Source organism: Benincasa hispida, chromosome 2 (assembly GCF_027475165.1).
Source record: "Benincasa hispida cultivar pf3 chromosome 2, pf3_genome.v1.1, whole genome shotgun sequence".
Classification (NCBI taxonomy): domain Eukaryota; kingdom Viridiplantae; phylum Streptophyta; class Magnoliopsida; order Cucurbitales; family Cucurbitaceae; genus Benincasa; species Benincasa hispida.
The window spans coordinates 42,139,727-42,211,033 of NC_143479.1; the positions used below are offsets into that span (position 1 = coordinate 42,139,727).

Sequence of the window (71,307 nt, forward strand, 5' to 3'; positions counted from 1 at the left end):
TCAGAGTATCGAGTTGAATCGCGTATCGATTTTCTTCTATCGAGTAGCATCGAGTCAGAAGTTTTTCCTCTTCGAGTTGCTTCGATTAAATATTAATACTCATCGAGTAGAGTCGAGTATCGATCAACACTCATCGTGTTCCATCGAGAAAAGAACAAAAACTATCGAGGATAGAAGGAAATTTCCATCAAGTATCGAGCAGAAACTTATCGAGTATTGAGTCTCTAGCATCGAGGATTTAACAGAGCATTTCTCAGCCATTTCTTCATAATTTCGCTCTCTCTCAAAATCTCGCTCTCTCAATCTCCATAAGTGTTGCTCTCCCTAAAAATCTCGCTCTCTCTCAAAGTCTCACTCTCTCTCAATGTTTGAACTTTGAACCTTGAAATTTGATATAATGTTTTATATACCATTGATATAATGAAAAGAGCAATAGCTCAATTATATATGTTTTGATAAAATGTATAATATTGAACTTTTAACTTTTAACTTTGATAAAATTGTTTTATACATGTTTTACATACATAAAAAATACATGTTTATATACATAATAAATACGGAGTGTTCGCCCACAATTGACACGCTAATTGCATCCTATATTCACTCATTTTCTCCTGGGTGATTATAGAAGGATCAGCACCAGTCACCAAATGTTTTAGTAATTTTATTGCAAAAATGCCACAATCAAGTGACCCATGTTGTATATTGAAGTTCATAGGTCAGGTGATTTTCACACGGGATGTGGATAGGTCCAGCTTTGAACGATCCACGTCACAGTAGTGAAGTAGGGATGGTACTATGACAGTCAATGGCTCCAGCCAAGTCCCCAGCTTCGTCATTGGTGTGTATGACGGAAGTGAATTAAGCACGAATATATGACCTCTGTTAATGTCCATTGCAAGGATCATCCAATGCTCACTTATGTTCATTGTCGTATATACGAAATCCACATCTGCCCATTTGACATTGAATTTATCGGTGATGTAGTCCTTGTACATATCTTCATCCTCTTGTACTAGGGCAACCTCCGATCTCGGCTTATTCTCTATTCATTTAAATACCCCGTTATGAGTACTAAGGTGACTCTACATAATAAAATGAGAAGTTAAGTAACGAAATATATCATAGTAAAATGACTATGCACAACAAAATATATCACAATTCACCGTTACTACAATTGGCAAGATGATGCTTGTGCATGCACATGTCAGGTCAGGTATAAAACTTTTCTTTCATAAAACGAAATAAAGTATTTATGGTCTGCACAAAAAATTACTATGTCAGTCAAAGTACAAGATATCCAATTGTAAAGAAGTCAAGACTAGGAAACTTACATTGCACTCAATCCATAAACTCGGTTCAATCAATTCCTTGAAAATTGCTTCGATAATGGCTTAAAGGAATTCTCTCAAACCTCGTTATCAGTATTCTCATTTGTGATCTAGCCCATCATTTCTATATAGATATTAAGTGGAACGTCATGTGATACGTTGTACCTGACAATCACTCTGAATAGTGACGTAGGCACACCCGAGAGAGGATACTTAACCTTTTCAAATAGAAGGTGTACCCTAGAATGCACACTTTTCTTCTTTACTTGAGTTGGAGGTGTATATTTATCAACACCTTTCCTTTTACGAGTAGTTCTTTGAGATTCCTACATAAACAGATAATAAAAAATTACTCATCAAGAAATATAAAAAAAATATAATTTCAAATCACGAAATATAAACAAAGATTATTGATAAATAAATTACTCATCAATGTAACTTTTTTTGTCGTTGTAACAATATTAGAAGTGTCGACTTCTAGGATGTTAGACATGTCGGCCTCTGTATGTGGCATGGTGAGTAAGTCAAACATGTCGGCCTTTATATGTGGGATGTCGGCCTCTATAGGTTGGACGTCAGTGAGTGATGTTATGGTATCGGGCTCTAAAGGGGGGATGAGAATAGGTGTAGTGGTGGTATTTTGAGGCTCTATAGGAGGGATGGGAGTATGAGAGGCAGTCACATTAGTGGTATTGGGATCCCGATATGAAATGAGCAACATTGTGGCATCGTCACCTGTATGTGGGATGGGTGACCTTGTCGTCTTCTCAATCAACGTAGAACCCTTCAATTAGTAAATTAAAATGATGAGTTCACGAACACGTAAAGACATAAAATGAAAGTAAATGCAAACCTTGCATATAAACTGCAACATTGACAGGATGGCCAACAATTGTCCTTTCATGTCTATCATGTTTTCCTCAATTTTGGATACACGACTATCTAAACTCAATATGCGACCATCCAACCTCAATAGTGAGCTGTCAATGCTCCGCAGGTATGAATAAATAGAATCTTGAGATTGGCTTCCTCCTTGCAAACAACACACTCAGGACACTCTTCATCTATAGATCGCTCTCTATGGGAATCCGCAAGATGGACATCAAATGGGTTCAACTCATCCTCATCGCATACGTCCCCCACCACATCATTGAACATATCATCACTAGGTGTGTATGCCCCTCCCTCTACCCTTCCACATTTAGCATCCTTATGCTCAGAATGCTCGTATTCATTATTATTACCTCAACGATGATCATCACCGTCACTTTCAGAATTACCCCCACTACTCGACCTACTGCCACTTTCAGCACTATCATCATTGGCATATAGATCGAATATAGGTCGTCTGTCCACTGGGGTATCCTGAAACTCCCTCTCAGCGTCGGTCATGACAAGACCCTCTTTAACCTTTGTCTGCATTAACAACCCAGTAAAATGGTTAGTGTCAATTTAACAACCAAATAAACATATTATGCATAGAGTAAACGTACATTGTTAGACTAGAATATGTCTCTCTCAAGTACTTTGAAGGACACTGAGTGGGAGCATGACCATCATAATATGTGAGGAAAAGCCACCTTGCTCCTTCACTCTGTAATGTTCCCAGCTATCGATGCTGCTAGGATCTCGTACGTCCATACCTAAATAAAATTTAACATATATGAAGAACAATAGTAATGTTAAATCAAACAACACGATTATTATGTTAAGCAAATTTACCCTGAACGCTTGTGAAAATCCATGCAAAGAGTACTTCACGACGTAATTTTTATTTCCTTTCACCTTCATCTTGTATAAACTACTCTTATCATTCAATGCAATCTTTAGGGCATCGAGTGTCCTCTCCCAAATAATGGTACCCCAGTTTAAACTGTTGTAGTACTCTATGTTCTGAACGTCCTTAAAACATTTAAGGTCCACTGCACTTTTCTGCTTGTTCTTTCCCATCATTGCAACCTCCGTGTATAGAATATTCCCACTCGCATGTCTAATACACGAATGATCAGGATCAGATCATTTGTAGCACTTTACAACATTTGTAACACCTACAAAGCGGGTCATACTTGTAGTGTCACCAGGATAAGGTATCCCTCCTTATCCATATACTACAGACCATTTAGGTTATCACTTAAAACATGATCCACTTGTATGTCTCCATATACATGTTTAAGTTACAACGATAACCATGGATCTTAGTTTATTGGTTTGTGGTTAATGCAACTAAAATATCAAATATATTCATAGACAATGTGAATAAAGTATCATATATTATAAATAAAAAAAATGTTTGTTCATACAAGTGTTTACAAACTGTAGGACCCTACGAGATTTAGGGCATCAACCCCAGCACTTTTCACCAATAGAGAATCTCATTGAGTCAGTTCTCGTGCTCTTCACTTCTCTCAACAACATATGATGGATAATTGGGCGGTTGAACACCATGTCAATGTTTACAAATCGCCCAAAAACTGTTCTCTTGAACATCTCTAACTGCCTTAGGGTAAGCTTTTCCTTCATAGTCTTGTTCGCATTAACAATGTGGGCCGAACTCATTACTTGACCAAGAAATCGGCCGACTACAGGTATTCTGAAATGTGTTGACATCTTAAATCACTCCTGCATGAAATAAAGATTCAATCAGTAATCTCCTTCAGAAAGAAATTGTAAAAAAATATTTTGTTAAGTTTCGCTAGAACCACTCTCGCTGGTATCACTCTCCCTAGTGTCGCGCTCCTTGGTATCGCTCTCTCTAGTAACTCTCATTTATCTTGCTCACATTCTCTCTTTTTACTCGTCTTCAACCACTTAACACATCGAAAACCAAAAAAATAAACAAAAAAAACCATAGGTTCATAGTATTTCTAAACCCCAGAACGATCCACCCTTTCCGACGTCGCTCTCTCTAATATCACTTTTGCTGATTTCACTCTCACTTATCTTGCTCACATTCTCTCTTTTTACTCGTCTTCAACCACAGAACACATCAAAAACCAAAAAAAAAAAAAAAAAAAAAAAAACAAAACAAAAACACCATAGGCTCATAGTATTTCTAAACCCAAAACGACCCACCCTTTCCCCATTACCGATCGGTTTAAGACATTTTAAGGTACATATTGAAATCACTTACTGATCAGATTCGATTTGTTGGCGGCAGTGGAATCTTTTGCAAGCCCAATGATGGATTTCAAAATACAGCAAAACCATCCGGAGCTTATGAGCGATACGAAGCCATTACGCTTAAAAGAGTTTTTAGTTTTGGTTGGTTTTCAGTAAAAGGGTAAGAAGACAAAAAGGTGAGGGCAATTTATGTAATTTGATATGACGATGATGTTAGCCGATGGTCAATTAACATTATTTTTTAAAAATGGGTTACTTGAGATTTTAGACAAAAAAAAATTGGATCATCTGTATAAATTTTTCTATTTAAATCCCTAATCTAAAACCAGTTTTCAAAAATAGAATTTAGGAGGTTTGCCCAAACATATATTTTCATTGATTTTCAAATTTCCAAGACTTGCTGCTCGTTCTCTCTCCCAGCCGCACGCACGAAGAAATGAAAGAAAACAATTTCTCTCTCTCCCGCTCGATCTCTTCATCTCTCTGACGTCCGCTCCTCACGATCATCTTCCCCATCTTCGACTCCGGCCGCCGGACGTTCCGGTCGTCTATCGTCATCGCGACCAGCCGGTTAGTGAAGTGAAGTTCTCTCTCTCTACATCAGGTTCTCCTTCCCCTTTTAACCTCGATTTTCTCCCCCACACAGCAACCTGTACCGCCGTCGGCATACCACGCTGCCACTGCCGCCGTGAGTGATCAGCTCCGTACAGCAGTAGACGGCCGTTTACGTTGGGTTTTCTTCAACCCAATTAACCTTGAGTCGATTTACCCACCTGGTTTCGGCGTTCGATCTCAGTTTTCGAGCATTTTGGGAAACTGTTCAGCAATGGATTGAGTTCTCTTTGGTGAGTTTTCATGGTAACAATCACCCTTAAGCTTTCTCCAATTCGATCAAAATCTTGGATGTGATTTCTATTTTTAAATTTTCTTTGGTTGGTTACAAGTACGGAAAGGGCGACCTTGAGAAAAGTTTTGTTAGGTTCGTACCGTCCATTTTAGGTTGGAAGTGGACTTTGAATAAAAAAGACTCCTTTGCTAATTCTATAAGGCTTTTTGGTATAAATTTACAGCACCAAAATTTGGTCCTACCCGTTGGTACTAATTTAAGTTTGGAGGTATAGCATTGGCTGTGTATTTATTAAATACTTTGGATATTTAGCAGCCCTGTAAAAATTTAGGTAACATTTCCCCTGAACGAAGTAAATTACTTCGTGGGATTACATTCTATAATTTCCAAACCAAGATGGCAGGTATCAACTAATGTCTAATCCAAATTAATTATAATAATAGAATTTACTAAGATGGAGAGGTTTGGTGCTACCTAAGATTTTGTGACGAACTTTCTTGAACAAGATCTGTTCTAGAGGTTGTACAAATGTGTCCTTGAGTTCTAAAAACTAAGATTTTGTGAGACATGATTGATATTGACATGACTATTATTAACACATTATTGGGGTCGTGCTATGGTTATAGGTAACATCAAAATCTTCATACCCATAAAATAGAAATTATCCATTAGAGACTAATAATGTTAGTAAAATAACTTCATACCCCTAACTATTTGTCCCAATATTTAGAATAACTATTCTAATCTTGTAACGATCAAATTCTATTACATTCTTCTTTCTCCATGTAACAGGAGAAAAGATGCAAGGCTCAATTCAGCTTCAGTCCGAGTTTAGGCTGGGTCAACGAGTCCACTTTGTTGGTGATCCCCGACGTATTGGAACTGTGGCTTTCGTAGGAACCCTAGAAGGATATTCAGGAACTTGGGTCGGAGTGGACTGGGATGACAACAATGGCAAGCATGATGGTTCCATTAATGGGGTCCGATATTTCCAGGCAAAGTTAGAACGATCTGGTTCTTTCGTTCGTGTCCAGAATTTGAGTTTTGGCATTAACCTGCTCCAAGCATTGGAGCTCAGGTACAGAGGTGACTCTACGAAAGAAGAAGAGGGTATGTATTTGCGCTATAAATATCTATCTAGTTGCTCCTTACATGGCTGGCTAATTGTGGTATATCGTATGTGTAATCTTGTTGCTTAAACTCAAAATTTATTTTCAATGTTTATTGGAGCATTGTACATTTACTAAGAACAAAGTGCACTTTTGTTCAATGTGTAATTAGTTGTTTTGGTACTTAACTACTTGTCCATATTTCCATAAGAGCCTTGGGTATATTTAAATATAATTTAACGACCTCTAAATTTCTTGTTAATGGCTTGTTTTGCATTGCTATTTGCTCTTTTGCAGATGAAATGTATGTACTCTCAGCCAGTGACAAGCGTGTATCTGTTCAATTTGTTGGTAAAGATCTTATTAAAGACAAGCTTAGTCGTTTTGAGGAGTTAACTAGTGTATCATTATCATACATGGGCGTTAGCTCTCTTGGGAATCCATGTCAGATTGGCTCTGTCTTGCCAAGTAAGTCTCTTGACATCAATGAAGTTTACATTTGTCTTCTTAACTGATTCAAATAGCTTGTTCATTTTCAAGATGTTGTTAATATGCAGACATGCCCCATTGTGCGTTTTTTCTTCGTCATTTTTTTAAACAAAAAACATTGTACTAAACCAGAGCACCAAAAGACTATGATCATACATTTGGAGTTGAAGCTTCTTGGTGGAGTGTACAACTCTTTTTTTTTTCTTGGGTGAAAATGCACCATTTGCACCTTCTTTGTGGTTTGCTACACACATTTTTTTTTGAAACGGAGGTTTGCTGTACACAATTCCTTTTATAATACACAGCGCTACATGAACAATTTAGATTGGAGGCCTTTTGTTGTTAACTCTTTGATTTATGCTTCAGGGTCTCTCATCTTCGAGGCCTTTAGGCTGTGTTCTTTTTACTTTTTATTAAAAGAAGACATTTGGAGCTGAAGCATTTTATCATTGATGATCACCCTTTTAAAATTGATGCCAAACTTCATTTCATGAATTTTGTTTGATCTTTCTTTGGACTATTTATAGAAAGAAACACTGAATCTTTTAGAGAGGAGATACAGGTTCTTTTGTTCTGTCATTATTTATAGTTCATAACCTTCATGTATCTTTGGGAAAAGGAGTGGTGTCGAGCGTTGCTATGTTTCATGTGTGGGACCTCCAAAATGCTCTCCCCTCTCTCCTCTCTCATCTCTCCTCCTTCATCCATCCTAGCCTCCTTCCTCATTTCTACTGGTACTTCTTCGGCCATTTAGGCTTGTTGGAGAGATGATGAGGTGTCCTAACTCTCCGCCTTCCTTCACCATTGATAGGAAGACCTTTTCTATAGAAACCTTTCATGGAATTAGTATCACTAAAGCATCTAGGGATAAATCCTTTACTCTCTCTCTAGAAAAGGAATTCCTCACTTGGTTACACTCTACCTTTTCTAGGAAGCATCCCAACTGTTTATCCACAAAGAAAAAAAGAGGAATGAGAGAATTATGAATATCCAAATCATTTGATGATTGATCCATAACCTGACCTAGATCAATATTATTCATGAAAGTACTATCAATTATGGAAGATCTGCTTTGAGAAGATTCCATATCAAATTGTTTTTGCTCTTATTGGCTCGACAGCTATTGTTTTTGGTTGGGGCTGGAGGAATTGATTTTATGGCTATTTCTTATTGTTGAAAATAAGGGCTGTATGTATTAGCCCTAAGGGCATTTTAGTACTTTTACTTTGCCCTATTTTTCTGTATTAGGGTTTTCTGGAGCCTATTTATATCTGGGCTCTTTCTTGTATAAGCGCAAGTTAAGAAATAACAAAAAGTAGCTCTCTACCGTGGTTTTTTCTCCCTGTTTTAGGGTTTTCCACGTAAATCTTGTGTCTCATTCTTCTATCTTTTAACATGGTATCAAAGTGTGGTGACGAAACCCTAGCCGTCGTGGACGAAAATCAACTGTTGGTTCCTCAATCTTCACCAACAATAGCAACCAGCGACACTACCATTGCCGAAACAAGTGCAGCCACCGCTACCGCCGTTGATGCAGTCCACGACACTGCTGTACAACTAGCTGTTGATCGCTACCTCCAGACGGCGCTGCCGCTTCTCCTCAGCCCGACGTCAATGCTGCCTCTGTCGCCCCCCTCGCCGTTGGTTTCGCCTGCCGCTATCGGACATAGTCGGACGCTTCTCTACTCGAGTGCCGACCTCCCTAACGCCGGCTACCAAAGCGCCAAACACACGCTGATGCTCCTCTACTTGAGTGCCAACCTTCCTAGCGCTGGCCACTTGAGCATCGACCACCTGAGTCGCACGAATGTTGACGACTGTAAGCATACTTTTGAAACGGGGGAATCTTCATCCTTCCACGGTGGACAGCAACCAACCATGTCGGCCACGACCAGTCACGTGCAACCTCTTTCAACCAGCCATGGTGCTTCGGGTTTGATGGGTCTATCTCCAATAGTGGTCCAACAACAATTAGCTAACCTTCAACAACAGATTGCCGCTCTTGGGACTACTACAAATCTCCAATCGAATCCCGTAAATTCAGATTTATCTTCCAGTCTACCGATGTATTCAAAGAATCCGATAACCGCCTTTCCTACTTTACCTATAACAAATGTTATGTCTAGATCTATGGGAAATTTTGTAGGTTTCATTACAGGAGAGAAGCTAAAAGACCAGAATTATTTTTCTTGGTCTCAATCCATCAAGATGGCCCTCAAGGGGCGTCATAAGTTCGGGTATTTAACTGGAGAGATACCAAGACCTAGACCAGGAGATCCACAAGAGCGCATTTGGAAAGGGGAAGACTCCTTACTTCGATCCTTGTTGGTTAACAGTATGGAACCACAGATAGGAAAACCCTTAATGTATGTTGCAACTGCTCGAGATATCTGGGATGTAGTATAGAAACTGTACTCTAAGAGGCAGAATATCCCGTTTGTACACCTTGCATAAATAGGTTCATGAGTGCAAACAGGGAACAATGGATGTTACTTTCTATTTCAATAAACTGTCTCTAGTCTGGCAGGAGATGGTTCTATGTCGTGAAATTGTCTGGGATTGTTTGTGTGGTGGAGTTCAGTACTCTAAAATTGAGGAAATTGATCGCGTTTATGACTTTCTTGCTAGTCTAAATTCCAAGTTTGATATAGTGCACAATCGAATACTGGGACAGAGGCAGATACCTTCTCTCATGAAAGTTTGCTCCGAGGTTCATTTAGAGGAAGATAGATGGAGTGCTATGAACAACCCTATTGTGTCTACCACCAACTCTGTTGCATTTGGTGTGAAATCATCTGGGTCAAATGGTGATAAGCAGAATGGTAAACCACCTCTAGTGTGTGAACATTGCAAGAAACCTTGGCATACTAAGGATCAGTGTTGGAAGTTACATGGTCGACCTCCGAATGGCAGACGTCGTCCTCCAAAGTCCAAACGATAAGTCAAATCCTAGCCGAGCGCTCGTGAGTGATTCAACGAATGGTGCTTCACAATCTCAATCTCAGGTGAATAACCAGAATAGCCCTGGTGTTGTTGGGTCGGTGCTATTGTCCAATTAGGTAGTTCTCCATCCTTTAGTCTCCTTAGTATCAATGGTAAGAAACCTGGATACTATATTCAGGAGCTATAGATCATTTAACTGGCTCGTCTGATAAATTTCTCTCGTATTGTTCGAGTGCTAGTAATGAGAAAATTTGGATTGTAGATGGGTCGTTTGCTCTTGTTGCGGGAAAGGGTCATCTTTCTCCTTTTGAGGGTTTAAATTTGCAAAATGTGTTGCATGTCCTGAAAATATTTTACAATTTACCATCTATCAGTAAGATCACTAGAGATTTGAATTGTCAGGTTGTTTTCTCACCTGATAATGTTTTCTTTCAGGACTTGAGCTCGGGGATAACGATTGGCACTACCGACACAATCGGGGACTCTATTTCCTTAATGATGATGCTTCCTGTAGGAATTGTTATAGGACTAGTTTGTTATCTTCTTGTTTTTCAACTTTTGAAAAAGACTATATGTTATGACAATTTCATCTTGGTCACCCAAATTTTCAATATATAAAGTATTTATTTCCTCATTTATTTCATAATGTTGATATCTCTTTTTTGTCTTGTGATGTGTGTATTTGTGCAAAACAACATCGGGTTACCTTTTCATCGCAACCCTACAAACCTTCACAGCCATTCACTCTTATCCATAGTGATGTTTGGGGTCCCTCAAACATCACCACATCTTCTGGAAAACGTTGGTTTGTAACATTTATTGATGATCACACTCCTCTTACATGGGTGTTTCTTCTTAGTGATAAATCTGAGGTGCCATCGTTATTTCAACAATTTTATACTACAGAGGAGACTTAGTTTAACACAAAAATTGCCATCCTTCGTAGTGACAATGGTTGCAAGTTCTTTAGTAACACCTTTCATGAGTTTCTGACTTTTAAAGGCATTGTTCATCAAAGCTCTTATGCCTATACTCCTCAACAGAATGGGGTGGCCGGACGGAAAAATCGCCACCTAATAGAGGTTGCACGGTTCCTCATGCTATCTACTTCTCTTTCTTCTTACTTATGGGAAGATGCTGTTTTGACTACACCTTATCTTATCCATCGGATGCCTTCTCGTGTTCTTCGGTTCCAAACTCCTCTTGAATGCTTCAAAGAATCATACCCAACCACGCGTCTTATTCTAGATATTCCACTTCGGGTGTTTGGGTGCACTGCCTTTGTTCATATTCATGGTCCTAACCGCACTAAATTTACCTCTCGTGCTCAGAAATGTGTCTTTGTTGGGTACCCTCTTCACCAGTGAGGTTATAAGTGTTTTCATCCATCCTCATGGAAGTACTTCGTGTCTATGGATGTTACTTTCCTTGAGGATAAACCTTTCTTTCCTATTAGTCCTCTTCAGGGGGAGAACACTAGTGAAGAGACTAATTGGTCAACATCTTCGGTTCCTACGGACTTTCTTCCTGTACCTATCCTGGGTACGAATGATACTGTCCTTCCTACCAAACAAGTTTCATGGACAAAAAATCGAGTCCTTCTTTCAGTGGTAGCTAACAGAGACTGGCTTCTCCACCAACTTGATGTGAAAAATGCCTTTTTGAATGGTGAACTAGAGGAAGAGGTTTATATGAGTCCACCTCCTGGTTTTCAAGCTCAATTTGACTTGAAGCAGTCTCCTAGAGCTTGGTTTGATAGGCTCACTAACTTTGTTAAGTCCCAAGGTTTTACTCAGGGGCACTCTGATCACACTTTATTCACAAAAAGGCCAGTATCAGGAAAAATTACTGTTCTAATTGTGTACGTAGATGATATTGTTTTGTCAGGAGATGATGCCGCTGAGATTATCAAGCTTAAGAAGAAAATGGCTGATGAATTTGAGATTAAGGACCTTGGAAGTCTAAGGTATTTCCTTGGAATGGAGGTGACAAGATCAAGAGAGGGGATTTCTGTTTCTCAACGGAAATACACACTTGATTTGTTGAAAGAAACAGGTATGACTGGATGTAGACCTGTTGATACACCTATAGAATTCAATGCTAAGCTAGGAGATTCTATTGACAAAGTTCCTGTTGATAAAGAGAGATACCAGCGTCTAGTGGGAAAATTGATTTACTTATTTCATACTAGACCAGATATATCCTACACTGTCAGTGTAGTTAGTCAGTTTATGCAGGCTCTTTATGAGGAACATATGGAAGTCGTGAATTGGATTCTGAGATATTTAAAAACTACTCCAGGTAAAGGTCTAACGTTTAGGAAAACTGACAAAAGATGCATTGAAACTTACACTGACTCTGATTGGGCAAGATCTGTTATAGACAGAAAGTTGACTTCTGGGTACTGTACGTTTGTGTGGGGTAATCTTGTCACGTGGAGAAGCAAGAAGCAAGGTGTGGTTGCTAGAAGTAGTGCAAAAGATGCATTGAAACTTACACTGACTCTGATTGGGCAAGATCTGTTATAGACAGAAAGTTGACTTCTGGGTACTGTACGTTTGTGTGGGGTAATCTTGTCACGTGGAGAAGCAAGAAGCAAGGTGTGGTTGCTAGAAGTAGTGCTGAAGCAGAATACAGAGCTATAAGTGTGGGAATATGTGAAGATATCTAGTTGAAGGAAGTTCTGTCCGATCTTCATCAAGACAGAGATCTTCCTATGAAACTCTATTGTGATAACAAAGCCGCTATAAGTATAGTCAACAATCTTGTGCAACATGATATAACAAAACATGTGGAGAACGATAGACACTTTATTAAAGAAAAACTGGATAGTGGCAGTATATGTATTCCTTACATTCCTTCTAGTCAACAAGTTGCTGACATTCTCACCAAAGGTCTACTCAGGCAAAGCTTTGATTCTTGTGTCAACAAGTTGAGTTTTGTTGATATTTATGCCCCAACTTGAGGGGGAGAGTTGAAAATAAGGGGCTGTATGTATTAGTCTTAAGGGCATTTTTTTTATATATATTAGGGTTTTTTGGAGCCTATTTATATCTAGGCTCTCTCTTGTATAAGCGAAAGTATAGTCGTTTTTTCTCCCTGTTCTAGAGTTTTCCATGTAAATCTTGTGTCTCCTTCTATCTTTTAACACTCGGCGATGTTTTTTTTGGAGCTTTGGCATCTTAAATCTTCTGTTTATGGGCCCTCTGCTTTGTTATTTTCCATTTTGGTTGTATATTTTTTTATGCTGCATTTACTTTTATGGATTTATCGTTCTTTTTTGTATGGATTTTCTTTGAATCTATCTGGTGTTTCTTGTTATTATCCTCTTTGGATTATTTCATTCATCAACAAAGTGTTTCGTATAAGAAAGAAATATATGTTTCATGTGCAATGTCTCCATTTCAGACCTGAAGCAGCTTGACCTAACTGGAAATTTGCTATCAGATTGGAAGGTAAGATTTGAAGAAAATCATTCCTGTTCGCCCTCTTAGTGCGACTCCCGCTGTAAATGTACAGTTATAACATGCAATTGCCGTTTTCAATGTTATAATTGAGACAAGTCTTGTAATCTGCCATAGAGCTTTTGTTGCTTTTCAGCAAGTACTTTGGTTTATGTTAGGTTGATCAGTTGTTTACTGCTTCAGGGTGAAGACTTTGTAGGGACTCATTGTGTTCTTTTTTCGCTTGACAGATGAGAGTTGTCCATTTGTTTTTGATATGTAGTTTTATAAATTCAATCAGTCCAACATATGTATGCCCTTGTGGCCTTGTCCAATGGCCAAAGGGTGAATTGTTAATTAAATGTCTTTGAGGTTTGGTCTGTATCACGCACTCTGGGAAGTTCTGATATCCAACTGGACAATTGTTTAAATCTACTTCCATCCAAGAAATAAAAAGATGGAAAGAAAGAACAAGCATCCTTCTGTTAATTTTTTAAATTGTAATACCTTTGTTGGCAGTTTGGTGGTTATGAAAATCATTTGTCTTATTGTCAACTCCATCTATTCTTGCAGGATATTAGCATCATTTGTGACCAGTTACAAGCTCTTGTAGCCCTCATTTTATCGAACAACTCATTATCTCATGATATCTCAGGGCCCCTTCAATTGAAACACATTCGTATTTTAGTTCTAAACAGCACTGGAATAACTTGGACGGAGGTTTGTTGTTAGTATCGTTGAGAGAGGGGGATACTTTTTTTTTTCTCTCTCTCTTTCAATATCCTTTCTATATCCCTAATATTTGTATATCCCTAATATATCTGAAGTGTACTTTCATATGATAGGTTGAAATTCTTAAACATTCACTGCCAACTATTGAAGAACTACATTTGATGAGAAATAATATAAGCACAATAACGGTATTGATTTGAGATCCTTAAATTTTGTAGCCGTTGGATGGATATATAATAATTTAGTCTTTTATTGCATTTACGTTGCATTATTTTATTGATTTCATTTGTATATTGTTGGTTTACTAACCCTTCTAAAATCTTGAAAAGTGGGAAAGGATGGACTTTTATACTAGAACCGAGGGTAAGGGGGAATAGAAATCCATTTATATTTAGACCCGATAACAAAGGTTCTCTCTAGGAACTACCTCTAAAAAGGTTGTATGAATGAGGAAGTGTGTTAATTAATTGCGAGATTTGTAAGTTGCTACTATTCCCTAATCAAATTCAATGAAAATATGATGTACATCTTTAGTTAGGTTTGAAGTTCTTGACTTTCTTTGTACTTCTTGTGTTAGTCTTGTACATCTTTATATAATCTTTTAGTTTTCTGGGACTATGGCAGCTAGAGAATACTTTGTATTTACCTCTTGGAAGTTCTTTAGTTCTTGTTCTTGGGTAGTTGCAAACTGCTTTCAGTGGCTGCCTATTTAAGCTGCTCTTGTCTTTCATTTTTGGGATCATTGAATAAAATATTATCCGTTTGGTATCAGAGCCGTCGAGAAAGGGCTTTAAAAAAAATGACAAAATAGCACCACCTCTGGAATGGAGAAATAAAGGCTGGACTTGGTTGAGTCTTCGCCGGTCTTGTCTCCTAGAACCTCAACACAACGCTTGCTGTTGGTTGAAAGGGGCCTTGACAATGTCCAAAATCTCATGGCTACTATGGCAGCCCAGTTGGAAAGAATTGAACTGAGGTTAGGACAATTAAACCCACCCATTGTCAAACCCACCCTATTGCTCAAACCCATCCCATTGCAGGAACCAAGAAGAAATTCAGAACATAGCTCACTAATTACCGCAACAAAGAATGATTCAAGACCCAAAGATACTTCAAGATTGGGATTCTTTAAGCGAGGAAGAAGAATTTTTGTATCATCAAGCCCTTCATCAACCCGAGAATCACATATTTCGAAGAAATTAAGGGTATCAACAACAAAATTGGGTTAATAATGAAATAGACCTACCTTACTTCAATGTTAATTTAGAAATGGAAGAGTTTCTCGATTGGATCAAAAGCGTATAAGACTTTTTTGATTATATGAATACTCCGGAGGAGAAGAAGGTGAAACTAGTAGCATTCAAATTGAAGGGAGGAGCATCCACCTTGGGAAGAGACCAATCAAGACATGGCCAAGAATGCTCAAGCTCATGAAAGAAAATTTCCTACCTATTAATTGTGAACACATACTCTTCAGTATAGTATCATCATTGTAAACAAGGTTCAAGAGGATACATGCCATGAGAGGACGTGACAACGAGTTTTAGGAGGATACATGTCTTGAAGGATCATTTGACGAGCGGGATGGAGGTCAGACTCGATGACGACGTCGAGCAACTCAAGTGGTGGAGGTTTTTCACAAGGGTGTTTTTTGAAAGGCAAAACACAGAGGTTTAAGATAGGGTATACCTTGGCAACATGTGATGAGCGGGAGCCTTGATCATGGCCGCAGGGGGCATTGCTGGCGGCACAGCTTGGCATGCAGTCAACACGGGCGGGCAATAGTTGGGGAAATTGGACCCTAATAGGTGTGGGTAGATGCACAACACATGGGGATGGGCGTTGGTGGGCACAACAAGCACGTGGATGACCAAATAGACACGACATAGCAATGGGTGTGTTGGGAAGGCATTGGCATGGGTGCTGGGTAGTGCACGCCAGGCAAATGTGGCGAGGCATTGTGCATGGGCACGTAGGAATCAGACAATGGGTGCCCACCTACGAGAAACTCTTCAGTATAGTATCATCATTGTAAACAAGGTTCAAGAGGATACATGCCTTGAGAGGACGTGACAACGAGTTTTAGGAGGATACATGCCTTGAAGGATCGTCTGACGAGCGGGAGGAGCATCCACTTTGGGAAGAGACCAATCAAGACATGGCCAAGAATGCTCAAGCTCATGAAAGAAAATTTCCTACCTATTAATTGTGAACACATACTCTTCAGTATAGTATCATCATTGTAAACAAGGTTCAAGAGGATACATGCCTTGAGAGGATGTGACAACGAGTTTTAGGAGGATACATGCCTTGAAGGATCATCTGACGAGTAGGATGGAGGTCAGACTCGACGACGACGTCGAGCAACTCAAGTGGTGGAGGTTTGTCACAAGGGTGTTTTTTGAAAGGAAAACACAGAGGTTCAAGACGAAAAGGGTATGAAGAGGGCATACCTTGGCAACACGTGATGAGCGGGAGCTTGATCATGGCCACAGGGGGCATTGTTGGCGGCACAGCTTGGCATGCAGCCAACACGGGCGAGCAATAGTCGGGGCAATTGGACCCTAACGGGTGTGGGTGGATGCACAACACACTGGGATGGGTGTTGGTGGGCACAACAGGCATGTGCATGACCAAATAGACACGACATAGCAATGGGTGTGTTGGGAAGGCATTGGCATGGGTGTTGGGTAGTGCACGCTAGGCAAATGTGGCAAGGCATTGTGCATGGGCACGCAGGAATCAGACAATGGGCAGCAGCAGAATGTTGTCTTTGAGCTATAAAAAGGGCTATTCGGATTCCAAGACTCCCTTAGTCATTTTGAGGACGGGAGAATGACTAAGTGCTGATTGTGAAGAAGCACTAAGGAGTGGGAGAAGAGAATAGAGTGGTGAGCAAATCAAGTTTTCCCACAATGGAGGAAGATTGACTTGGCCATGGGCTATTCTTAGTAAAGGGAAGTGTGAGCCTAAAGTATAGGCAAGTGGTTAACCTATATTTAGTACATACACTTCAAGTTTCTCAACCGTTGTAGGAAGGTGGTTACTTGTAAGTAGTATAAAAAGGAGTGAAGATCAAAAGAGAATAGAGGACTCAATCAATACAATACTGGTTATGTATATATAATATTGATTTCATGCCTTCCTTGAATAGGATCTATTCTATTGGTCCTGTATAGATCCTATTCAAGTAAGATCGTACAATTGTATCCTTGAGTTCTAAAATACAATACTGATTTTGTTAAGATGACGGAGTATAGAGGAGATATCACTAGACTTCTCATCTATATGGAGCCCCCAACTATGTAATTAGACCAATAATTGGTTGCTTTTAGTAAGAAAAACTCTTCTGCAAGCTTGTTGAAAATGGAAAGCAATAAAAAGTAGTCTTTATATCATGTCAACAAAAAGAGCATCTAGTTATGTCTTTATATCATTTTTGTTGTCAGAATTGGTTTTGTTATAATGTCACTACTGTATTTACTTATATTTCACATTTACTTATATTTCACATCTGTGTAGAGTTTGTATCTCTTGAGTATTAGTCTTCTTTCATTTTATCAATGAAAAGTTGTCTTGTTTGGGGGGGACAACAACGAAAGGTTTCTCCATTTTGTGATTTTCAAAGCTGTAAATTGCTGAACATCCATTTTTGTGGTGACAGGTGAGTTAGAAACGCCTGTTTAATGTTTTTTTTTCCCAGAGGCATATGCAGTCTATTTAAAAACGAAGTGCACAAAACAGAATGTTGGGATGACATTAACCAGACTTGGAATGGAGGGCCTTCCTCCTTTTTCTCTGTTTTTTGGTATACCTGTAAAAATCCAAGGGAATAGTAGATTTCGGTTGGCTCACTTCACTACATTGTTTCCAAAATTTCTCCTTTATGAGGTTTGATCAACAAATTTTTTTAGGGGTCAATAAATGCAGATTTTTTACTTAAAAAAAAAAAAAAGTAACCAGGCTTGGAATATTGGCCTCAGAAGAGGGGTCTTTTACTAGGAACTTCAAACTTGGAGTCAGCTCACTAGAAAAATTGAATCTTATTGTTTAGGAGTTGGTAAAGATAAAATTGGGTGGAGTGTAGACTTGATCAGTGTGTTCTCTAGCAAATCTACTTTCCTACTCTTCACAAAAAACAGTAGATTGAAAGCTCCATTGATTAAGTTAATTTGGAAGTTTAAAGTTCCAAAGACAGTGACTTTCTTTCTTTGGATAATCGGCTATAGAAGTTTGAACACGGCTGATAGATTGCAAAGAAAAATCCCAAATTGGTTCCTCCCCTGATGTGCACTTTGTGTCTAAGGAATGAGAGTCCATGAACCATCTCCTTCTTCATTGCCCTCTTGGGACTAGAGTATGTGTGTAATTGCCTCTTAAAAAGGGGGGTTCTCTTCCCTTGCCCTTAGATGTCCTTCCATGATTAATTCAAGTTCTTGTTTCTTATTAAAAAAAAAAAAAAAAAAAGAAAAAAAAAAAGAAAAAGGAAAAAATTGAAATGGACTATCTCCTTCTTCATTACCCTCTTGGGACTGGAGTGTGCGTGTATTTGCCTCTTGGGGAGGTTGTCTTCCCTATCCCTTAGATGTCCTTCCAGTTCTTGTTTCTTATCAGAAAAAGGAAAAAGCATGGAAATGATGTAGTAGTCTTTCAATGCTTGTGAGTTGCAGAAATTAATTAAATAATAGAAGGATTTATGAAGTCAATTAATCCGTTTATACTCATGTGTCACTTTTTTTTTTCTCTCGTGTGGCACTTAGTTCTACACACTTATGTCACTCTTTCTAAACTAGTATTTCTGTTGTGATCTCATTTTCAGCCTGAATCATCCTCTATGGTCCAAGGATTTAATCTTTTGCGACTTCTGAATCTGGAAAGTAACTGTATAGCTGAGTGGAACGAAATATTGAAACTTGGACAATTAACAAGGTAGTGGTTTTATTATTTTGTTCTTCTATTTGGAGAACTGGCTGTTGATGAACACACCCTAGTTTTTTTTCACCATATTTCCTTGAAACTTTTGACTATGCTATCAGCTTGGAGCAGATTCAGTTGAATAACAACAAATTGGGCTCTATATTTTATCCTAACTTAGATGAATTGCACGAGTTATTTGGAGATGTTGAATCACGAGGAGACTGTTTTCTATTCCAAAATTTGCGATGCCTCTTTCTCGGTAGATTATTAAGTTTCCTTAACAATTGATGTCTCTGTAGAGATTGTTTTGATTAGTTCTCTAACTTATGTTTCTCTATGTACTTCAGGAGGCAACAATATTGATGATTTGGCTTCTATTGACTTCTTAAACTCATTCCCTCAGTTGATTGTAAGATTTTAGGATGGTTTAACTTGTGAATTCATATATTTTTACAATACAAGAGATAATTGTTATATATACTGATAGGGAGAATTTTTTTGTAATCCATTGGATAGGATTCCCTTGTGTAATTTCATCACATCAATGAAATTTTTGTTTCCAATCTAAAAAGAGGGGAGAAAAAAGAAAAAGAAAAAGAAAAGAAGAGATAGTTGTTATAGTTGAATTAAAAAAATAATAACATTGGCAGACACATTATAGATTTTAAATGAAACTTTAAGTTCTTTATTTGTTTGTGTCCGGCTTTAGTTAAAAAATCACTTCTCTCCATTGATTTATTTATTCATTTTTTTTTCCAAGGACATCAGGCTTTCAGAGAATCCAATAGCTGATCCCACGAAGGGCGGGATTCCCAGATATGTTTTAATTGCACGATTATCCAAAGTTCAAATAATAAATGGGAGTGAGGTTGTTTGGAAGCATTTGAAGCCCTTTTCTTTTCTCATCATTACATTATCGTTAACTGGAAGACTTTTATCTCATATATTAGGTAACTCCTCGTGAAAGAAGAGACTCTGAAATACGGTACGAAAAACAATATTTTGAGTGCCTGTCTATTTCTTTATTTTATTTGTATTATTAGTTTCCTCCTTTTCTTGTAATTCTATACATCTCTGAAATTGTTAATCAAAAGAAAGCAGCATTAGTTCATGACTTCTCCTATTCTTGATCACCATTTGGCGATAATCTTCCATGAGAGTACTAGTAGGGATATATTGGTAATTTTCATAGGATATTTGTAAGGATATAGCGGTATTTAGCTAGGGAGTCTTTATTAAATAGAGGGAGTTAGGGTGTGGGAAGGGAGGTCACATCTTGGGCGAGTCAGTCATTGTGGGTGGATTGTTGGAGAGAGATAGCCTCTCAAAAAACTATTGTTATATTGTAATCTCTTTTTTGATATTGGAATATGACTTGGTGTGCATGGTTATGTCAAATATGTCAAATATGGATAGCGATCCTGGTTAACCATCATCTTTCGTGCAGCTACGTACGCATGGTTATGTCAAATATGGATAGCGATCCTGAGGAAACATTAAGGCTGCATCCTAGGTAACTGCACTGAGTAAAACTGTGAGTCAGTGGTATTGATGGCTTATTTATGCTTACGAGATATGGCACACCTTTTCACATTTTGAATAACAAAAAGAATGAGAAAGTGCACAAACTTACCCCCTGTTGTGCCCCCGATAAAGGTTTTTGTTTGCTGACATTGTTGATGCTGATATATGAGTGCATCAGATTTGAAGAGCTTAAGAATTTTTATGGGATTGAAGATAATAGGGCGTCGGTCGGACCTACTGGACCTCAGAAACTGTCTTCTGGCCTCATATGTATGAGTGAACTTGAAATTTGAAATTCGGGGCATTTTTAGAACCGTTACTTATCCTCACTGAATAATTGTCTGATAAATTTATCCAGCAATCACTCTAAAGTGTGTGGGAGCATCAATTGGTGAGAAGCCTCCATTGACAAAGAAATTACCACCCACTACATCAGTTACTGTCCTTACTTTTAACATGGTATTTTGTTGCTTCATGTTGCTAGTTTCACCTCTAAATAATGACTCTTGCGATCTTTAGGTTGGCAAGTTAAAGATGCTTTGTGAAAGCTTTTTCAAACTAAAATCTATCAGACTAAAGTTGTATCTTCAAGAAGAGGTTTGATCTCATAATTACTTGCACAAACTAGTAACTAATAGCCATCTCTATCTAACGACTTCCTACTGTCGTTAATCTGCAACTGAACTTGTTTTACATTTTCAGGATTTGCCCGTGCCAATATTGCTCGAGGATGATATGACATCTCTTATGGATCTTGGTGTTGGCAATAAATCTAACATTCTTGTGGATGAAGAGAGTTGAAGGAAATAAACCAAAAGGTTCTTTGAATATTGTTGTTATTTTTCCTTTTCTACCCTTGATTTTGATTTTTTTTTTTATTACCATGGTTCACTCTCCCTATGTTTGAAAGATGTTACCAAGTTTAATTGTTGGTCTTGTACCGATTATTATCACAAGTTTTTATGTTAAGTTTGCTCCCATTCTTTTTTTGAATATCATATTTTATGAACATAAAACAGGATATTAAAACCTGTATTGTAAAAGGACACTATTGTTTTACAAAGTTTGATAAAAATCAATTGTTTAGGATAGACTGTAGACAATGTTGAAATGATTCATCTATATTCTTTGAAACGACGTTGACTTTAGTACATGCCAATTAACTTAGGTTCATTTTGGCTTTGGATTCTATAGATTCATGATATTTAAATTAACTGTGGATATCGATAATTTTAATGATTTTCATCGGTTCAGGTTTATAAGGAACATTTGCCATCATTCTTCAACTTTTTCAGTTATAATAACGTCATTTCTTTAATTATAATATAATGTTAAGAAAGCTCTTAAAAGTTGTGATATGCTCTTGATTTTCCATTATAACACAATTCTTCTATCATAAAATTAACTAAACAAGATTTTTTTTTGGTAACAGCAATTCACTTTCCCTGGCAAGATAATAAAAAGATTAGAATATCATATCATTTTGGTCTATGTACTTTGAGTTTAGTTTTTGTATTTTTAATTGTTCAATTTTAGTTCATGTATTTTTAATAAATTTTAAAATTTGCATTTTTGATAAGTCTTAAATTTAGTTTTTAGATGTTAATTTTTATTGGTTAAGTAATAATAATTTTCTTATTATGTAACTATTTTTTCACAATTTATAAAAGGATACTCATAAAATACTAGGATTTTTTTTTTTTTTTTTTTTTTTTTTTTTTTTTTTTTTTTTTTGGGGTGCTGGGGGATCAAGAGAATGACTTAAATCACACTAAGAAAACAGGATGAGGGAGAGGGAGGGAGGAATTTAAATCATCCAAGATAAATTATGTCTAAATTTGAAGAAGGGATGAACATCATTAAAACTTTGATTAAAGAAGTGACATTATTATATAATGTGAAGCGGTAAGGACATGTTTGGATTGTTTTTCATAAAAGACTTTTATTTGAATTTTTTGAAAAACTATTTTGAATGGTAGTCAAACACTTCAATTTTTTTTTCAAAATAATTTATTTTGAAAATTAAAGTAAAACATATTCTAAAATAATTTATTTTGAAAATTAAAGTAAAACATATTCTAAAACTAGCCAATGTCAAAAGCAAGGACAGTTAACTGATGTAGTGGTTTGAAATTTCTTTGTCGGATTAAGTATAAAATTAGGATAGCTTGCAAAAATATTTGCAAAAAAATAAGTAGACTGAAAACTATTTGCCAAAATAGAGTAGTTTTTTTGTTATGCTTTTATCCGTTTCACATTTTTTATATAACACCTATTTCAACAATTTTTTTTAACTCTCCACCTTAAATGAATAAAGCATATTGGACACAACTCCTGGCCCATTGATTCTTTTTCCTCTATGCTTCCTCAAATTCCATTGCATACAAACTCTATCACAGTTAAGATTAAAATTATTCTTTTGGCACTTTCTTAACACTTCTATGTATTTAATAACTAATTTCATAAATAATAATGTTCTAAAAAATAATTGTTTTAAGATTACTAAAAAATTTGTAATAAACAGCCTGAAATATGCAATTATTCTTTTTTTTTTTAAATAAACAAATATCACATGTCTTAAAATTTTTTCAAATCTAATTGTTCGGTTCGTTAGTCTAATATTTGAAAAAGTCTACCGACGTAAGAACTAATACATGAATGATTTTTAAATGTAAGGTTAATAATGAATTGAAATTGGTTACTTCGAATATTCATTTTCTTTTATATACTTATTTATTTATTAAAAAAAAGCATATTTCAATTTGTTTATGACAAATTTTTTAGTAGTGATTAAAACATATAATATTTCAATTTGTTTTAAAAAATTGCTGAACTGGGTGTTATATATATATAAAGATGAAATGGGTAAAAGCAAACTCATTGAATTGAGGGCTGCCACGTGGCAGAGCATATCAAGGTCCAGTCTTTACAAAAGATCGAAATGAGCGCAAAAAATAGCCTTATTTTTGTAAATAATTTTCATTCCACTTGTTTTTTTGTAAATATTTTTGCAAACTACCCTAGTTTTATACTTAAAATCTTTTCTTGGTCAATGGTGGCTTCACACCAATTAATGTTCCACACTTCAGAGTGATTATTGTTGGATAAACTTATCAAATAGTTGTTAAGAGATAAGTAAAAGTTCTAAAATGTCAAATATTTCGAAATTCACTCATACACATGAGGTCAGTAGGCAGTCTTTGAAGTCCTATCACTTTCATGTCTTATTTATATATGGTAGATTCCAAGAGTAAATTGTAGAGATAAAAGGCCTAACGCAGTAGAATAATCTAGACCTAACTTAAAATCAATTGATAAATTGAAATACTAATACATTGGAAAAAAACAGAATTGAAAGGGGAGATCTAAAATCTCAACATACTATAAAATTAGGTTAAAAATGCCTTAAAAAATAGGAGTTCAATTCTAGAAAAGAAAAGAATCCTTACTTTTGTTGATGACTCGAATGGGAAAAACACTAATTCCTTTGGGATGGATTTCAAGAACACCACCAATTTGGAAACCTTCATAAAATATTTTGGTATTTTGTGGGAACCAATCTCTTAATTGGGAAGAAAGGAGAGAGTTGTTTTTTTTTTTTTTTTGACAGAACCCTTCTGTAAAGAGAGTTACCACCAGTAGAACTTACGTTTTGTAGATATATCAACCAATAGAGAGAGAGAGGAAACGTGGAAGCTATCCCATGTTTTTGATAACTCCTCTACGTGGAAGTTATAATTTGATTTAATAAAAATCAAATAAATAAATAAATAAATAAATTTAAAATAACTAATAATTAATTAAATCAATTACTTTAAAATAATTAATTAAATTAATTATTAATAAAATCTAATTTAATTAATGATTTAATTTAAAATCATATTTAAACAAAACATCTTTCACATAACCTATAATTTAAATTCAATTAATTTAATTAAATTAAGTTAAATTAATAATTAATTAATTACCAAATTAAATATCACATATTTAATTTAACCTACATTTGAATCATATTAAATTTTATTGCTCTTATTATAACCTATAGTTTTAATATGTATCTAACACACATTAATTTTAACCTATAATTTTAATATGAATTCAATTCATATTAATTTAATATTTGAACTCCTTCAAATATTTAATTCTCTCATTCATTAATTTTTTTCATACCCAAATTAAATTTATATTATAAATTTTAATTAAAATAACAACTTTATATTATAATGCATCATTATACATTATACTATTTCCCTAAGTGAATTTGAATATTTCAAACTCTATTCAAGACATAATTAGCTTACTTTCCTTTACGAGCTAAGAACGGGACCTCATAGACCTACGGATCAGAAGTTCCAATGATATGAGATTAATTGGCTAAACTCATTAACATCATTATTCAATATTCGTAAACTGTGCGTATACTCCACTAAAAACTCATAGCTGCACTCTTCTCACTGCAGATATATTTATGTGTCTACTAATATAGACAATTATAAGTAAGCTAGTCCTTCACGAGTGCTCGTAATACCAATTGGGTCAAAATTATTGTTTTATCCTTGGGTTACTTCTTTATCCTTAAGTACTAGTGCTCTTCTAATGAACAACTTGTTTATGGTCCAACCATTAAACATAAACCCCTCTCAGGCTAGTGAGAGGGTAGACTCTTTGTTCACGTCCTAGAGACATAACTTAAGAGAATACTCATCTACTTACCCTATTGTCGGGAAGGAGTGAAATCCATCTTGTATAATTATATTCTCAGCTTTTCACTCGGTCGTGTCCCCCAAATGGTAGGTATATTGAGTCGGTGAACTGGTCACTCTCACCCATACAAATCAAAGGACAATCCCTTGTGAACAGGAGTTCATAAAGACTCAGGATTAAGACTAAGTTGCCTAGGTCATTCCATTAAAAAAGAAAAAAACCTAACTAGTCAACAGAGTTTCATCTAGTGGTTACTATTTTGCGGTCTAGTCTTATGCAAACTCATTGCATAGGATACCGCCACTCGCATTTTGCCTACATGAATGCATTGGATCATTGCATTTGTATCAAATACAAAGTGGGCCATATCCATAGTGTTGGGATTGATGCCCTAAAATCTTGTGTCCTTTAGTTTGTAAATAGTTTGTACGAACGCTTGTGTTGTTAATATATTATATGTACTTCACATCTTGTATTTTGCTCAGTTGCTTGTTTTATTTGCTTTACCACAAACCAATAAACATAAAATCCCTGGTTATCTGTATGTAACTCAAGCATGTACGTGGTGACATATAAGTGGATCATGTCTTGAGTGATAACCAAAATGGTTTGTAGTATATGAACATAGGAGGAAAACCTTATCCTGGTAACGCTACGAATGCAGCCCGCTTTGTATAAGACCTGACCACGAAGTATTAACGTCTCGTTATATAACACCATTCATGACAGAGACTTCACTTCACTAGGATGACCATAGGTAACATGACCTCATTCTTGAGTGAGTTGGGAACTCCTACCATTGAGGGCAGTCCTTTGATTTGTATGGGTGCGAATGGCCAGGTCGCTGATTCAAACCTACCATTTTGAGAATTCGTCTGATTTGGGAGTTGGGAACTTAGCTACACAAGATGGAATTCACTCATTCCCCGAGGCAGGGATAAGTAGATAGATAGCTCCCTTAAGGACTGATTCCAGGGCTTGAACGATGTGGCGCCACACACCTTCTCTTGGCTCGAGAGGTGTTCACACATAGTTGGACTATGTTGTATTGTTCATTAGAGGAATCAGTGGTACTTAAGGAGTGAGATGTAACTATAGGGTCAAAATGGTAATTTGGCCCAGCTGTACTTACGAGCATCCGTAAAGGGTCATCATACTCATGATTGGTTATATCCGATGGACACAAAAATATATCTGTGGTAAGAAGAGTTCAGCTGTTGGTCTTTAGTGGAATGCCTGGCAGTTAACAGATGGTGAATCTCGTGGCTAAAGAGTTTAGTCAGCTATTCACGGACTGTTGGAGCTTCGAGCCACAGGTCTATTAGGTCCCCTGGGTAGCTTGGATAAAGTCGAGAACTAGTGTTTGGGTTAATTTGAAATGTTCAAATTGACAAGAGGAAGTTCGATTATATATGATATAATTGGACTGGTTAATTATATATGATATAATTGGCTAAATATATGAGATACATTATTTTGGAAGAAATTAGATATAAATATGATTTATATTAAGAAGAGGAGAAAATGCTATAGTAGATATGTGATATCAAACTATAGGCAAAAATATAATATGATTATATTTATTAATATTTTAATTGGTTAATTATATGATAATTAACCCAAAAATCACGTTCAGACGTGGGTTAGTAGGAATGCGTCGGTTATTGTAACTGATGAATTAAAATAAAATTGGTTTCATTTTTTAAATCGTTCGTTCAGTCGTCCAAAAAGAAAAAGAGAGAAGCGTGCTGGTGAATCGTAAACGACCGCTTAAGTAAATTGAGAGCTTATATGATAGTCGCTCTGTGCCTAAACGATTATCCATCTCGCGCCTAAACGATCGCACACTAGTTCCTACACGATCGGATAGCTTCTCTAAACGATCGTATGCTCGTATACCTTTTCCTAAACGATCGTTCAATAAAACCTACACGATCGTGTAGTTTCTCCTAAACGATAAGCATCATGCTATACGATAGCGTCTTCTTCCCTCCCACTTGCTTATCGCCTACACGATCCGTTCGTCCTCCTTCCTCTATCAAATTCACCAAAGACCACGCTTTGGGTTCTCACTTCGAGAATACCCGAGGCTCTTTTCTGGTGGTGTCGTCCCTGCTACGTTCGTGATTTTGCGGTTGTTCGTTCTGTTGTAGTCGACGCATCTAATGGGCATTGGTTGATTGGGTGGAGGGTTCCGCTGCGTTGAGTTCCAAAGTTTGAAGACCGTCTTCAACTATTATGGCAACTCATTCCCTTGTTATTTTGTTGTTCAAAGCATGTTGTTAATTGACTGGTTGTTTGCATAATTGTGCATTTGAATGTATATTGTGTATTTCGGTCACGGTGAGATCGGAGTGATCCGAACGTGCTCATGGAACTCTTCGGTAAGAGATCCTTCACATAGGTCACCAGGATAAGGTACTCAACCTTATCCTTATACTATAGACCTTTTAGGTTGTATCTTGAACATTGATCCTTGTATGCTCTACATACAATTCAAGACTCATAAGACAACCTAGGATGTTAGTTAGGGTAACCAATAAATTAGCATAACCTTGAACTAGGTTCTAATTTCTTAGGATTTGTCATCAGCAAATGTGTAGAACAACCTCAGATTCTAAAATAATGCAAATTAGGTTTACGTCCTCTCCATAATTTGAAAGGTGTTTCAGAACACTCTTCGAGAGAACATTATTCAAGATGTGAACTGTAGTCTCTACTGCATACCCCTAAAACGAGCTAATCAATTGAGCATGACTCATCGTAGAATGAACCATGTCTACCAAGGTTCTATTTCTCCTTTCTGATATACCGTTCTGCTGAGGTGTACCAGGTACTGAAAGTTGGGATTAGATTCCAAGTTCTATTATATAGTCTTGGAGTGTTAAATCCGTGTACTCTCCACCACGATTAGATCGAATTCTGTTAATCGTTTTACTTAACAGGTTTTCAACTCCAACCTTATACTCCTTGAACTTTTAAAGGGCTTCAGACTTGTGTTCCATTAGGTATAAGTAACCATACCTCGAATAATTATCTATGAGAGAAATGAATATAGTACCCTCTTTGAGTTTTTACATTCATTAGACCACAAAGATTTGAATGTATGAGCTCTAAGGGCTTTTTGGCTCTATAACCTTTTCCACTAAAAAGTCTTTTGTTCATTTTTTCTTCCAGACAGGATTCACATGGAGGTAATGAATCATTTTCTAACTAGCTTAGAAGTTGATTTTACCAATCTTCTGATCCTATTAAAATTTATGTAACCTAATCTCAAATGCCAAAGATATATTATTGTTACTTGGAGAAATTCTTTGCCTTTTTGTTTGAGTATTAGAAGTTTTAAACATCTCATGATTTAAAAATGCTTTTGTTTCGGTTAGTCTTAACATATACAAGTTGTTTTCTAATTTAGCTAAATAAATAGTCACACCATTTCTCATAATGAATGCTTCATTAAAAGAAAAAAAAACTGAATACATTTGTTCAGTTGAGCAATAAATAGATACAAGGTTTCTTTTAATTTTAGGAACTATATACAAGTTTTCTAAAAACAAGTATCTATTTCCAAAAACAACTTTGCAGCTTCCATTGAACGAGCTAAAACGGCGTCTCCCGTTCCAATCTTGAGCGTCATTTCACCCTCCTCGAGCTGCTGGAAGGAACTAATTCCCTGTTCAGAAGAAGAAACATGATCAATGACTCTCGAATCAAGTATCTAGGCATTATGGTCATTTTGCACTAAACAAGTTTCTAGGACCAGTAAATCATATTTACCTTTATTTTCTTTCTTCTTCTTGGCGAGGTGGGGCAGTTGTTGGCCACCTTGGCCTTGCCTTTGCCTTTTCCACCAGCGGGAGCCTTTCTTTCCCTCATTTTCATTTTTTTTTTCGATTTTCTTAGAAACAGTCGATGAGGGAATAGACTTAGTTCCAAAGGATGAATCCATATGAAAATTTTTGGAATGGGCAACATTTGCCTTTCTTTCTACCAGTCCCTTATTTTTTATAAGAGACTGATAAGTCTGTAACTCATTTAGGAGGGTAGTTATAGTGTACTCTATTTTATTGATAATTGCTTTACTGCAGAATTAGAGGAAACTCTTTGGAAGAGATTCCAGAATAAAGGACACCTAAGTTTGCTCGTTGATGACCGCATCGTTTTTTTCAGCAATAGGAATTAAAGTAGAGGATCTTTTAGCCCCTTATCGAAATAATGCAAACTTGATCAGGCCCTCCGAATGGGTAGTCTCTCCAGGATGACACGCAAGCAGATCATAGAAATCTCACGGTGTAACCTAATGAAGGAGACCGTAGGATACATTGACATGTGTCGATCTCTTACTTACTATGAACACTTTCTCTATTCACCTTGGTATTGACCCGTGCAAATAATTTTCGAAGGGAGGTCCAGGGAAAATACCAAGCTGGAGTACGATAGGGGCAGAGGGAGTTTCCGGTGGAGCGGTGAAATGCATAGAGATCGAAAAGAACACCAACGGCGAAAGCACTCTGTTGAGCCGACACTGACAATGAGAGACAAAAGCTAAGGGAACGAATGGGATTAGATACCCCAGTAGTCCTAGCTGTAAACGATGAATACAAGGTGCTGTGCGTATCAACTCGTGCAGTGCTATAGCTAACGCGTTAAGTATCCTTCTTGGGGAGTACGTTCGCCGCTGGTCACTCGTGTACGAACAAAACTGAGAAGAAAAAGCATTATGGTCAACACTAAGCTATAGCAGAAGTGTCAAATAGCCAACTGTCCCCCGTAGATGAAGATCCGCTTCCTAAGATGGCCCCGCCCGTTTCATGCTAACTAAACTCATTACGACCTCGATGAAACTATGAAATCTGTGAATCTCGCTTGGCTACCTTAAGGAGCCCTTATTCCTGCCTTTCTTCAGACCTCGTTCTGAAGAAACAAAGATCAAGCGGTGACCCCCCGCCTAAGGCATGCGAATGGGAAAGCTTTACAGCCGTAGATCAGGGTGCAATTGCATCAACCATGTTGGCTCCCTGCCCCATGAATCAAGGTAGGTAGTAGAAGATCGGGCCCTGAATGTCCTCGCGGTTCCCTGTCAATGTTCTACACTCTACTGGGCTTGCGACATCTAGGGATGATGAAAAAAATGAAATCCAACCCGTGAAGAGCGTAATCGCCTGAAGTGGAGGGCTACCTTTTGGAAGGAAAACAGAAGTGGAAGTTCTTGTGGGTGGGGCTATGAAAATGAAACGTGGTATATAATGCAGGGAAAGGCCATACAAACGAAGCGTCTAACCGCTAGTCTGCGCTAGTTGACAATGAAGAGTTGAGTAGGACCCCCTACTTCTGGTTCATCTCGGTACTGTTTCAGCCTTGGTACGAGATATGGTCAGATATAGTAATAGAGAAGTGTAGCAGGTGTTCCCACAAGACAGTTTAAAAGCGGGCTGACGGACAGTTTGAAGAGATTGGAGTGAAGAAAGTGGAGAGGATGAACCGACTGAATTTTTGCTGAAAAATTCGGATGAAAAAGGTATTCTTCAATGGGTTGGTTCAGTGAGCTTTCTCCATATTCCATTTGATTTTAGCTTATTTTGAGTCCCAGAACTCAATCTAGAGTACCATAACTCAATCTAGAGTACCAAGAAGATAGTAGGGAAAATCTTGTGGTGGTCTGCACAAGGATTCAATGGATTTTGTAACTGGAAATGGAGATTTCGTTGGTTCGGCCAAGGTATATTCATGAAACCCATTATACTCTATTTTTAGCATGTTTCTTTTCAACCAAAATTAATGAATTAGAATGCTTATGGATCCTGTTTTCTTCTGCTGTGTGCTGGTGTTGATCCAACATTTTCAACGTCTGGGCAGCAACATGAGAAGTGTTGCAACGCTGGCTAGGCAGAAGCTCCACTTGAATTTGCAGCAACTTGACCTTTTTCACTTCATTGTTTAATTACATATTAATTTCAAATTTAATGACTCCAAATAAATTACAGACTCTTGAGCATACATGTAAGCTCATTAATGAATAGCCAATTAAAAATTTAACAAAGGAATAAAAGAGAATTTTAATGGAAAATCTCAAAAATCTATATTAGTTCACCATTTTCATATATCTTATGAAAAAACACCCACCAAGCCAAAATTAAACCAAATTGAATGCTTAAATGATGCTCTGATACCAATGAAATATTAGAAAACATGCAATGGAATAAAAACGGATCATTAAGCATTCTAATTTATTAATTTTGACTTTGAATTAAGCATGCTTTTAACTAACAAGAGGGTTTCATAACATGTCATTGAAGTAACACTTTAATCACGATCCTCAGTTGCTATGTCCTTATATTCAGCTCGTGAACCACCACAAGGCCTTTCCTACCATCCTCTAGGTTTCTCGGATTGATTTGTGGGATTCAAATTAAACTTGAATTGAAGGGAATTTGGAGGAAGCTTTCTAGTTTTAGCATCTTGTGAAGAACCCTTTTTTAAAGAGAGATTTTTAGCCAGAAACAACCCTTTTGCATGCCCAAATTTGGTTCAATTCTGAAGTATATAAAGTATGATAACCATGCAAACCAACTCTTCCATGATTCACAGCTCATGCTTGTGAATTTGACTGAAAATCTTAGTGGAATATGTGTAAGCAAGTTGGAAATGAAAGTGGGAAAATCCAACTTCTCCATTTCCAATTCCTCCCCCCTCCCTCTTTTATTAATTTGAAACTTATTTACAAATTAATTTTAACTTCAACTTTTAATTCAGTAATTAAAACTGAAATTATATTTAATTTTACAAAAATTAATTCAAAATTAATAATTAATAATTAATTAAACAATTTAATTAATGCAATTAATTTAATATCAAATTAATTTAACACCAATTCCATCGTCATGAAATCCTACTCATGAATTTAATATTTAAATCATATTTAAATATTAATTTATTCTTCAATTTTGTTTAATTCTAAAATTAAATGCGTAATTATATCACATATAATTACTGATTCCCTTAATTCTGATTTGAACGTTTCAAATCAAGTTATAACGCTACTTAAAGGCTATTCCATTTGTGAGCTAGTAGGGGGACCTCGTGGACCTACAAATCATGGGATTCAATGATTCGAGATTAATTGGCTAAACTCTTTACACCGAATTAACCCCTATTCGTTAACTACTAGGTCACTCCACTAAAGCCCAGAGTTGCACTCCCCTCACTGTATATATACTGTGTCCACTCGATATAACCATGATTAGTAAGTTAACCCTTTATAGGTTATTCGTAATAATGGCTGGGTCAAATGACTGTTTTACCCCCGAGATTACCTTTTGTTATTTAAGTTCCACCGATCCTCTAATGCAATATTTTTGTGATCCGATCATCAAACCAAGTCCCTCTCAAGCCAATTGGTGGGCGGGCCTCTTATTCAAGACCTGGAGTCAGCACTTAAGGGAACAACCTCTCTACTATTCCTAAAAGTGGGTAGGAGTGAATTCCATCTTGCACCCTATGTCCCTAACTATCTACCCGGTCTTACTCTTGAAATGGGAGGCTTATTGAGCCGACGTTGTTGAGCCAACCCTCACCCATAAAAATCTAAGGATAATCCCAAATAAACAAGAGTTCATAGTTAGCTCAGGAATCAGGTTAAGTTACCTAGGTCATTATTGTGAAATAGTTAGTCATAGACAGAAAACAACGTTATAAAATAAGAGTGACTTATTTTGTGGTTTGATCTTGTGCAAACTTATTGCACATGACACCCCCACTCCTCATGACATTACATGTACGAATCAGGATCACTTCGTCTGTAGTACTTTACAACTTCTTGTAACAACTACAAAGTGGGTCGCATCCAATAGTGTTACTAGAATAAGACACCCAATCTTATTCATATATTATAGATCATTTTGACTATTTACTCGAACCTTATGTCTCTACATAAAATTCAAGTATTCATGTAATAGTCATGGATCTTTTAGTGTATTGGATTTATTTTTAAAACGAAATAAGCAATTTATATATTCAATAACAACTTTATTGAATTTTCAGAATAAGTTTTATTGTTTACAAACCACGAGTTTTATGACATAAAACCCAACATAACTCCTTAAGTACCACTGATTTCTCTAATGAACAATAAGTCATAGTCCAACTATGACCAAACCCTTCTCGAGCCAGGAGAGGGTGTGGCGCCACATTGTTCAAAGTTTGAAATCAGCCCTTAAGGAAGCAATTTCTCTACTTTCTCTAACTATAGAGAAGTGCATTGCATCTTTTGTAGCTGCACTCCCAGCTCCCCAATTAGACAAATTCCCAAAATGGTAGACATATTGAGTCGGCGATACATCTCCTCCATGCAAATCAAAGGGTTAGCTTTATAGGCATGGTTCACAACTCAGTTAGGATTCAGGTCAAGTCACCTATGGTTTTCCTGGTGAAATGTAAGTATCTTCTATCAACAGTGTTATATAGTGAGACTATTCATTTTGTGGTCTGGTCTTATACAAACTCTTTGTATATTACACCGTTGCTTACATGTACATGAGTGATTAGGATAAGATCACTTATAGCACTTTTCAATGTTTATGTGAATAATCGATCTAGAGGATGAAAATTAAAAAAATAGAATAAAGAAATTGAAGCATAAAATAACTAATGCAAATTAATGTATAAAAGTAATTGAAACATGAAAATCGAATGTAATTTAAGATAATCTCCAAATTAGCGACAATAATTTGATTAGAGAGATGAAAAATATGAATGTGTACAATTTAAAAAGAATGTAGTTTTGGTAAGTGCTTATAAGTATTGCCACCTTGGTAATGTCGAGGAGGAGACTTGAGAAAGACTAACCTTTATGCGTATTTTTTAGTTTTCTGCATTCTTGAGTTTATTTTGTTAAGGACTTTGGCAACTTAATTGTCGTGTTTATTTATGTTATTTCAATGATTTAGACATAGGATGGGTGGTTGTAATAGACATAGTTATTTTATTTAACATAAGCATTAGTTTGAGATTGACTTTATTTTGAATTGGTAACGAATTTCATGCTAGAATTCAGAAACGTTTGTTAAGTTATTAAATTGATTGGAATGTTAGATTTTGTGTAACTCTAGTTGTCTCGCTGAGAAGAAGTATGTTATTGATTGTTATTGGGAGTGCGTTTCTTTGAAATATGTGTCAAAGTAAAATTTGATTTTGTTGTGATTCTTGTTATGTTGTTAAAATTTTTCTAAAATATAAGAGTTAGTAAAGTAAGTTACAGGTTAAATTTTGATAACATTCCCTAACTTAGAGTGTTAATTATGGGTTGTTACACTTTGGGTCAAGGCCCATAGCAAAAACAAGAGGAAGTGGGAAAGGAGTTGTCTCATATTGAAAGTTTTAACAATGCCAAAGGGATATAAATATAAAGGAATGCAAAGTAACTACCAAATTGTGGATCGGGGTTTAGGTAATCCTGCTTGCACATAAAAAACACCATAATTTTACTACCATAATTTTTTGACCTACTTAAAATTTTGCCTAATCTTTTACATCTCTTGAGAGTCAGAGGTCAACTTTTCCTTCTACTGCTTTATTATTTTATTTATACTATTATGAGCATAGTTTCCAAGATTCCATTCTTTTCTTTAACGAGTTCACCTTTGAGTTTGGAGGTTGAGTAAAACTTGGGGAGCACGATTTAGCACTGAGTTCATGTCGAATTTTATTTTCAAGACAGTGGATGTTCCACGGTACAACAACGATGGTCATTTTGAAGATGGTGGTTTTTTGTGTTAAAAAAAAAAAAAAAACATATTAAAAATGATATTTAGTAAATGATGGAACTCAAATATGCACATACTCTAGAGTTGGAGAATGTCAAGTTTCAGTTCAACTTTATTTTGTTGACAAATTAAACATTGAATAATTTTTTCAAAATTATCAATTTCACAAGAAAGAAAAAAAAAACTAAAATGTTTTATTGATTTCTTACGATGGTTTTCATCTTTCTTAAATACAATGATTGAATTCTTAGCCAAATTCAAAAAACAAAAACAACTTTTTTAAAACTATTTTTTTTTTTTAGTTTTTAAGTTATGGCTTGATTTTCTAAACCATTTGTAAAAAGTAGATAACAAAAGAGGAAATAGTATCTATAGACTTAATTAAAAAAAATGATTACCAAACGAGACCTAAATTACTCATTAATATTTTTCTATAGTTGTCGTCCTTAACAATGTTACCTAACTTTTATATTGATAAACTTATTAATTTATCCAACGGTCTATTGCTATCATGCACAAAGTGAGTCAAAATTAACTTGAGGAGAGAAATTAGTTCTAACAACCCATTATTAGCAGATTGTATTGTAAAAGAAATGTATCCTTGGCAATGACAAGATTTAGGATACTAATTAAATAAAATGACCATAGTTTTTTATTCCACAATGTATAATTTAACCAATAAGTTAACAACCAATTATTACATAAATGGAATAATTGGATTTGGATCCCAAGAAGGAAGTGTCTATTCCTCATCCATTTGACCACTTTACCCAAAATAAAAGAAGCAAATCAATTCTATTATTTTTCTTAAATGAAAATTTGAAAATGACACCAAAATATTCTAAAAAGGATTATAGAAATTAATGCAAAGAGGGAAAATTACACAAAACCAAACCCATATTTTTCTTATATATACCCAAAACACCAATTCCTGAATACTATCATTTAAAATTTCACAAAGATTAATCAATAAGAAACATGAAGTCTATCTCCCTCTCAGCCATTGTTCTTATGGTTTTACTCATTTTCAATGGTACCCCTACCTAGCTTTATTATTTCTTTGAGTTTCTTCATCACAAGAATGCTTTTATTTTTCTCATTTTAACTACTTGTATGACGAATTATATTAATTTATCGTATCGATCCAAACGAAACCATCATGGTTCAATATTTACAAAGTTGATAGTTTATTGACATACGATGACTGGATTTTGGTGAATGCAGGGGAAACGATGATGAGAAGTGTTGAAAGTGAAATGTTATGTGAGAAGGCATTGCATGGTGGAGGGTGTAAGGATGCTGAATGTATGAGTGGCTGTAAAGCCTACTTTGGAGCAAAGGCAATAGGACTGTGCTTTTTCTTTCGAACGCCAAGTGATACTTGTCTTTGTCGCTATCCTTGTTGATCTTTCTAATTTCTTTCTATGTCTACTTTCAATACACAATGCATTTTCTTTCTGAATCAAATGGAATAAAGGGCTGTTTTATATTATTGTTCCTTAAACCTTTTGATTTTATTTTGCCGATTCTATGATAGTTGTCTACAAAACTTATTGAGTAGTACACTCAATTTAATACCTCATAAATCTTGATTATGTGCAAAGGAACAGTAAATATGTGTGTGTTTTTTTCACAATAACATGTTATATATTTAATCTAAAAACCAACAACTTCAAGAAAAAGAATGTATGTGAATAGTTATAAATTAAGAAATTTTATTTAGGATGCATTTATAAATTTATTGTACGATTGATTTTGTTTATCCAATTGTTCTCTATAATAGGAAATCACAACATTACAACTTCATTATCCATCTGATTAAATAAATCTTTCTCAATGTTAAGGTGAATAATCGATTTATAGGACGAAGAATTAGTAATGTAGAATAAATAAATTAAAGCATAAAATAACTAATGCAAATTAATATATAAAAGTAATTGAAACATGAAAATTGAATGTAACTTACCAAATTAGCGACAATAATTTGATTACAGAGATGAAAAATATGAATCTGTATAATTTGAAAAGAATGTAGTTTTGGTTCAAAATATACCACTTCTACAAAATCTATCATACTTGACACTTGTTATTTTTAATTACTTGACGTTTCTGTGGAAAAACGCCAAGTAATATAATTTTGGACAAAAAAATGTTGTTAAAAAAGTGGAGATTGACGGAATATTTCAAATATTTTCACACGAACCTGTACTTGACACGATTTACGTGTCAAGTAATATAAGGTCTTACTTTACACGTTTCACGTGTCAAGTATAAGAAGCTCTTACTTAACATTTTTTTCGTATCAAGAAAGATTGTGTAATGTCTTGTAAGCGATCATATAACATTTGGTAGGCGATCGTATAGCATTTGGTAGGCGATCGTATAGTATTTTGTAGACGATCGTATAGCATTTGGTAGGAGATCGTATAGAAACTGGTAAACGATCGTGTAATGTTTTGTAAGTGATCGTGTAGTGTCGGGTAAGCAATCGTGGGGTGTTTGCAGGCGATCGTCTAGTGTTACTCAGCGATCGTGTAGCAAAGCTAAGCGATCGTATAGTAGAGCTCAGCGATCATGTAGCATTTGGTAGGCGATCGTATAGCATTTGGTAGGCGATCATATAGAAACTAGTAAGCGATCGTGTAATTTTTGTAAGCGATCATGTAGTTCAGGGTAAGTGATTGTGGAGTGTTTGTAGGTGATCGTCTAGTGTTACTCATCGATCGTGTAGCATTTGGTAGGGGATCGTATAGCATTTGGTAGGCGATCTTATAGAAACTGGTAAGCGATCGTGTAGTTCCGAGTAAGCGATTGCGGGGTGTTTGTGGGTGATCATCTAGTGTTACTCAGCGATCGTGTAGCAAAGCTCAGCGATTGTGTAGCATTTGGTAGACGATCGTATAACATTTGGTAGGCGATCGTATAGAAACTGGTAAGTGATCGTGTAATATTTTGTAAGCAATCGTGTAGTTCTAGGTAAATGGTCGCTGGGTGTTTGTGGCTGATCGTCTAGTATTACTCAGTGATCGTGTAGCAGAGAAAATTATAAAATTAGAGTTTATATATTATATTACCATATATAGTTTGTTCTTTATATATATATATATAGTGTTTTTTTCTTTTTTTTTTTTTAACTATCGTTTATATAAAATTAACACACACTACAAGAGTTTTGGGCTTTAATGTCAATTGAAAAAAGTGAAATCGGATGTATAATGTCGGTTTCATTTTTTACTTAAAAAAGCGGATCTTTAATGTTGATTTTAAACCGACATTGTAGGTATATCTTTAATGTCGGTTTAAAACCAACATTAAAGATCCGCTTTTTTTTTTTTAAAAAATACTAATTTTCTTTTTTTCCCCATTTCTTTTCATTTTCTGTTTCACTCTCCCCCATATTTTCTTTTTTCTTTCATTCTCAGACTTCCACTCATGCACAACCCACACGCGAAACCCTTCCAACACGACTCCTTTCATCCTTCCATGCGAAACCCACAACCCGGCCAAGCATCCGATCAACACCTTCCCCGACCCCCATCCTTGTCCATTTCCAGCAAATGATGGTCTCGAATGTGCTCTTCGGGGAGAGAGAAGATCAGAGACTTGCTGACTTTAGATCAGGCTTTGGAGGCAGTGGCGGCGCTTTTCCAGAAACGTTCACTCAATTGTCCCGTGTTGTTTGATCGCTCTACTTCGCTCCGACAGCCAACCTCTAGTAAGAAGAATCAGAACGCCTTGTCGCGGAGTTCGAGTTCTTGAGCTCGCTCCCTCACTGACCCTCTCTTTCAACCTCAGCAACTTGTTAATCAGGTTCATTGAGATTTGAATTTGATTATGTGACTGTGATTGGTATAGATGATTGAGGATTCGATGTTTGATTATTGACAGATGAGTGTTGATTGAAATTTTTGTGTTGTGGATTGTGAAATTGTGCATTGTGTTAGGGGAATTTCAATTTTGTCTGTGTGGGAACTGGATTGAAATTTTTGGACCAATTTTAGCGGGAAGTTTAATCGATTGGACCCTAATGAGAGCTTTTAAAGATTTTAATCGTTCAAAGTACGATGAAGTGAATTATCGTTTTCCCATCCTGTATTTAACGAACAACTTCGTTGTAACTGTATGTTAAATTTAGACTTATTTAAACTACAAGGAGGATAATTGAAAATTAATTTTGGCTAATAGAGGGGAAAAGAATGATAGTCTTCAGTTTTGTTTACTAACTGTTTCATTCTCCTCTTTCAAATTATACTTGATGAATTAATTATATATTTGTATGTGTCTAATTCTTACGATTTTAATTTAGAATCAGAATGAGTCACTAATATAAAGGACATAGGAAACAATGGGGTTTGTATAGATGAACTTCTATGTCAAGTTTCTAAATAAACTAATTGGATTGTTCAAATTATCAATAGAGTTTTGCTGATTGTTTGTCTTTTTCACATATTGTTCCAAAAATTTATTTTCTGAGTTTCCTGCCAAAAGCATTTATGGTTCGAATAAGTTTCAAATTGAGAGGACATAAAGCTAGATGACTTGGAAACAAACCACTTTATTCTTGTCAATGGATGTGGTTTTGGTGCTTGGTGTTGGTATAGAACTATCGATCTTCTTGAAGATGTAGGCTACAGAGCTATGACGATAGACTTAACTAGTTCAGAAATTCATTCACTTGATCCAAACAGCATCACAGATCTCTCGCAATATGTGCAGCTACTCACGGATGTTCTTTAAAAGCTTCCTGCTAGCGAAAAGGTTTCCATCCTTTTAACCCAGTTTACTAAATATATATATATATACACACACACATTCAAGTATGTATGTGTAAGAGTTAAATAACATGCAGCGGAAGTATCAAGGATCCATAAGCATACAAATTCATTAATTTTGGCAGAAACTAAAGCTTGCTTTTCCAAAAAGAGGGTTTTAAGATCATACCTTTGAAGAACTCTCCAAGAACTTGATTGTACAGCAGCGGTCTTCTCCAAATATCACTGTGAACCACCTCAAGGTCTTCCCCACTATACTCTTGGAGCTTTAGACAGAGTTGTAGGACTCAAGAATAGCTTGAATCAATGAAGAACAGTGAAGAACTCACAACAGCCCAATTGGAAGAACTCTTTCTTCTAACAGAGATTTTCTCTCAAAATTTCTGTATTAGCTCTTCTCAAATAACTCCAAACTTCTTTATTTATTGCAGATGAACATGCAAAGAAGGAATTGCTTAGCTTGCAACTCATGCTTGGAGTATTAATGAAGAGAAGGAGATGGGCTTTGTGTGAGCATGAAGATGATGATAATGGAAAAACAACATTTTCCATTTGAGAGGCATGCAAAACTGATTTTCCAATTTTCTTTTAAAAATAAAAAATTGATTTAAAAAACATTTTGATTTAATAAACTGAAAAATTATTTTCTAAAATTAATTCCACAAATTAATTTAATATAAAATATTGAATTAATTTTTTGCACAATAATCATCGTCATATATTTAAATCATATTTAAATATATATTCTTCTGTTCCATTTAATTTGAACGTTTCAAATTAATTTCTCAAGCTACTCTAAAGTTTATCCATTTACGAGCTAGTAGGGGTACATCGCGGACCTACAGATCATGGACTCCAACGATTCGAGATTAATCGGCTAAACTCATTAGTCCGATCTAACCCCCATTCGTGACATTTCACTATAGCCCATAGTTGAACTCCCCTCCCTAGAGATATATTATGTCCACTTAATAACCATAATCATTAAGTCGATCCTTCACAGGTTGTTCATAATCACAGCTAGGTCAGGAATACTATTTTACCCTTATGAATACATCTTGTTCCTTAAGTTCTTACTGATCCTCTAATAAACAATTCTGATTCATAATCTCTATGAATCAAATCCTTTCTCTATCATGAGAAGGCAAGGCCCCGATTGTTCAAGATCTGGAATCAGTACTTAAGAGAACAACCTATCTGCTAACCCTTAAATAGTGTAGGAGTGAATTCCATCTTGCAAGATTATGTCCTTAGCTATTCATCCGATCTTATCCCCAAAATGGTAAGCTTATTGAGCAGTATTGTTGGACTACTTTCACTATTTGTAGATCAAAGAATAATCCCGAACAAACAAGAGTTCATAGCTAGCTCAGGATTAAGACCGAGTTAAACTAGGTTATATGATAAATGAAATAGTCAGTTTTAACCCTAAATGGTCGTTATAAAGAAAAGTGACTATTTTCCTGGTCCAGTCTATATGCAAACTCATTGCATAGGATGCCCCCACTCACATGTCTCAACATGAATGATTTGTGGATCACATCGTTTGTAGCACCTTATAACTTCTTGTAACAACTACAGAGTGGGCCGCATCCAATAGTGTTACCAGGATGAGATACCCAATTTCATCCATATACTTATTAGACCATTTTAGTTCTATACTGTCAACTTGATCCTGTTTATGTCACTACATAAAGTTACAGTATTCATCCTATAGCCAAGGATACATTTATTGAATTTCCATAATAAGATGCAAAATCAACAAGTCATTATTATTGATAAATAGAAGGTTTGACATGAACTGCAAGTTCTAGGACATTCCCAACAGTATGTACATATATAGATTTATATTCTGTAGGCATTGGTATTCATACATATGCATGCTCATGGGTGTTGAAATTTCACGGAGAGTATTAAATTTACTCGATCCTAATTTTTGGACGAACGCTTGGGTTTAGTGGTGATTTAACAAAAATGTTATTGAGATAGGTTTTTCTATTTCGATTGTCTATTTTTTTTATTAAGCTATTGTATTTTGCACTTGACTCCCTCAAAGCTTAATTTTTTTTATCTTCTTAACTTATGCAGGTTATCCTAGTTGGGCATGATTTTGGTGGTGCTTATATTTCGTATGCAATGGAATTATTTCATTTCAAAATTGCGAAGGTTATCTTCCTTGCCGCAACAATGTTGAGTGATGTGCAAAACACTCTTGATATGTTCTCCTTGAAGGTACTCTCATTCCTTGATATAGTTGATTTTGTAGCTTTTGTGAAACCCGGATTTCTATTTTCCTTACTTAAGAAAGTGATAAAAGGAATTAACTAAGTGAAAGTTAAATCCTAAGTTAAGGGGAAGGAAATTTCTAAGTTAGATTTTCTTTGAATAAATTAAGTCGAGCTTAAATTGGTAAAATTGTAATGAAATTTGCATAATAAGTATGTTGATGAGAAAGTTAGTGTGGAATGGTGAAGAAAGAATGGGGATTTGGAAAGAAAAATATGGAATTGAGTTGAGAAAGTTGGGGAAAAATAATAAGTAGGTTGAGCTAGTGTGGAATAATATGAAAATTAAGTTTGGAAAATTTATGTGAAATGCGTTATGGCTGAAGGACCGAGAAAAATATGGAAGTTATGTGTAATGCATGTTGTGCACAAAGCACTGGAAGACAAGTAACTAGTGGCACAATCGTGTAGGAATTGCACGGAGACAAACAATATTCGCAGTAGCTAAGAGCGAGATCGTTGAGAGTGAGATCAACGAGATCGTTGAGAGCGAGATTATTGAGAGCAAGATTTTGAGCGAGAGAAAGAGTGAGATTGGAGAGAGCAAGACCAACGAAAAAGTTGGAGAGAGCGAGAGTGGAGAGAGCGAGATCAGCGAGAAAGCTGGAGAGAGCGAGAGTGGAGAGAAAAAGAGAAAGCTGGAGAGAGCGGGAAAGAGAGCAAGACCAGCGAGATTTCTGGAGAGAGCGAGAGTGAAGAGAGCGAGATTTTGAGCGAGAAGGAGGGAGAGAGCGACACTGCCGAGAGTAGAAAGAGCGAGAGCACCTATACGTTATCCTTGCTTTGTCTGATTCGAAAGTCACGCCCACGCCTCGCTTATGCATTGAATGGCCGAGCAAGATTCTGGGCGATGAATTTGGACGCGTTGGGGTAGATTATGCATGTAAAAACCCTAATTTGAATACAAACAAAGCTTGAAGACGTAAGGGAAAATGTCAATTAAAAGTTAGGTGTCCGATTAAGAGAAATTCTTAAACCCTAAGAAATTGTGTTGGATGCGTTTGGGAAGAATACATTGAACCAAGGTGAAGTCAGCTTACGTTGATAAAGGGAGGATTAAACATTTGGCCATGCACCCAAGTAGGTTCTGTCAATTCCACGAGCAATTTGAACGCCTGTAAATAGGGAGTTGGGATTTCATTTTCAAATCACACAAAAATCATAAATTTCGTAGAGAAAGTAGAGGGTAGTGAGGATTCAGATAAATGTGTCAAATTTGGATGAGAAGATCTTCCAATATACTTGTGCGTTTGGAGTAATTCCAAAGCCATCTGAAAGCTTTAGAAGTCTAGTTTTCAGAGTAGGGCTACCAGAGGAAAAGGCTCAAAAAGGAACTGGGCTAGAGGTTGAGAAGAATGCAGAAGGGTCAGACTGTCGAATCAGTCTGAGCCAGTCTTGAAGATTTTGAGATTACGGCCAAACCACGAGAAATTCTGAGCTGAAAGTTTAGGGTAAGATTCCTGAGACATTTTAGAATAAGTTTGTAGAAGGAAGTATTTCAAAATAAGGTGTAGAACTATGAGTAATCTAAGTTGAAAATTGAATCTGGATTCTAGGGGTGAAAAGGACCCGAGAAGCTACTTGAGTGAAAAGCTCCTAAGACATTGAGGTGAGTGGCTAAAATGTTTTCAAACTAAAATGTTTTTAAACTGTTTTGATTACAAACGTTTTACAGAAAGCATGTTTGCGAAAATATTCTCATTCTTACTAGTTTTATAAAGTGGTTTCCAAGCAAGATCTGAATTGTGTTGTGAACGCATGCCTATCGTTGAAAAACTATTTACATATGTTGATTTTATCCAGCATGCATTACCATCTTAAAAGCCATGTTGTATATGTGTTATACCGTACATGCTTTAAAGAGAAAAGTTGTTTGTAAATAGTTTTGGTAAAATGCGATGTCGAAGTACAAAGAGAAGGCATCCACCCAACTAGATACTGAAGTACAAGGAAAAGGTATTTATGAAGTACATTTGAGAAGGTACCAAGCCAATGGGATACTGAAGTACGTTGGAGAAGGTATCCTAGTAGCTCGATACTAAAGTACAAGGAGAAGGTATCTGAGCAGTAGTACCTAATGTGCCCACAGGTGAATAAAGTTAGAGATTGAGCAAAAGGGTTCTCTCTGGACTAGTAGTTGGTGTTGGGATTATTTTACCAGTTATAAAGTACTTTGATTTGAGAAATGATTTTATTGTTTTATGTTTAAAATAGCTTTACTTTTTTTACGCTTGGACGTTTATGCTGTAATACAAGTACTGTAAAAGTTTATGTTTCAGTTAAAAACTCACTACTGAAATCATGCATGAGAATTTACTATGTTTTCTCGGTTACTCATTGAGCGTAAGCTCACTCCGTTTTCAAATGTTTTTGTTCCCCCCCCCACAGGTAGCGGTCAAATCCTCTGAAGATAGCTCAGTATCTGCTCTGCCACTAAAGGACCAAAAGACTTGTAACCGTTTGCTAGGTGGTTACTTTTGATATTGTACACATGTTACTATTGTTCATATAGGGACTAGGGTTTGTGGGTTTTGGGACTTGTAAATCTAATGTTGTAAATACTCTAAACATATTAAGTTTCTAAGTTAATAAATTGTGGGCCTACGGCCGTCCCGTTGCATATAATTTGTATTTGGTATCAGAGTTATTCCGCAAGAGTTTTTAGGCAGTAAGTGTCAGCCTAAGGGTTGATAGCTGCTACAGTCTTGCCTTTCTCTAGGCTAAGAGGGTGGTCTGGGTCGGGGTGTGATAGTTTGGTACTAGAGCATAAGTTTTTGGGACAATTGAGGAATTAGTTTATACCAGCTTGGTATCCAGTATAAGTTTCTGGGAAGGTTAAAGAGTTAGCTGGTACCAGTTTGGTATCGGAACAAAGGTTATACGTAACCTTAGGAAAAGGTTTGGTGTAAAGTCTAAGTTGATACTAGCTTGGTACTAAAGGTTATACGTAAACTTGGGAAAGATTTAAGCTAGCTTAGTACTAAAACATAAGACTTTGGGTGAAAGAGAGAGTTCATGCATTAGATTAAGTCCCATAGATAAGTCCCTAACATGTGTACCTAATAATTAGACAAAGATGCTAAGAAGAAGTGGCAAGCGAAGCAAGCTGACTGAGAAGAGGAATATTGACATTACCAGTAGAGGTCTTGAGGTCTTGTCAGACCCAGATCCGAAGGGGAAAAGAGTTAGAGACTCAGTAGAACAGGAGGCAACTTCTGAAAACAAGTCTAGTACACCAAAGGTAGGTATAGATCCTGAGATGGAGGATTGAGTGTTCGATAGAATCAGTCAAAGATTAGCGACGAGTGTAGGATCGATTCAAAACGATCCAGAAAAGAAGTTCGTCGTCGAGAGGCTGAAAGCTTTTGGAGCAACGACGTTCGATGGAGCCACAGATTCATTAGATGCTGAGACTTGGTTGGATTTGATTGAACAGTGTTTTAAAGTTATAAGATGCCCTGAGGACCGTAAGGTCGAGTTAGCGGCATTCTTGCTGCAAAAATGGGCTGAGAAGTGGTGGAAAGTGATAGAGGCTAGAAGGAGTAGTTCAAAAACTATGACTTGGTTTGAGTTTAGACAAGTATTTGAGGATAAATAGTACCCTAGTTCTTTTAGAGATGCGAAGAGGGAGGAATTCCTTAGGCTAACTCAAGGAGTGTTGACGGTTGCTGAGTATGAACAAAAATTTACTGAGTTATCTCAAGTTGCCCTTCTGATCATCACGGAAGAGAAGAGGAGGTGTAGGAGAATTGAGAGTGGCCTAAGAAGGAAAATACGTACACCCGTTACCTCTACATCTAATTGGGTGAATTTCACTCAGTTAGTTGATACCACTATCCGAGTAGAGTAGAGTGTAGCGAGGGAAGATATACTTCAACCAGGAGAAGGACAGTTTAGAGTGCCTGGAGAAACAAGAAGTAAAAAATTTAGATCCTCGTTCTCTAGATAGTTGGGGATAAGGAGTTTTGGGGGCATGAGCCAACAAAGTTTGAGTCGAAAGATGTCCAGACCTGTAGCTAAACAAAGTGATAGATCAGTATCAGGTCGTGCTAGTGAGTCGGTGGCTAGTACGGGGAGGAAACCACTTTGTGTAAACTGTGGTAGGCCTCATACAGAAGTATGTTATGGTAATAGGAATGTGTGTTTCCAGTGCGGACAAGCTGGCATTTCAAAAGAGATTGTCCTCAGCTAGGTCATGGAGCACAGAATGAGCAAAGAGGAGTTACCCAGACGGTAAACCAACCTAGAACGACCGGGACTAGGGGAGAAGGATTCGATGTGGCTAAGCAGAAAGGGGTAGTTGGATGACCACCGCAGCAGCAGCAGGGAAGAATGTACGCTATGACACACCAGGAAGCGAAAGAAGCTCCAGATGTCGTAACTGGTACGATAACTTTATGTAATCAATCCGCTTATGCATTATTTGATCCTGGTTCTACACACTCATTCATATCTAGTATGTGTACATTACATATAGATAAAATACCTGAACGTATGGATGAGGAATTATTTATCTCTACGTTCGTAGGAGATACTCTTGTGGTGCATGAGTATTATAGGAATTGTGAAGTAATTCTTGGAGACCAAAGTTTTTAGACTTGATTCCGAGAATTGATTCCATTAGAATTACTGGAATTTGATGTTATCTTAGGTATGGATTTCCTAAGTAAACACTATTCCACTATGGATTGCTTTAGAAGAGAAATAGTGTTTAGGAAACCCGGTGAAAAAGAAATAACTCTGGTAGGAAGTAAAAGAATACTCCCAGGAAGTTTAATATCAGCTGTAAAAGCTAGGAAACTATTGAGTAAAGGATGTGAAGCTTATTTAGCATCTGTGGTAGTTTCCCAAGATAAGAAACTAAAACCTGAGGATGTACCTGTAGTACAAGAATTCTTAGATGTGTTCCCTGAAGAATTATTAGGCTTACCGCCTAATAGGGAAGTGGAATTTACCATTGAGTTAATTCCTGGTACTGCACCTATATCCCAAGCACCATATAGGATGGCCCCAATGGAGTTGAAAGAGTTAAAAGTTCAATTACAGGAACTTGTGGATAAGGGGTACATTCGACCCAGTGCCTTAGGGAGCGCCAGTCTTGTTTGTTAGAAAGAAAGACGGTACTCTTAGATTATGCATAGACTATAGACAGTTGAATAAAGTGACCATTAAGAATAAGTACCCATTGCCTCGTATAGATGATCTCTTCGATCAGTTAAAGGGAGCAACGGTGTTCTCTAAGATAGATTTGAGGTCAGGCTATCACCAGTTGAAGGTGAAAGACACAGATGTTCCAAAAATTGCATTCAGAACTAGATAAGGACATTTTGAGTTCCTAGTAATGCCATTTGGACTGATAAACGCTCCTGCGGTATTTATGGACTTGATGAATAGGATATTCCATTCTTATCTGGATCAGTTTGTGATAGTATTCATAGATGGCATACTAGTGTATTCCAGTTGTGCGGAAAAACACAAAGAACATCTAAGGATGGTATTAAAACTTTAAGAGAAAAGAAGTTATATGCCAAATTTAGTAAGTGTGATTTTTGGTTAAATCAAGTCATATTTCTTGGGCATATAGTTTCAGCTGACGGAGTTAGTGTTGATTCCCAAAAGATAGAAGCAATAGTTAATTGGGAACGGACCCTGAATGTAACCGAAGTACACAGTTTTCTGGGTTTAGTAGGTTATTATAGGAGATTCGTGGAGGATTTCTCTAAGATAGCTCTTCCATTGACAAACATGACGAGAAAAGATGCGAAGTTTGAATGGTCGCTAGAATGCGAGCATAGTTTCCAAGTGCTGAAACAAAGGTTAGTATCAACACTAGTATTAACTCTACCTACACCAGGTAAGGGGTTTGAAGTTTATTGTGATGCATCCCGACAAGGATTAGGATGTGTGCTGATGCAGAAGGGAAAAGTAATAGCCTATGCTTCGCGACAATTAAAGAAGCATGAATGTAATTACCCTACACACGACTTAGAGTTAGCAGCAGTTGTGTTAGCTCTAAAATTGTGGAGACATTACCTATTTCATGAGCGATGTCATATATTTACAGACCATAAGAGTCTAAAGCATATATTTGATCAAAAGGAACTAAACCTAAGACAGAGAAGATGGCTTGAATTGATTAAAGACTATGACTGTACAATTGACCATCACCTAGGTAAAACATATGTGGTAGCTGATGCCTTAAGTCGAAAAACTAGATCAGCTAGAGCTGGTATTAATTTAGTAAAAGTTAGATGATCCATGAGTTGTATAATGCTAGGGCAGCATTATCAATCGGTCGAAAAGGAGGATTACTAGCCTTATTTCAAGTGCGTCCTACTCTTGTAGAAAATATTCTACGTGAGCAATTAAAGGATTCTGATCTGAAGAAGTTAGCTGAAGAAGTGGATAAAGGATTGAGGACGGACTATCAACTAAGAGCTGATAAAGTGCTATTAAAAGAAGGTAGAATATGTATACCTAAAGATCTACCAAGGGAGGCAAGTATGAATTTCAGTTATTCTCATTTAAAGTTTGAGATAAAATTGTTTATGTGGTAGATAGTTTGGTTCAACATCTAGCTTAGAGATAGCTAGGTGAGGTATCATTGGATAAACTAAGGAATTGATATCAGAGTAGCGTAGTGGAAGCGTGGTAATAGACAAGGTTATAGGAGGTTACAACAGTGGTTGTTGTGAAACCTTAAACCAGAGTTAGTTCGAGTAAATTTCGAGGACAAAATTTTCTTAAGGGGAAAGTAAATGTGAAACCCTGATTTCTATTTTCCTTACTTAAGCAAGTGATAAAAGGAATTAACTAAGTGAAAGTTAAATCCTAAGTTAAAGGAAAGGAAATTTCTAAGTGTTAAGTATATTTTCTTTGAATAAATTAAGCCGAGCTTAAATTGGTAAAATTGTAATGAAATTTGTATAATAAGTATGTTGATGAGAAAGTTAGTGTGGAATGGTGAAGAAAGAATGGGGATTTGAAAAGAAAAATATGGAATTGAGTTGGGAAAGTTGGGGAAAAATAATAAGTAGGTTGAGCTAGTGTGGAATAATATGGAAATTAAGTTTGGGAAATTTGGGAAAAATTGGCTAAGTATGAAAAATTTATGTGAAATGCGTTATGGCTGAAGGACCGAGAAAAATATGGAAGTTATGTGTAATGCGTGTTGTGCACAAAACATTGGAAGGCAAGTGACTAGTGGCACAATCGTGTAGGAATTTCACGGAGACAACAATGTTCTCAGTAGCTAAGAGAGAGATCGTTGAGAGCGAGATCATTGAGAGCAAGATTTTGAGCGAGAGAAAGAGTGAGATTAGAGAGAGCAAGACTAGCGAGAAAGCTAGAGAGAGCGAGAGTGGTGAGAGCGAGGCGAGTGAGAAAGCTGGAGAGAGCGAGAGTGGAGAGAAAAAGAGAAAGCTGGAGAGAGCAAGAGAAAGAGCGAGATTGGAGAGAGCAAGACCAGCGAGATTGCTAGAGAGAGCGAGAGTGAAGAGAGCGAGATTTTTTAGCTAGAAGGGGGGAGAGAGCGAGAGTGGAGAGAGCGAGACCAGCGAGAAAGTGGGAGAGAGAGACACTGTCGAGAGTAGAGAGAGCGACACTGCCAAGAGTGGAAAGAGCAAGAGCGCCTATCCGTTAGCCTTGCTTTGTCCGATTCGAACGTCACGCCCACGCCTCGCCTATGCATTGAACGGCCGAGCAAGCTTCTGGGTGATGTATTTGGACGCGTTACGGTGGATTATGCATGTAAAAACCCTAATTTGAATACAAACAAACCTTGAAGACGTAAGGGCAAACGTCAATTAAAATATAGGTGTCCGATTAGGAGAAATTCTTAAATCCTAAGAAATTGTGTTGGATGTGTTTGGGAAGAACACATTGAACTAAGGTGAAGTCAGCTTACGTTGATAAAGGGAGGATTAAACATTTAGCCATGCAGCCAAGTAGGTGCTATCAATCCCACGAGCAATTTGAACGGCTATAAAGAGGGAGTTGGGATTTCATTTTCAAATCACACAAAAACCATAAATTTCGTAGAGAAAGTAGAGAGCAGTGAGGGTTAAGAGGAATGTGTCAAATTTGGACGAGGAGATCTTCCAATCTACTTGTGCGTTTGGAGTGATTCTAAAGCCATCTGAAAGCTCTGGAAGTATCATTTTTAGAGTAGAGCTTCTGGAGGAAAAGACTCAAAGGAGATGGGCTGAAGGTTGAGAAGAATGCAGAAGGGTCAGACTGTCGAATCAGTCTGAGCCAGTCTTGAATATTTTGAGATTCCGGCCAAACCACGAGAAATTCTAAGCTGAAAGTATAGGGTAATATTCTTGAGGCATTTTAGAATAAGTTTGTAGAAGGAAGTCTTTCAAAATAAGGTTCAGAACTATGAGTAATCTAAGTTGTAAGTTGAATCTGGATTCTATGGATGAAAAGGAGCTCGAGGAGCTACTAGAGTGAAAAGCTCCTAAGAAATTGAGGTGAGTGGCTAAAATGTTTTCGAACTAAAATGTTTTTAAACTGTTTTGATTACAAACGTTTTACAGAAAGCATGTTTGCGAAAATATTCTCATTCTTACTAGTTTTATAAAGTGGTTTCCAAGCAAGATCTGAATTGTGTTGTGAACGCATGCCTATCGTTGAAAAACTATTTACATATGTTGATTTTATCCAACATGCGTTACCATCTTTAAAGCCATGTTGTATATGTGTTATACCGTACATGCTTTAAAGAGAAAAGTTGTTTATAAATAGTTTTGGTAAAATGCGATGCCGAAGTACAAGGAGAAGGCATCCACCCAACTAGATACTGAAGTACAAGGAAAAGGTATCTATGAAGTACATTTGAGAAGGTACCAAGCCAACGGGATACTGAAGTACATTGGTGAAGGTATCCTAGTAGCTCGATACTAAAGTACAAGGAGAAGGTATCTGCGCAGTAGTACCTAATGTGGCCACAGGTGAATAAAGTCAGAGATTGAGCAAAAGGGTTCTCTCTGGACTAGTAGTTAGTGTTGGGATTATTTTACTAGTTATAAAGTACTTTGATTTGAGAAATGCTTTTATTGTTTTATGTTTAAAACAGCTTTACATGTTTTACGCTTGGAAAGCGTTTATGCTGCAGTACAAGTACTGTAATAGTTTATGTTTCAGTTAAAAACTCACTACTGAAATCATGCATGAGAATTTACTATGTTTTCTCGGTCACTGATTGGGCGTAAGCTCACTCCGTTTTCAAAAGTTTTTGTCCCCCCCCCCCCACAGGTAGCGGTCAAATCCTCTGAAGATAGCTTAGTATCTGTTCTGCCACTAAAGGACCAAAAGACTTGTAACTGTTTGTTAGGTGGTTATTGTTACTATTGTACACATGTTACTATTGTTCATATAGGGACTAGGGTTTGTGGGTTTTGGGACTTGTAAATCTAATGTTGTAAATACTTTTAACATATTAAGTTTCTAAGTTAATAAATTGTGAGCCTACAGCCGTCCCATTGCATATAATTTGTATTTGGTATCAGAGTTATTCCGCAAGAGTGTTTAGGCAGTAAGTGTCAGCCTAAGGGTTGATAACTGCTGCAGTCACGCCCTTCTCTAGGCTTAGATGGTGGCCTGGGGAGGGGTGTGATAGCTTTGGACTTGAATGTATGTAGAAAGTTGAATTTCATATAAAATACTACATATTGTTACAAATGATTAACTTGTAAAATTTTAAATGTTGTTTTCTCTTTATTTTTGTTTGTGGCTTTTATTCAATGCTGCTAGACGATCTTTTTACACTCTTCTGGTCATGTTTATTTTAGTTTAGCTACGCTTGAAACTGTGCTAGGCTGGTCTGGATGATGTCACGTGACAGGCTCAAGTCTTTGTGTACTCAAATGGCAGCAGCAACCCTCCAACAACTATTGAATTGAAAAAGATGGAACTTCGAGATGTTGTAGCTGTGAAAGAATGGAGGTACTTTTTAAAATTATTTTTTGTCTCATAGTGTTTACTCTCTTCCCTTCTACCGGTCACATGTGCATATTCGGAAGAAACAATATCTTTAGAAAATGGCTCTCGTCATCTTGGTTGAACTCGATTTGAAACAGCTGTTTGATCATTGCTTTCCACACATCAGTTCATTATAGTTGAACTCAGAACTAACTTTTTAATTGATGAAGCCAAGAGACACTAGTTATCTTTTACTTAATGATGGACGGAAGCTCTGTTTAGAGTGTTTGGACTCAATAATCATGGATACTCATTAATGTCAACCACTACACCTCGAAATTCAAGAATTTTATGAGGTCTGAATATGAAACTGGAACAACAAGTTCCCATGTTGTTGGTTGAGAGGCTAGTGCTTAATGTGGCCATGGAAGGAGAAAAGAATGTAAGAGCTAATGGACCTTGTTTGTGTTATGCAATGCATGTCATCGTCGTCCTTATCAAGAACTCATTTAATTTTTCTTTTTGCTTGTGGTTAATAGGGTCATCATTACTTGTCGAAAACTAGAGGACTCTGCTTATCAGAAGAGCAGACTGTTGCTATCGTATGACATTTCCCCACTCTTAGATATTTCTTTATTTCCAATTACACAAATTTAATTTTTCAATGTGGTCTGTCATTATATTCCCAACAAATTCTGCAAATCTCAAAGAGGCCGAGGATTGGCATAGGCTATTGTATAATCGACATGTTTACAGAGCCTTATAGATTAATCCGTCGATGTAAAGTTACTGTTATTCTTGTTTTATATGGCCTTCCTAGGTATTTCCTTATCAAAGTATCCAAGTACACATGTTGATGTGTATTATGTTCTTCAAAAGGATTGTGAATTAACTTCTTCATTTCAGGTTATTGACAGGATCTATTATAAAACCCGAACCCTAATTACTTTAAGTAAGAGTAAGTAATGAGATGTCTCCTAATGAGTTAAATGAAGCCACATTTTAGGAGGGTTAGAGGATGGAAGCAAGAAGAAATAAGCTCTTGTGTAGCTAAGTATATTTCCCGAATTCTAAGTTCCTAAACAAGTATGTTTAGCCAAAGGAATGATATATTAAATATTTAATAATTGAAAATTCTTATTATTTATAGAAATTGTAGAGAAAGGAAAAGAAAAACACATTAAATAAGGAAACTTACTTATTGGTTTGGCACGTGGCGGTTAATCCTTGAATTCGGGAGGCGGTAGGAAGATTAAAAGAAAGAGGAACTTCAAAAGCATGGTTTGTGCAGTCTACATAAGAAAATTTAGTGAAATCAGTGTCATTTGAAAGCTGAGAGAATCTAAATTGTCTTGTCGGAGAAAGATTGCAGGAAAAGAAGAACAGAAAGTGATGAAATTACAGAAGATATAGAATCTCGGGTTAATCAGAGCCTGAGGTAAAAATTGGAAGCTCTAGGCCAAACTATGAAGAATTTTCGGCTGAAATTTTAAGGTAAGAAATTTAACTCAATTATAAACATGTTTGTAGAAGGATGTTTCTTCAAAAGAGGTCTGGATTTTGAGTTATGAATTTTTAAAGTTGTAACAGAGAATTTGTGCATAAGCAGACAGCTGCTTAGGAAGAACAAGCAAACAGCTCACCATGGAGACTATAGCGAGATTTTGTGATGAGAATCTCGCTAATGAAGAAAGTCTCACTAATTTTGTGATGAGGATCTCGCTCTAGAAGGGAATCTTGCTAGAAATTGGGTTGAATCTCGCTGAAAAGGTGAGTATCGCTAGGATGAAAGGATCTCGCTCATGGGGAGGATCTCGCTCATGAAGAGGATCTCGCTCATGAGAAGAATTCACTCATGATGAGTATCTCGCTGGTAAAGGTGTCTTTGATGATGAAAGTTCTATTTGAGGTATTTTCCTAGGAATTTTAAGTAGTTTAATCGGGAATTATGTCCTTTCAGGCCAAGAAGAGCTAGAAGAGGCATATAACCCGTTAAGAGGCCAACGAGCTATGAGTGACTATGTGATGAATTGATGTTTTAATGATTTAGAAACCATGATTTTCTTGAAGTTATTTCTCATGCTAAGTGTTAGAAACTATGATTTCTTTGAAGATATTCCTCATGCTAAGTGTTTAAATGAAGTGCCAAGCAACGTATTTGTGAAACTGTTTCTCATGCTAAGTAAAGCATGTTTTCCATGGAATTGACATGATGTAAATATGTTATCTTCTCCAAATAATTTCAGCATGTTTAAGTAACTCCATTTTTATGATGAACTAGTATGATAGATGAACTAGTATGATGATTTGAGCACTAAGCCTTGTGTTCAACTAAATGTTTATGACTAGTTTTACTTAAAAAGCGATACCGAAGGACATTTGAGAAGGTATCTGCCCAACCAGATATCAAAGGACATTTGAGAAGGTATCTGACCAACTTGGTACTGAAGGACATTCGAGAAGGTACCGAACCAACTTGATACCGAAGGACATTTGAGAAGGTATCTGAGCAGAAGTACCCAAGGTATGATGGTACTCAGTTATAACCACGTGCACGTAAGTAATACGACGTTGAGGGATTGAGCAAAAGGGTTCTCCCCGACTAAGGTTGACGTTGAGGGTTAGATCTAGTAGTTCACTCTCAACTAAGGATAAAGGCAGTCATATCTTCTCCTAGGCTAGAAGAATATTGTGGAATTGTGAATGCTTATGAATGTTTATCAACGCATGATGTTACTAATGTATGCGTTTTCCATATCTAATGCATGCTAATAGTGTTTACAAGCTAGTTCAACACGATTTAAGCCAACTTATTTTTATAAAGTATGAACCATGCGTTAGGGTTAAAACTAAGCTTGATGTGCTATGTTTATATACCTAAGATTGCTAAAGTACATGCGTTGATATTCCTAAATGCAATGATATTTAATGGTGTTTATATTCCTGAAGGTAAAAAAGGTATCTGAATAAATGTATCTAAGGTGTTGACGGTACATAGAAACCTCCACGTACACGTGGGTAGTTTTGATGGAGAGGCCGAATTATGGGTCTCTTAGGCCATAAACCAGCAAAGAGAGGCCGAAGTATGAGTCTCATGGCCGATAACAGACGTTGGGAGCTAGAGTGAGGTATGCTCGTTCTCAACTAAGTAATAATGATATTTAATGGTGTTTAAAAGTAGTTATCAATGCTAATGTTTAGAGGAAGTTGCTTGAGATGCCCATCGATATATTTTTAAAGAGATCGACATAGGGGTCCCTCCTAGCCATAGCTCAATATGAAGAGATCAAAGTAGGGGTCTCAATTAAGATTCAGGTTTCAGACACAATGGTTGTAAAGGTTTTATGTACACGGTTGCTTGGTATATTTTAGTTTCAGTATTATGTTTTCGAGCTTTCAGTTTAAGCATGAGATTTATGTTTTATTAAGTCATTCACTAGGCTTCTAGCTCACGTTTTCAAATGTTTTCTTTCAGGTAACGGTCAGTTCCCAAAAGACTATTCTGCTGTTGCTCTGCCACTCAAAGAAGCAGGTTGAGGGAAGCGTAATTGAAAACCTATGTTGGTTAGTACACATGTGTTTGTCTAGTGACTAGTATTCTTGATGGGGTTCACTAGGTTGTATTATCTATGTATAAACAATGCTACGAAACTATGTAATATAAATGTGTTAAGTTCTGAGTTAATATGTATGTATTCAGGGATTGAGCAAGGTTTAACACGTAAGATAGGCAGTAAGTGTCAGCAAAAGGGTTGGTAACTGCTGCAGTCACCATTCCATCCAGGTTAGAAGGATAATCTGGTACGGGGTCTGACATCTATCCTGGCTCAAAAGATGATGCACGCATAGCTCAGGCTTAAAGGTCGTTTATTTACTTCGTACTCTTTATGTTTTCTTTTTTATTGATTTCACAAATAGGTTTTTAACACGTCAAGACATCAAACAGGTTATCCCAATTTAAAGCCTGAGGTTGAAGAAGGCTCTATTATTCTAATCTTGCTTCTGTTGCTCGTATCATGTTATGAATATTATTTTGACTCATGTTCTTGGGCCTAATCTATATACCTCACAACATTTTTTTTTGTTACAATTCTTTACTAGTGTTTTTTTCGAGACTACAGTTACAATCATCTCTTGGGAGTTCTCTTTCCATAAAATTTTTACATGGGATACTTTTTTCTTTTAATGAGAGGAATTAATGTAGCTCCATAGAAACCATAAGTACAAACACCACTCATTTTTTTAAAACTATTTTTTAGGCTTCCATCTATCCAGTAGTTCTCTTGGCCTCTTTCAGATTGATGCTTTATCACCCTCTTTACATATTAAAGTATTATTAATATTGTGCATAGTTTCCTATTAAATTAAAAGAAGATGTTGAGATCATAATTGATTTGTTTGCTGGTGATTCTATCTTGGGTTTGAATGCTGAGAAAAAAGTAAATTATTTTGTACAAAGAAGGAAGAGAAAGATTGAGAGCTCTTAATGCTTAGCAATAATGGCGATTTTTTTTTTAAGATCAAAAGACTTATAATGCAGATTTACGCATGCAAGGTAAGGGATGAGAAGTAGACAATAAGATTTTAACATGGTTTGACAAGAGGTGCCTACATCCACATGAAGAGCTGAGATTTCTTGAGAAGTAGAACGGGAAAAATAGTACAAATAAATTCTTCTAACTCATTGATTTCTCTCTTTTTTTTATCTCTCTCTTTTAAATCTTTTGTATATAGGATGCTTACAATTTTGTTGAGAGATAAAAGTAAGATAAAATGTCTGTTTCACTTTAAATAATTACTGTTTTAACACTTTTCAATATACATGAGGAAGAACGGTATGTCATAATCAAGCATGGAACACAATCATGAGAGAGTCGGTGTGTTGCAACACATGGGATGCATACGTCTCAGTTCAAGAAGGTACTTTGTTATGCTTACAATTGCTATTCTTCTGGGGTTGGAAAAGAAATGAGCTACTAAAACCAACTCAAGAAGGTACTTTGTTGTTTACTCAAGCCCCTTTGTGAAAAATATAATATTCTTATGCTTTGAGCATTAAACTGCAACAAGATAAACTAGCTAAATCTATGAGGATCAATTCTATTTATGATCAAAATTATCTCAATAGTAGATTGGTTACTAATTGTTGTTACACTTTTTTTCACTTGAACAAGATATACAAGAGAAATGATCAATATTGTGGTGATTGAACCATATAGAAGATAAGTTACTTGTTTTCTCATCTTTTTTTTCTTCTCTCTTGACAAGGCGATCCTTTTTTTTTTTTTTTTTTTTTTTTTTTAGAATAGTCTCTTCTTAGCCTTTACGAGTGGATACAAACTATTTCAGAGTAAGGTTCTTTTGGAAACTAGTCGAATTAGAATTTGGGAGCTAACTCATTTGAGCGATAATGAAATGACTTTGAGTGAAGTATTTCATTTTGAAAGGTTCAAGTTTGATGTATAAAGCTAAATTTTTATTCTTAAGGATTTGGAAGGAAGATTGGAAGACTGCATTGGACATGTTTTAAGAAGGTTGACAAGTGGAGAAGGAGCATCTAACACAAAAGGGACTTCATAAGAACATTAATAACAAGTACAAGATAATATTTACAAGACGTTTATACAAGATAATATTTACAAGACGTTTATCTTAAAAGTCTATTTGTTCTAAAATTTTGGATTAGATTCAGTATTGTATTGCTATGTCTATCTTGCAGTTATGGTAGTCCAAAATTTCTTATGATTTCACTGAAAAAAGAAAATGAATGTGCAGAAGCAAATTAATCGTACTTGTGTTTGCGTCTGCAGGAGAGATTTAAGGGTATAAATTCACAAAAATTGTCCAAAATCTCATAAGCTGTCATTCTTGTTTCATCTTTCACGATTTGTTCAACCTGAACAAGAATTTTTTTAAAGAAATTGAAGTGGGGTTCTTAATTTGTTACAATAATGAAAACCCATTGAACTTGGGTGGGGGTAACGTGGCGGTTAATCCTTGAACTTGGGAGGTGGTGGGAAGTGTTTTTGGAAGAAGAACTTCAAAAGCTTGGTTTCGGCAGTTGACATGAAAAAATTTAGTGAAATCGGTACCATTCGAAAACTGAGAGAATCTAGGTTGCGAGATCGTCTTGCCGGAGGAAGATTTCAGGAGGAGAAGAACAAGGAGTGAAGAAAACAAAGAGAAGGCAGAATCTTAGATTTAAGCACGGTCGAGGTGAAAATTGGAAGTTCCAAGCCAAACTATAAGAAATTATGGACTGAAATTTTAAGGTAAGGAAGTTACCTCAATTCTAAACAAGTTTGTAGAAGAAAGTTTCTTGAAAAGAGCTCTGGATTTTGAGTTATGAATTTTTGAAGTGGGAATTGGTGCATAAGCAGACAACTGCTTGTGAAGAACAAGCAAGCAGTTCATCGTGGAGAATTATAACGAGATGTGGGCATAAGGATCTCGCTTATAAAAAAAATCTCGCTGATTTTGTAAGGAGGATCTCGCTCTAGGGGGAAATCTTGCTAGGAATGGGGCTGAGTATCGCTGGTAAGGTGAGTATCGCTAAGATGAAAATTTGACAGAAAAAGCTTGATCTCGCTCTAGAGGATCTCGCTGATCTCGCCCATGAGGATCTCGCTCATGAGGAGAATCTCACTCATGAGGATCTCGCTCATGAGGGGGATCTCGCTTATGAGGATCTTGCTCATGGGGTTCTCGCTAGTAAGGTTATCTGTGTTAATGGAAGTTCCTTTAATAAATGAATTATTTGAGGTGTTTTACTAGGAATTCTAAGTAGTTTAATCGGGAATTATATCTTTTCAGGCCAAGAAGAGCTAGAGGAAGCATATAAACCATTAAGATCCTAATAAACGGTGAGTGACTAAGTAAACTTAAGGTTTTCAATACTCATGCGTATATGATCAAGTAAAACACAGTGACATTAATGATGAATTTATACTTCCTCAAGCAACAAATGGTTGGAGAATAACTTAACGCATGTTTCCCGGCTTGTATGTGTGAAATACAGGCCAAGGTACGCCGTGTAACCATTATAAAGGCTATGTTTCTGATTTTGATATATGCTTCCTAGGGGGAAGGCTATGAGAGAAAGAGTTCGTGTGTAAATACTAGGCAATGGAACTTAATTTGATGTTACAAAATACACATTTGATAGCGAAGGACATTTGAGAAGGTATCTAACCAATTTGGTACCGAAGGACATTTGAGAAGGTACCTGGCCAATTTGATACCGAAGGACATTTGAGAAGGTATCTGGCCAATTTGATACCGAAGGACATATGAGAAGATATCATAGTAGCTCGATACTAGAGGACAAATTTGTGAAGGTTTGTGAGCAGAAGTACCTAAAATATGATGGTACTTAGTATGGCCTCGTGCATGTAGGCAGTTATGAATGAAAGACCGAAGTATAGGTCTCTTGGCCGGTAATAAACGTTTGGGAGCTAGAGCGTTTAGGCTCATTCTCAACTAGGGAATAGTAATATTTAATGATATATGAGAATGGTTTAAAGCTACATCTAGAGACAATTGCTTGAGTTTACTCATTGGTATATTTACATGTTTATAGTGACGCTATACTTATTGCTTTACGATTCTATAGTAACTCACTGGGCTTTTAGATCACAAAATTTTTGTGTTTTCCCTTTTCAGGTAGCAGTCAGTTTCCTCAAGGTTGATCCTACTGCTGCTTGTCAACGAAATACTTGGCTTATTAAAAGACTTAGGTTGATGATCTGTTTATGTACACATGTTTTGAGAGGGACTAGGGCTTCTTTAGGAATGTTTGGGCAACTTATGAATATGTTTCTATAAATGTAATGTCTTGGCTGTATGCATGTATTTATGAAATCTTTGTAGAACCTTAAAGAAGGTTTGCTGTTTGCGTATATTACTAATGTTTAAAAAAGGTTGGTATTTAGATTAGAAGGCTTGGGTGGTGAGTGCTGGTAGTAGTGCTAGTAACTACCACGATCATATCCTCTTCTAGAATACAAGGGTAATCTGGAAGGGGGTGTGACAAGTTGGTATCAGAGCATAAGGTTTTGGGAATGAGAGGGAAGTTCATGCATAAGTCTAAGTCCTTAAGTGTGAGTCCCTAACATGTGTACATTGTATTAGGTGAAATGCCGAGGCAATGTGGCAGACAGAGTAAGCAAACAGGTGGTAGGAACACTGACCCTACTAATAGGGGCCCGGAGGTTGGAGCCACCACCAAAAAGAAGGTGAATGATCCAATGGGTCAGGAAATGATGTCTGAGGGAGAGTCTAATACCCCCCAGGCAAGGGCAGATTCTCAGCTAGAAGATGTTGTTTTTGATAGGATAGTGCAGAGGTTAGCAGCCGGTGTGGGCTCTATACGAGCTCACCCAGAGAAGAAATATGGTATTGAGAGGTTTAAAGCCTTAGGGGCTGTGACATTTGAAGGTACAATAGATCCGGCTGAAGCTGAGTTATGGCTGGATGTAGTTGAAATTTTTTTCAATGTTATGAGTTGTCCAGAGGACAGGAAAGTAGGGTTAGCCACCTTTCTACTATAGAAAGGAGTAGAGAAATGGTGGAAAGTGATGTTCGCTAGACGAGCCAGTACAGATGTGATGTTATGGCCTGAGTTCAGGAAGGCCTTTGAGGACAAGTATTACCCCAGCTCGTTCTAGGATGCAAAAAGGGATGAGTTCCTCAGATTAACACAGGGAACGATGTCAGTGGTGGAATATGAGTAGAAATTTACACAGTTATCACAGTATTCTCTGCCAATTATTGTTGAGGAAAGAAATAGATGCAGGAAATTTGAATAAAGTTTGCGGAAGGAAATTAGAACTCCGGTGACATCTACGGCTAATTGGTTAGATTTTATCCAATTAGTAGAAACAACAACATGAGTCGAGCGGAGTTTGGCAGATGATGAGCAGTTGCCAAGAGGCAGTGAGGCCATAGTAGGGCCTAGAGATAGGGGATTCCGATCTCCAGTTGCAACCCAGACTAGTGGGAGCCATTTCAAGGGAAGTAGTTGGTAGGGATCCAAGAAAAGGAAAACGAGACCCTTTGCCAATGCAGTTAGCCGACCAGAGATGCCATGAGCTGGTGAGTCGGTAGCCAGCACAGACAAGAGACCAACGTGCCCTAGTTATGGCAAGAGGCATTTTGGGGCATGCTATAGTGGCAGAGGTGCATGTTTCCAATGTGGACAAATAGGGCATTTCAAGAGGGACTGTCCCCAGATGAATAGGGACGTCTCAACAGCACAATAGCCGACGTCCCAGATGGTTAACCAACCAAAGAGTATTAGAAATCGGAGCGAAGGGTCAAGTGGTGCCAAGCAGAAGAATGTTGTAGGTCGACCCCAGCAGTAGAAGTGAGTGTATGCCATGACACACCAGGACGCAACGGAGACTCCAGATGTTGTGACCGATAATGTTATGTTATGTGGGCAGTCTGGTTATGTTTTATTTGGGCATCCTGGTACCACACATTCATTTATATCTAGCATGTATACACCTAGTATAGATAGGGTGGTTGAACCTATGCCTGAAGAGTTATTTATCTCTACTCCTTTGGGGGATGTGATAGTAGTAGATAGATGCTATAATCATTGTGAGATACTGATCAATGGTCAGAACTTCTATGCTGATTTACTTCCCTTAGAACTATTGGAGTTTGATGCTATCTTGGGGATGGATTTTCTAAGTAAGTATCATGCTTCAGTAGACTGTTACAAAAAGGAGGTAATGCTCAGAAAATCAAATGGCTAGGATGCAATGCTGACAAGAAGCAAACGATTAGTCGTGAGGAATTTGATATCGGCAGTGAAAGCTCGGAAGCTGTTGAGCAAGCAAGCAGTTCAAGAGTTGAAGTGAGAATATGTCCCAGTGGTAAATGAGTTTCGGGTTGTATTTCCTGAAGGAACTATTGGGATTCGCACCCGACAGGGAGGTGGAGTTTACTATTGACTTAGTTCCGGGAACAACTCCTATATCGCTCTAGGCATCGTATAGAATGGCGCCAACCGAGTTGAAAGAATTAAAGGTTCAGCTGCAAGAGTTGATTGATAAGGGATACATTTGACCTAGTGTATCACCTTGGAGAGCTCTGGTATTGTTTGTGAGGAAGAAGGATGGTACACTTAGATTATGTATCGACTATAGGCAGCTGAATAAGGTAACGATTAAGAATAGATATCTGCTACCACGCATTGATGATTCATTTGATCAGCTAAGAGGAGCCACGTTGTTTTCAAAGATAGACCTGAGATGGGGTTATTATCAACTGAAAGTGAGGGAAGCCGATATTCCTAAAATCGCATTTATTACGAGATATGGACATTATGAATTCTTAGTAATGCCATTCGGATTGACAAATATCCCTGTGGCTTTCATGGATCTCATGAACAGGATATTTCATCCCTACTTGGACCAGTTCGTGATAGTATTCATTGATGATATATTGGTGTATTCTGGTAGTAGGGAGGATCATATTACCCACTTGAGGATAGTATTGCAGACATTGCAAGATAGGCAGATGTATGTTAAATCCAGTAAATGCGATTTTTGGTTAGATCAGGTAGTATTTCTTGGGCATGTTATTTCAGTAGAGGACATTAGTGTAGATACCCAAAAGATGGAAGCAATAGTTAATTGGGAACGACCTACGACCGTTTCAGAAATACACAGTTTCCTAGGGTTAACAGGTTATTATCAGAGGTTTATGGAGAGTTTCTCTAAGATAGCTCTTTCGTTGACGAACCTGACCAAGAAAGGCGTGAGGTTTGAATGGTCGTTGGAGTGTAAACATAGTTTCCAGGAGTTGAAACGAAAACTAGTATCAGCATCAGTGTTTACCTTGCCTATTCCAGTTAAGGAATTTGAGATTTATTGTGATGCATCTCGACAAGGATTGGGATGTGTGTTGATGCAGAATGGGAAGGTGATTGCATATGCCTCTCGTCAACTTAAGAAACACGAGGGCATTTATCTCACACATGATCTGGAGTTGGCAGCAGTTGTTTTGGCTCTGAAGTTATGGAGACATTACCTATTTGGAGAGCGCTGCAGAATATTTACAGATCACAAAAGCTTAAAATATATCTTTGATCAAAAGGAGTTGAATCTAAGACAACGAAGATGGATTAAATTGATTAAAGATTACGATAATTCCATCGAGTACCACCTTGGTAAGGCTAATGTTGTAGCAGATGCACTAAGTAGGAAATCCTCAGGACCCAAGGCCATTATTGGTTCAATAAGGGGTATGCTATTGCAGAAGTTTAGGAATTCTAGAACCCCCTTACCAGTGGAATCGTCGGGAGGAATGATAGCTTCTTTCCAGATAAGGCCTACCTTAGTAGAAAACCTTAAGTAGGATCAATTGGAAGACCCTGATCTTCCAGTGGAATCGTCAGGAGGAATGATAGCTTCTTTCCAGATAAGGCCTACCTTAGTAGAAAACCTTAAGTAAGGGCATCAGGGTTGACTTTCAACTAGGAGCAGACAATGTGCTAGAAAGGAGGGGAGAATGTGTGTGCCTAACAAGCTACAACTTAAACAGCCATTCTAGAGGAAGCACATAGTTCCGCTTATGCTATGCATCCAGGTAGCACCAAGATGTATATAACTTTGAAGAAATCTTATTGGTGACATGGGATGAAGTGAGGCATAGCAGAATATGTGGATCGATGTATAATCTATCAACAAGTAAAACCTGAGAGACAAAGACCAGCAGGATTACTCAATCCACTTCCAGTGCCTGAGTGGAAGTGAGAGCATGTCACAATGAACTTTCTATTTAGATTGCCTAAGACACCCTCAGGATTTTATGGCATTTGGGTAATAATCGATAGACTAACTAAGACGGCCAAGTTCATACTAGTAAAAGATACTTTTACACTAGACCGTCCAGCTAAGATTTATGTGGATAGGATAATCAGTCAATATGAGCCCCAGTGTTGATAGTGTCGGATTGGGACTCGAGGTTCACTTCAAAATTTTGGCCTAGTTTACAGAAGGCTATGGGCACTAAATTTCATTTCAATACGGCTTTTCATCTGCAAACAGATGGATAGTCGGAAAGAACTATACAGACACTGGAAGATATGTTAAGAGCTTGTGTACTACAATTCAAAGGAAGTTGGGATACACACTTATCGTTGATTAAATTTGCCTACAATAATAGCTATCATTCTAGTATTGGAATGGCTCCCTATGAAGCATTGTACGGCCGACCTTGCAGGACCCCAGTATGCTAGAATGAAGTCCGAGAACGAAAATTATTGGATCCAGAATTAGTTCAACAAACAACAGAGAATGTGAAACTTATCAGGGATAATCTTAAGGCGGCCCGCGATAGATAGAAGAGCTATGCTAATAAGCGAAGAAGAGAAATAGAATTTGAAGTCAGAGAACGGGTATTTCTTCGGCTATCCCTATGGAAAAGAATTCTCCGGTTTGGGAGAAAAGGGAAGTTAAATCCACGTTACATTTGACCATATGAAATTGTGGAACGGGTTCGTCCAATAGCTTATAGGTTGCAGTTGATGGTGGAGCTAGCTCGTATTCATGATGTATTTCATGTGTCAATGCTAATGAAATACGTGCCTGATCCCATGCACATACTTGCAACACAACCGGTACAGCTCAGAGAAGATTTATCTTATGAGGAGGAGGCCATCGAGATCTTGGACAGGAAAGACCAGGTACTCAGAAATAAGACGATTCCTTTGGTGAATGTGCTATAGCGTAATCATGGAATCGAGGAAGCTACCTGGGAACCTGAAGAGCAAATGAGGAAGAGATATCCTCAACTTTTAAAATGAAATATCAGGTAAATTTCGAGGACGAAATTTCTTTTAAGGAGGGGATGATTATAAACCCCAAACTCTAGGTTCCTAGATAAGCATGTTTAGTCAAAGGAATGTTATATTATATATTTTCTTTCTTATTTTTATTAAAGTATTAATTCATGGTTATTTATAGGAAATATGACGGAAGGGATGGAAAAACATATTGGGTGGGGGTAACGTGGCGGTTAATCCTTGAACTTGGGAGGCGGTGGGAAGTGCTTTTGGAAGAACTTCAAAAGCTTGGTTTCGGCAGTTGACATGAAAAAATTTAGTGAATTCAGTGCCAGTCGAGAACTGAGAGAATCTAGGTTGCGAGATTGTCTTGCCGGAGGAAGATTTCAGGAGGAGAAGAAAATAAAGAGAATGCAGAATCATGGATTTAAGCAGGGCCGAGGTGAAGATTGGAAGTTCCAAGCCAAAGTATAAGGAATTCTGGGCTGAAATTTTAAGGTAAGGAAGTTACTCAATTCTAAACAAGTTTGTAGAAGAAAGTTTCTCGAAAAGAGCTCTGGATTTTGAGTTATGAATTTTTAAAGTTATAACAGGGAATTGGTGCATAAGCAGACAACTGCTTGTGAAGAACAAGCAAGCAGTTCGTCATGGAGAATTATAGTGAGATGTGGGCATGAGGATCCAGCTGATAAAGGAAATCTCGTAGATTTTGCAAGGAGGATCTCGCTCTAGGGGAAATCTCGCTAGGAATGGGGCTGAGTATCGCTGGTAAGGTGAGTATCACTAAGATGAAAATTTGACAGAAAAAGCTTGATCTTGCTCTAGAAGATCTCATTGATCTCGCCCATGAGGAGGATCTCGCTCATGAAGGAGATCTCGCTCATGAGGGGGATCTCGCTCATAAGGATCTCACTCCTGGGGATCTCGCTAGTAAGGTTGTCTGTGTTAACCAATTTGGTATCTAACCATGGGGATCTCGCTCATGAGAAGGTATCTAACCAATTTGGTACCAAAGGACATTTGAGAAGGTACCTGGCCAATATGATACCGAAGGACATTTGAGAAGCTATCTGACCAATTTGATACCGAAGGACATATGAGAAGATATCATAGTAGCTCGATACTGAAGGACAAATTTGTGAAGGTATCTGAGCAGAAGTACCTAAAATATGATGGTACTTAGTATGGCCACGTGCACATAGGCAGTTATGAATGAGAGACTGAAGTATGGGTCTCTTGGCCGGTAATAAATGTTTGGGATTAGAGAATTTAGGCTCGTTCTCAACTAGAGAATAATAATGTTTAATGATGTCTGAGAATGGTTTAAAGCTACATCTAGAGACAATTGCTTGAGTTTAATCATTGGTATATTTACATTTTTATAGTGACGCTATGCTTGTTGCTTTACGATTCTATAGTCACTCACTGGGCTTTTAGCTCACAGAATTTCTGTGTTTTCCCTTTTTAGGTAGCGGTCAGTTTCCTCAAGGTTAATCCTACTGCTGCTTGCCACCGAAAGACTCGGCTTATTAAAAGACTTAGGATGATGATCAGTTTATGTACACATGTTTTGATAGGGACTAGGGCTTCTATAGGAATGTTTGGGCCACTTGTGAATATGTTTCTATAAATGTAATGTCTTGGCTGTATGCATGTATTTATAGAATCTTTGTAGAAACTTAAGGGAGGTTTGTTGTTTGCGTATATTACTAATGTTTCAAACAAGTTGGTATTTAGATTAGAAAGCTTGGGTGGTGAGTGCTGGTAGTAGGGCTAATAACTACCATGGTCATATCATCTTCCATAATAAAAGGGTAATCTGGAAGGGGTGTGACAAAACAAACATGCGAAAAGGTACTATAGTCATTCTGCACTTGACAGTGGCGATATTCTATTAAAATTTTTTAATTTCATGTGAATGTGATTATTATTTTTTTTCGAACTCTTTTCTGCAACAAAGCTTCCAACATTTTGATGCAGCTTTTAAGGGTTGCTGCATATGTGTTGAACTTAACTGGGATCTTCTAATTTCAAATAGTGTCCAATTTAAGCTCAGAGGAGTTGTTAAGTTGGACCTGCTTTAAGTAAGTTTTATAGATAGTTGTTTATTAGTAGGTGTATGAAACTTGTTCCCTCATACATGCTTATTTCGATGTAAGAATGGTTTAGGTTGTTATCCCAATTTCAAAACTCAATTTAGGAGTTGTCAACTAAAATTTCAAAATAATTAAGGTTTAAATTAAGTTCTTTAACTTTCATAAGTGAACCACTTTAAATTCTGAGACTTTCTTTTTAGCATTATTGATTCTTCGTTCGCATATGTTAAATTGAGATAAGAATTAAACTATTTCAGAGTAAGGTTCTTTTGGAAACTAGTTGAAATAGAATTTTTGAGCTAACTCATTTGAACAATAATGAAATGACTTCCTCGATTAATAACAAGTACAAGGTAATATTTATAGGATGCTTATCTTAAAAGTCTATTTGTTCTAAACTTTGGTTTAGAATCAGTGTTTTAATGATATGACAATTCTGTAGTTATGGTAGTCATAGCTTATTTGTTTATGACTTCCGTTGAGTGGTTTATGGTAGTGGAACTTCTTAGGCATCCTTTGTAGTTTATATTTATGCATTATTTGTCTCAATGAATCCGGTTGCACTATGGTAGTTTGTGGGTTATTCATGCATTGTGGGTTAGGTTAATTCTTCATTATCATCGTCAAATCTTTTGTTATCTCTTGTTTAACCATTTATTATGCTTCTTCGTCAATTTGAATCTAATTCGTCCTTGTAATCTTGTTTGGATAATCTAGGATCAACCCTCGATAGCATCTTTTAGTTGGAGATGTTTTTTGTGGTTTCATTTGATTGAAGTCTTGTATCTGTTTGGTGTGATTTTTAGTTGTTTGAAGTTTTGATGTTGCTTTAGGGTTTTTTTTACTTTTTAGTTATATGGATAATGTAAAACTTTTTAGTTGGAGATGCTAATTTCCTCCTTTCTTCTTTCGTATGTTTATGCTTATGTTTTGGTATATTTTGGATTTTTATTATATGATTCAAGCTTCTTTGTGGTTGTTTATAACATAACATGATATCTTGGCCTTCTTTGCAAATTTCCATGAAGACTCGAAATCATAAATTCTCATGTTATCTTTCCACAGCTTCCTAGCTTGAATTTTATAAATTCCTTGTGTGGGGTAATTGAGTTCTTATTATATGATGTTTGCCTATTTTTCTCTGCTTGCAGGAAGTCATGCTTTCGATTTGGATCAAATCTCTGATGGATGGTGGAGAGAACATAACAAAGGAGCAATTGAAAGACTATTTGGAAAATATTATATAATGACAATAAGTGTGTGTGCACTTTTATTTTTTATTTTTTTTGTTATTTTTTGAGGGGTATTTACAAGAAATGTATTGTAAAAGAAATGTATCCTTGGCAATAACTAGATTTAGGATACTAATTAAATAAAATGAACATGTTTTTCTATTCCTCGATGTATAATTTAACCAATAAGTTAACAACCAATTATTACATAAATGGAATAACCAATTACCCAAAAAAAAATGGAAGCAAATCAATTCTATTTTTTTTCTTAAATGAAAATTTGAAAATGACACCAAAATATTCTAAAAAGGATTATAGAAATTAATGCAAAGAGGGAAAATTACAGCAAACCAAACCCATGTTTTTCTTATATATACCCAAAACACCAATTCCTGAATACTATCATTTAAAATTTCACAAAGATTAATCAATAAGAAACATGAAGTCTATCTCCCTCTCAGCCATTGTTCTTATGGTTTTAATCATTTTCAATGGTACCCCTACCTAGCTTTATTATTTCTTTGAGTTTTTTCATCAAATGAATACTTTTATTTTTGTCATTTTAACTACTTGTATGATGAATTATACAAATTTACTATATCAACCTAAACGAAACCATCAAAGTTCAATATTTACAAAGTTTATAGTTTATTGACATACGGTGAATGGATTTTAGTGAATGTAGGGGAAACGATGATGAGAAGTGTTGAAACTGAAATTTTATGTGAGAAGGCATTGCATGGTGGAGGGTGTAAGGATTCTGAATGTATGAGTGATTGTAAAGCCCAACTTGGAGCAAAGGCAATAGGATTGTGCTTTTTCTTTCGAACGCCAAGTGATACTTGTCTTTGTCGCTTTCCTTGTTGATCTTTCTCATTTTTTTCTATGTCTACTTTCCACACACAATACATTTTCTTTCTGAATCAAATGGAATAAAGGGTTTGTTTTATTCTTTAAACCTTTTGATTTTCTTTTGCCGATTCTATGATAGTTGTCTGCAAAACTTATTGAGTAGTACACTCAATTTAATACCTCATAAATCTTTATTATGTGCAAAGGAACAGTAAACACGTGTGTGTTTTTTTCACAATAACATGTTATATATTTAATCTACAAATCAACAACTTCAAGAAAAAGAATGTATGTGGATAGTGACAAATTAAGGAATTTTGTTTTGGATGCATTTATAAATTTATGATACGATTGATTTTGTTTATCACTATTGTGCTCTACAATAGGAAATCACAACATTACAACTTTATTATCTATCTTATTAAATAAATGTTTTTCAATGTTAAGGTGAATAATCGATCTAGAGGACGAAGAATTAAAAATGTATAATAAAGAAATTAAAGCATACAATAATTGATACAATTAATGTCTAAAAGTAATTGAAACATGAAAATTTAATGTAATTTAAGATAATCTCAAAATTAGCGATAATAATTTGGTTAGAGAGATGAAAAATATGAATGTGTATAATTTAAAAACAATGTAGTTTTGGTTCAACATGAAAAATATATAGGGATGACTACACCATTTAAAAGTAGTGAAGAACCATGTATTATTAGAAAATTAGAGTTTGAATATTCCATTACTATATATAGTTTGTTCTTTATATATATATGTGTGTGTGGTTTTTTTCTTTTCTTTTTCTTTTTTTTTTTTAACTGTCGTTTATATAAAATTAACATAATTAACTAATTAGGACATTATATCATCAACTAAAAGTATAAAAATTTAAATCAATACTACCCACAAAAATCCAAACTTGCATCTTGGTGTTAAAATTTCAATCGAATATGAAAAGTTCTCTCTTATTGATTAAAAAAGGATTGAAAAAAATGCAAACATTTGTTATTGGGAATATGTCATAAAGTCTCGTACATAATATTTTATTGTTTAGTGTTCATTTAATTATTTTTTTATTACAATTCATTCCTTCCATGAAAATCTAGGATTACATTTATTACGAAAATACTAAGTGGTTGACATACATATCGGAGGACATGTTTAAGTACTAATTCATGAGCACGACCAAGACGTAGCCTTATGACGTGCAGTCCTATACAGATGAAGAGCTATTGTGAACTATATAAGAAATTTTAGCTTCTCTAACTAACTCATGTGTACAAACTCACCTTTAAATATCAGTTGTATTAATGCTCATGGACGTAGGTTGTATTAATGCTGGGAGACAAAATCACTGAGAGTTAGAGGGTTTATTTACTTAGCTAATTTTTTTCTTCCTTAATAAAAGACCTTCTTACTGCCTTCACAGTGGACGTAGGTCACAATCGACTTAACCATTATAAATCAATCTTCACACTTTCTTCTTCTTCTTCATCTTCACCATCAGAACTCTTCTCTTTGTGCTCGATGTCTTTGTTCTTCCTCTGTGTGTCTGATCGAAATTGGTTTTCCCTATTTTGTTGCATGAACTGAAGCTCGTGGCCTCCTATCTTTATAGCAACTGTCAAGGTAGAAAAAATTCACAAAAATATCTTAACAATTTGGTATCAGAGATACAATACATGGCAGTCGCTAGATATGATATTGAGAAGTTTGATGGGAAGAATGACTTTCTCCTATTGAAAGCCAAGATCAAAGTTGTGTTGGGCCAACAGAAGGGACTAAAAGCCATTTAAGATCCAACGAAACTTACTCCACCTCCATCAGTAGAAGAAATGCAGAACATGGAGGAAGTTCCATATGGCACCATCATCTTGAATCTAAGTGACAACGTTTTGAGATAAGTTATTGACCATGATTCAGCCTATAAGGTTTGGATGAAATTGGATACCCTGTACTTAACCAAGGATCTGCCAAATAAGACTTATTTAAGGGAAATATTCTTTACGTATAAGTTGGATCCCAACAAGTTTCTTACTGATAATCTAGATGATTTTAGAAAGCTGTTGAATGAGTTCAAGAATTTAGGTGATAAGATTGGAGAAGAAAATGAAGCCTTCATACCCTTAAAGTCTCTTTTGGAAGCCTATAGAGATGTAAAAATGGCCTTAAAGTATAGAAGAGATTCACTAACCACTGATGTGATTATTTCTGCCATACGACCTAGAGAATTGAAACTTCTGTCTCAAAGGAAGGATTCATCCAATTTTGAATGGCTCTTTGCAAAAGGAAAAGGCAAGGGCAATGGTAAAGACTTCAAGAACCAGAATGAAGACAAACCAAAGCTGAAAAAGTTGACATTTTTAATAAAGAAGGTCATCTTAAGAAAGAATGCTACACTTGGAAAAGAAAATAGAGCCAGAAAAATAA

The 71,307-nt window shown here is 36.4% G+C and overlaps 1 protein-coding gene, 1 long non-coding RNA gene and 1 pseudogene across 2 annotated transcripts; all 3 read left to right on the forward strand.

Moving 5' to 3' along the window:
• Positions 1-4,787: 4,787 nt before the first annotated feature.
• PFI (tubulin folding cofactor E / Pfifferling (PFI)) lies at positions 4,788-21,448 on the forward strand. Its single transcript, XM_039020845.2, has 17 exons — positions 4,788-5,021; positions 5,098-5,296; positions 6,091-6,408; positions 6,705-6,875; positions 13,248-13,294; positions 13,856-14,002; positions 14,128-14,202; positions 18,834-18,943; positions 19,051-19,190; positions 19,279-19,340; positions 19,692-19,799; positions 19,882-19,916; positions 20,379-20,444; positions 20,634-20,725; positions 20,814-20,890; positions 20,975-21,052; positions 21,158-21,448. Exons 3-17 carry the CDS (start codon positions 6,099-6,101, stop codon positions 21,254-21,256), a joined length of 1,617 nt encoding a protein of 538 aa, XP_038876773.1. The 5' UTR covers positions 4,788-5,021; positions 5,098-5,296; positions 6,091-6,098; the 3' UTR covers positions 21,257-21,448.
• A 14,387-nt stretch (positions 21,449-35,835) lies between these two features.
• LOC150037903 (uncharacterized) lies at positions 35,836-36,424 on the forward strand. The gene is made up of 2 exons (XR_016527481.1): positions 35,836-35,953; positions 36,145-36,424. It is a non-coding gene; the product is annotated as an uncharacterized LOC150037903 (long non-coding RNA).
• Positions 36,425-38,403: 1,979 nt separating this feature from the next.
• On the forward strand, positions 38,404-52,558 carry LOC120077216 (putative methylesterase 11, chloroplastic; annotated as a pseudogene).
• The last annotated feature ends 18,749 nt before the right edge of the window (positions 52,559-71,307 follow it).

Excerpts from the sequence above, each read along its gene's own strand:
- PFI (XM_039020845.2), top strand. The coding sequence starts at position 6,099 with ATGCAAGGCTCAATTCAGCTTCAGTCCGAGTTTAGGCTGGGTCAACGA. Across the intron at positions 6,876-13,247 it reads GATTGGCTCTGTCTTGCCAA|ACCTGAAGCAGCTTGACCTA; the intron begins GTAAGTCTCTTG and ends TCTCCATTTCAG. Across the intron at positions 19,800-19,881 it reads AAATAATAAATGGGAGTGAG|GTAACTCCTCGTGAAAGAAG; the intron begins GTTGTTTGGAAG and ends CTCATATATTAG.